The 72,089-nt window shown below is 40.5% G+C and overlaps 1 protein-coding gene across 9 annotated transcripts; it reads right to left on the reverse strand.

Moving 5' to 3' along the window:
• Window positions 1-6,347: 6,347 nt before the first annotated feature.
• RASGEF1B (RasGEF domain family member 1B) lies at window positions 6,348-40,760 on the reverse strand. 9 transcript variants are annotated; one of them, XM_019932796.3, is made up of 18 exons: window positions 40,623-40,756; window positions 39,913-39,961; window positions 37,652-37,748; window positions 33,225-33,314; window positions 28,459-28,641; window positions 26,659-26,781; window positions 26,138-26,275; window positions 20,800-20,853; window positions 20,493-20,705; window positions 19,927-20,001; window positions 18,420-18,515; window positions 18,203-18,305; window positions 16,430-16,509; window positions 16,189-16,284; window positions 11,030-11,125; window positions 10,537-10,660; window positions 9,309-9,381; window positions 6,348-7,705 (listed from the first exon to the last, which is right to left on the reverse strand). In XM_019932796.3, the coding sequence occupies exons 4-18, from the start codon at window positions 33,267-33,269 to the stop codon at window positions 7,681-7,683; spliced, it is 1,524 nt and encodes a 507-aa protein (XP_019788355.1). In that variant the 5' UTR covers window positions 33,270-33,314; window positions 37,652-37,748; window positions 39,913-39,961; window positions 40,623-40,756; the 3' UTR covers window positions 6,348-7,680. The 9 variants fall into 9 exon arrangements, with proteins under 9 accessions (XP_019788355.1, XP_019788354.1, XP_019788357.1 ...); XM_019932795.3 differs by having other exon boundaries at window positions 40,331-40,743; XM_019932798.3 differs by lacking the exon at window positions 33,225-33,314 and having other exon boundaries at window positions 40,331-40,743.
• Between the last annotated feature and the right edge of the window lie 31,329 nt (window positions 40,761-72,089).

The raw sequence follows: 72,089 nt of genomic DNA on the forward strand, positions 1-72,089 counted from the left end.
TGATGGTGTGAACCTGGGCAAAGTCCCACGCAGGCTGGCCTGCTCTGGAGGGAAGCTGCTTAGTGCCAGGGAGCCATCCTAGATGGTGGTTCTGGTCCCAAGCCATTCACCAAGCAGCTTGATGGCTAGAGGAATCAATCCCTCGGTAAAACCTTTAAAGCGCTTCTATTTTGTGGTTTTATAAGGTTCTCTTGTCCACATTTCTCCCCTCGCTGCCTAAATTTAAAAATTTTTCTCTACTATATGCCCTAAAACTCTACCAACTAGAAAGTGAACATGAAATAATGCTCAATCACACAATCATATGAGTTAGATTGATAAATTTAAACCTTCAAATTGCTAGTTAAAATCAACAGTCCTGGAAGAAATGTACATCTTGATTTGGAGAGAGGAGTGAGGGGAAGCTCCAGGGCACAGACCATGTGAAGGTAGAAGGATGGGAGCTGGGACTGTGCCAGCCTTACTGGGAATAGTGTTGTCTGTTACTGACAAGGCTGAGTTTCCTCCATTCATCCCCTATCATCTAGGGCACATGACTGCTGACCTCCTGGGGCCCAGGCCCATTCCAAGCAAGGATAATTGATAGGACTCTTTGTTAAGGCAAAGAAAAGAGACCCTATAGATACTACAGCACCTGGGAATTGTGCTGAAAGAGGTGGCCAATCCCAGCGGTAATAAAACTCTCTTCCTTCATGACTTCCATGAGGGCAGAGTAAAACTCCCTTCAGGTTCTTTCCAGATTGACAGAGGACTGGCTGAAAAATTAACACGAGAAAAACCAAGCACTGTTTGTATCATACTCTGAACTCTCTGAATAGAGGAAGTTCTATTTGTAAGATTATATTGGTAATAGGCCTGCACCCCCATCTCCTTATAAAATTTAAGGGCAGAGCTAAGGGATCCCATCGCAGCAGGGCTGGATTTATCTGTAAGCCAAGAGAATACTCTGAAGGAAAAAAAAGCATTTTACAAATCCTGAGCCTCTGTGGGGACACCTAAGAATCCTGTGGGTTAGCCTTATTTCTCATCTAAATTTAAACTGGCTGAGAAAGTGAGCCCCCCGCTAGCTCTTCTCTGCCCTGCCCAAAGGCCTTGATCATTTTTGAATACGTGGAGAAGGGCTGGTGATGCCTATTATTTTCCAGAATTTTATGAACTTTATTTTATGGAGTTGGTTCAGGAAAGTACTGTAATTAAAAATAATCCTCTGGGACTTCGCTGGCGGCACAGTGGTTAAGAATCTGCCTGCCAATGCCGAGGACACGGGTTTGAGCCCTGGTCCGGGAAGATCCCACATTGCCGCGGAGCAACTAAACCTGTGCGCCACAACTACTGAGCCTGTGCGCCACAACTACTGAAGCCTGCGGCCCCAGAGCCCATGCTCCGCAACAAGAGTAGCCAATGAGAAGCCTGCACTCCACAATGAATAGTAGCCGCCACTCGCTGCAACTAGAGAAAGCCCGTGCGCAGCAACAAAGACCCGACACAGCCAAAAATAAATTAATTAATTAAAAAAAAATCCTCCTAGTTATCTAGTTCTATCCATTTACCTAATACCTATTTTAACAGCTAATAGTTTGTAGTTTCCCAAGAGAACAGAATTTCTTACTTCATTGTTTTCTTATTAGATCTTAAATGTTGAGTATTACAGATGCTTCCAGAACTGCTGATGTCACACCTCTTCTTAAACTCCCACTTGCCAAAGATTTTTTATTTACATATCCCTCTACAGTTTTCTTCCTCTCCTGAGTTGTTTGCCTTTTTCTTCTCTGATCTTTTCTCTTTTGCGGAGGTCTTCCTGGATTAGGATTCATGGAGCATTTGTAGCCCGAGGAAAGAAGGTATCCATCCTCACAAGACTGATCCATGCCCTTGCTGGTTTCCCTCCATGTAGGACTTCCTGTAAAAGGTATGTCAAATCCAGGAGTTTACCACTGTCTGGACAGTCTTCAGAGAAGGTCCCCAATCATTTTCAAAAAAGGAAATTTGACAAAATGCAGAAGGGGACTCTGATCATCATGTGTCTGAGTCTTGATATTTTAAGCCAAATAGTGATTCATTTGTGAATGACTAGGTGTGAACAGGCACTTTATATATGATTTTATCTACATAAACCAGCATAATTGCGAGAGCTGCCATGGCAAAGATGTGTTCTACACAACAAAGTATTTTTGTAGTCTTTGGAAGCTGTGCTTTCTTCATCTAGCACCTTTGAAATCATACAACTGGTTTTGCACAGAGGGTATTTTCTGGTTTCTGGTCTGGGTAGCAATCTCTCTTTACTATAAAGAACTCTATCCAGTGTGTGGCACGGGATTGGAGGGGGTAGCTGAGCCTTTATCGCTTCTTTGTCTCCAATCAAATAGCAATTAGCCTCTTATCCCTTCCCTCTTCAAACACGACAAACAAAACATAAAATTGCCTGGCAGGAGGAAGGGAAGTTTGAAGCACAAATGCAGGATGCTGTTATTTACTTGCTAATTCACCTTTCTGTCCAGCAAGCTGAGAAAGTGCTTTCCCAAACCACAGACTCTCAGATCCGGACCGGCCAGTCCTCGTCAATTAGTCCAGACCCATTACTTCCTGATGAGGACACTGAGGTCTAAAAGGTGGGGAGACTTCCCCCAAAGCCCCAGAAATCTAGGGAGGGTGAGGTTTAGCCCACAGCCCACATTCTTCATCTAATACCCTTACAGAGTGTATTTCAGATTTATCCCATGACATTAAACAGTCCCAGTTTTTCTTTTAATGATGGACTTATATATATATATATATATATATATATATATATATATATATATATATATATATATTTTTTTTTTTTTTTTCCCTTGCGGCACGCGGGCCTCCCACCGCTGTGCCCCCCCCCACCACCGCCGCGGAGCACAGGCTCCGGACGCGCAGGCTCAGTGGCCATGGCTCACGCGTCCAGCCGCTCCGCGGCATGCGGGATCCTCCCGGACCGGGGCACGAACCCGCGTCCCCCGCATCGGCAGGAGGACTCTCAACCACTGCGCCACCAGAGAAGCCCCCAGTTTTTCTTCTAATGATGGATTTTTATATTGTTTTTAAAGATGGAGTTCTTGTCATGATTATTAGCTGTATACTAATAAACACAGAGGTGTGTTAATCTAATTACTAATCATAATAAAAACAAAGCCCTCAGTGCTTTGGATTTCCTTTGCTGATCTCTGAGGATAGTACCACCCATGAGAATGGATCAGAATCACTTGAATTTACGCTCATTTCCAAAGTCCAGGTATTGTAGGGGGACGAGGTTTATTCAACTCCAATAAAGCAAAAACCTGTGAAGCTCCAATACCAAGACCGATAACCGGCTTGCTCATGGGTTCAGCATATATGTACTGAACACACATGAACTCCCCACATGGCTCACCTGCACTTACGAGGACCCATAATCACATTGCAAAAAAATGAACGATGCCTATGGTCCTCCAGCTGCTGTGTCTCAACCAAGTTAACAACACACTCTGTTGAACTGACTTTCCCACAGTGATTCATCCAGAGAAAGATGATTTCATGCTAACTTTCATTTTCTCCAAGCAGCGTAGGTGGAAAGAGGGAAAGAAAGCAAACTTGGTTTCATGGTAGAAAACCCAATGGTTTGGCACTCTTCAAGGAACACATAATTTTCTTGCTTATTCTGAGAAATATTAGTTCCCTTCTTTAATTCTCTAAATTGTGTTCCATAAACCATTACCTAAAAGTCCTAAAATGTTGGATGTTGTGCACGTTTAAACTTAAGTACGCTAACAACTAACTATTCTAAGACAGCTGCCTCATGCTACCTAGAATGTGAGTACACATTGGGATGTTTCATTTCTTATTAGATCGAATCTCAGAGAAATGAAGCAGGGTTTTAGCCTTGTGGAGTGGGGTTTAAGCCTGTTGAAGGCTGCTAGCACTAAAGAGGGAATTGGCTACCTGGGAATTTCCTCATTGCATTAAGTAAAGAAAAAAAAATGCATCCTTTAAGACGAGTTGATTCTTAAGTATAGAATTAAGGCATATTTTGAATTAGGGTCTATTTTGCACGGAGCTGGCCTTATTTGCTAGTTTTGAATGACAGGTCCTTAATCTTCAAGGTTTGGATACATACACCTCAAACCACAACGTCTCTTCTGTTAGCCTTGTGTAGAGTCAAGTGATCTTGATTACGTGAAGCAGAGAACTGACGCAATTATCTAACCATTCAAACCCAGAAAATAATTTTGGCTTGACTTATCCAGGAAGTGCCCCAATTCTCTATTAAAACTCTGGAATCCCAGGTCTGACAAAAGTCTTTCCTTTTAAAATGTCTTAAGGGTAAAGTTAATAGAGTCACCATCAGGATCCCTGAGTTTGATATGTTTAGTTAGTTTCCGGGTCACTAAGCACATTTTTCTCCAGGAAGCAAATTCAGGAATTCCTTTGTACCCTTAGCTCCAAAAAAAATTTAGCCTAACACTCTTTTCTATCCTTGGTTGTGTGCTCTCCATCAGCATATCAAGACACGTTTGGAATAGAGGCAGAGGCTCTTGTTGAGACGGGCCACAGGGTAAACAGAATGCACCAAAGTGGAAGGCAGAGCATGTCAATCATCTACAGTTGAACATTCCTGTATAGTTTAGCAACTCACCTTCCAGTGCTGGGCTGTGCTTTCTTGGGATTCTAAGTGCAGGAGGCAGATGGGCAGCAGTTGGAAAAAGAAAGTACAGAGAGAAGCAAAAGTGTGATAAAGGTACAGACGGGTGAGGAAATGGCAGGGGTGTCAGAGCCGGGTCCAGTGGAGAGGGAAAGCGGACAACCTTCAAAGACAGAGGCAAGTCAACCCTTTTCCAATGATTTTCTTTGTTAGATGAAAGGTGGGCCACAGCTGGGGAACTTGGGCCTGTGTCCCCAGAAACAAGGGACACTTCAAATTGTGAAAGGAGCTTTCTGCCTTCCCCACCCAACCCAGCTTGTTGTGAGGCTCCCTCTGGCCTCAGCTCAGAGCCTGCTGCTTAGGAATTCAGGGCGTACCTGGACAGAACTCTTCCTGAATCTACATCTAGGGGCAGACATCACACGATGCTGCTTATGCTTGTGTTTACCCAGGCTTCCACCCAGCCACAGAAATGATCTACGCACCTAGACCCAAACCCACAGACGGCGCACAGAGGAGAATGGTGACTGATTTCCACAGATAGGTTAGTACCTGGTTTAAACCACTGGCTTATCTGGACATGAAAACAAGAGACAGGTATGAGAATGGTAACTCTTTCTGTGAAGACTTTTTGTTTAAATAGCCTTAGAATCTCTAAGAATCCCTAATTTGTTAAGCCTAACACCATTTTAGGAAGAAATTTCTCAGTAGCCACATTTATGTATCTAATGCCTTAATAGAGACTTTAGAGCATTTTTACAAACTCATTGTAATGCTCAGAACAACCACTTAGAGAGTAGAGGTCAGCAAACTTTCTTTCTGTAAAGGGCAGAGAGTAAATATCTGAGGCTTTGTGGGCCATCCAGTCTCTGCTGCAACTACAAGACTCTGATTTGTAGCAGAAAGCAGCCATGAAAAAGTGTGTAAGCAAATGAATGTGCCTGTGTTCCAAACACTTCATTTATGGATGTGGAAATTTGCATTTCATGTAATTTTCATGTATCATGAAATACTCTTCTTTCCATTTTTTTTCAACAACTGTCACCTTGTGGCTCAAACAAAAGGGGTAGACTTGGCCAGCAGCCCATCATTTGAAGACCCCCAGACATAGAAGGCTGAAAGGTGGACATTGTTGCTGTCATGGCAACACATGCAAGGTGCAGAGTTCAGGGAAAGGCAAGGCGGCAGTGCTGCAGGGAGCCCCGCTCCGAGGGTTCCAGGACCAGCAGCATCAGTATTGCCTGGATCCCACCCCAGACCTAGAGAATCCACATCTGCAGGTCAGCGAGATCCCCAGGTTCCTTGCAAGCTTGAAGGTTATACTGAAGTCTCAGAAGGCTTGGCAGTGTGATCTCAAGGCTGGGCTCTGGAATTAAAGGTCTAGTTCAAATCTTTGTGTCTCTCATTAGTTATACGGCCGCGGACAAATTATTATTATTATTAATATGCCTGTTTCCACGCCTAAAAAGCGAAGATGATGATCCATGGCGAACACTTAGAAGTGCCTGGCAAGTGATGCTTATTAACTGTTTACTATGATTGAGTTTCAAAATATCAAAGGCCCACGCACATACTCCTAAAGGCCACTTCCCCAAGGGCAGACACATTTTCAGCCGGTCACTTGAGTTGAACAGCTGAGACTGCAACTCCCCCAATACCCCCCACCAATCCCATCCATTAAAGAAAACAAAGACACCACAACTCCTGGCCGCAGAGTGTCAAATATATTGATGGTTGTAAAGGGACAGCTTGGAGACATTTTAGGTCTGCTGAGATGGCGTGCAGCATACAGACATGCTCTGTTTTTCTGAAACCATGTCATTAAGTTTGCAAATACATCTCTGTTTTGAACATGATGTCTTTTTTTTTTTCATTAGCACAGTTTACTACTACAGTCTCTCCTACAGTAAATAAATATAATGGCTGTTTGCAGAGCCACTACAGATTTATTTAGATGTTTAACAAGGTGAACTATTTCACAATTAGTTCGACCTCTGAGTCAACAGCAAGATGTTTTTCATTTGTTTTGTTCACTGCTCTCGTGGGCGGGGGTTATCTTTTCCAATCTGTTCTCTGTTCACATGTTTAGTCGCCAACAGACTATGAAAGGTAGTGAAAAATAAGTCTGTTTAAAAAATTAAACTGTAATTAGGCCATGGGTTTTTTCCCAAGACCCTTAAAGTCAGATAATTTAAATTTACAAGAGGAAAAAAAAATAGGCATCATGGAAAACTAAGTAACAGAAACACTACTGAGAAACACATCTGTAGAACACAGTGGTCAGCTGTAAACAGCTCAGAAGGGTAAAGAAAACAGAAGGTCCTTCTAGAATGTTACACAGTCCAATGACAAACTCTGCTTTTTTTTCTAGTGGCTATTTTCCTACCACAGTGTTAGCTTCATTATTATATTAAATAACTTATATGGGTAAAAAGGAGTTTGCTAACCAGCAGCCAACTCAAAACCTTGTAGGAAGAGGGAGGAGGGGAATTCACAACACAGCCCGAGCTCAGGGAAACAAAGTCTGCAGTTGGCATCCAGCCAGCCTGACCCCTCCCGGCAATACCACTGAGCTGCAGTTTGGGATCTAAATGGAGGGCTTGCTTCCCCTCCCTCTTCTCCCTTTTTCTTTTAAGTTAACAAAGAAACGTGGGCTTCCTAAGAGCCAGCACTCAGCCGGGCAAGTCCCATTAGCAGCAAATGTTGAACCAAATTAAAAAACACACACACACACACAAAAGAAAGCTCCAGCCAGATGCAGAGCTGTGATTCACATGGAAATTCCAGGAGATGAATGATTGCAGAGCTGGGATCTTTAGAGGATTCTTCCTCAAGTGTCCTCAGTGAACATTACAGTCTCACAAAATCTGAGTCAGTCTGTCAGCTGTGGGGAATAAGGTCCCCGTCTGCTCTTGAGGGAGCGTGCTTGCAGGGACTTCATGATTTTTTGTGGCACTAGATGCCCGAAAACAAAGGCCAGAGATGATGATCTGCTTGAACGCAGCAGCGGCTAGCAGCAGCCAGCATCCCGTGTGTTAAACTCTGCCCAGGAGGCTGGACCTGAGTAATAAAGAAGATAAGATAAGAAGGAAGGTAGCAAATGATCTGAATGAGGATGAAAATCCTCACCTAATACTAGTTTCATCTTTCCCATGTTTGAAGTTTGATTTTACATAGTTTAAAGTAAGTCAGACACAGACAAACATCATATGGTACCACTTGTATGTGGAATCTAAAAAAATGATACAAATGGACTGATTTACAAAACAGAAACAGACTCACAGACGTAGAAAACAAACTTATGGTTACCAAAGAGGAAAGATGGGGGGAAGGATAAATTAGGATTTTGGGAATAACATATACACATTACTATATATAAAGTAGATAAACAACAAAGAACTATACTCAATATTTTGTAATAACCTATAAGGGAAAAGAATCTGAAAAAGAATATATATATATATATATATATATATATATATATATATATAACTGAATCACTTTGCTGTACACCTGAAATTAAAACACTGTAAATCAACTATACTTTAATAAAAAATAAATTAATTTAAAAAATTTTTTAAAGAAGGACAGAAAAATATTAAGCATTGAAGTCCTTCAGGTTTTCTGGGAGAACTGCTAGTCACTTAAAATAAATATATATTAGTGGAGATGGCCAAAAACCTAGCCCAAGATCAAGTTAATGAAGGCTCCCAAGTGACTATGGGAAGAAAAGAAAATGGGTTTGTCAACCTGGTACAAAAAGGCACATGGGACTTCCCTGGTGGCACAGTGGATAAGACTCCACGCCCCCAATGCAGGGGGTCTGGGTTCAATCCCTGGTCAGGGAACTAGATCCCACATGCATGCTGCAACTAAGAGCTCACATGCTACAACTAAGGAGACAGTGAGCCACAACTAAGGAGCACTCCTGCCACAACTAAGACCCAGTGCAACCAAATAAATAAATAAATATTAAAGAAAAAAAAAAGAGGCACATGTTCCCAGAGTCTCTTAGTAGAAATACACATACAGCAATTTTGGTTATAGTAATACTATATCCTGGGCTACTTTTGCCCATTAAAGCATCTCAGATGGTTAAAATACAAACTTACCTATCCTAGTTTTGTTTGAAAACACTACAGATTAACAACATTTTTAAATTTGGAGAGATTCTGTATTACATTTAAAGTCCCAGCTCTCTCCCAAACCAAAGAGGGGACCAAGATCTAGTCGATAAGTGACACACTCCAATTTACTGAACCAGCTGGTACTTGGGTCTCTTTGATCTCAGGTGAAATAAGATTTTACTGTTAGAGCTATTCAGAAATACAGTCTGAACTTCTTATCTTTTAGATGAAGAAAATGTGTCAGTGCCCTTTTTAACATACCACAGGGTAATTTCAGTTCCTCATTCCATAAAATAATGGGAGAAAGAAGAACAGAGTCACTATATATTTGCCAGTACTAAAAAAAAAAAAGACAATAAAACTGAAGGATGGCAATGAGGATTCCAAGCCACAAAGATTCAGTTAACAGGAGATAAGCTACAGAGAGGACTTGGAACTCGCAGGCAGGGACTCCCTATGACAAGCACGCAGCTTTCTTCACTTAAGGGCAACGTCTTTATTAGATCTGTACAGCAATGAGAAGCAATGAGACCCACCTTAAGGACTTCCATCTGTCTTTCTCTATATGGTTTTCAGGTCCTTCACTCTCATAGGAAGCCAAGTAGAGAGCTACAATCAACCAAAAGTACGAATGCATTAACGCTGAAGCCTTTTCCTGATATATTACCCACCTCCATCCATCCCCCATTCAACCTGAACCAAACCCTACAGCAAAACACACTCCTTAAAATATCAAATTACAACCGGGGAGCTTTAAGAACACAGAATACCACACTTTGCCCCTGACTGACCATCTCAACACAACCCCAAGGGCCTCTTAGGCCAAGAAGGCACTTGGTTAACTAAGACAATTTATGAGGCAAAAAAAGCTTAAAAAGGCAAGCCACAGGATGCGATCATACACTCACATTTATGTTCTTTACAAAGAAGGGGGATGCGAAGGGGAGCCTTTCCTGTTAGCTTTTTAAAAGACATTTTAGCAGGTAAAAAGTCAGGTTTTCTAGGCCAATTTTTCACTCTTCTAATGTTTTTCTCTTTAATATTAAGTCAAAAAGAATTCCAAAGATTTAAAAGCTTGTTATTAATCCTGTTTGTAGAGGCTAATAATAATCAAGTCCCCTCTGGAATGGGTCATATTAATTCAAAATGTTCTTCAGTCATTATCACAAACACTACCAATCTACTATGAGAAGTAGTTAATAATGCTATTGATTTCTACAATATTAGGTTATAACAGATTAATATAATCAATCCCCAAGTCTTTTACAAACTTTAAGTTTCTGGTCAGTTTTTTGGACACAATCACTGTTTCTGCCTCAAATTTCCTAATGTTTTAACAGGTTAAGACTTTCCACTGTTTGTTTTGACAAACAGCAGGGGCTAGCAATTGTTTTGTTCTTCAAATTACCTTGAATGTCAACATATCATGAAACACCTTTTTTCTCCATTAAAGCAAGCCTAAACAAGGGCAAATAATTCTTCAATAACTTTCCATTTGTGCCCAAAGCTCTGCAGATCTAATATTATAAAGAATGTTTAAACACAGAAACGTACTGCTTATCGGTGAATAGTGAGTGCCTGACACAAATATTTTAGGGATAAATCATACGGTTTTCTGTGCAACAGAAAATTCTTAAGATGGAATAAGTCAGAAAACAGGCCTCATACTACATGAGGAACCTGGCACCAAGCATTTATATGCTGACTTCCTGATCGTAGGGTCTGTGGATGCTGGTGGCGGCCCCGGCTGGACAGGCTACCCACCATCTTCACTAAAGACTGGTACTGTGAGCAAGTACTGTAAGATCTTCCGGTCCCTCTCAAATGGACACTCCACTTGCTTCCATGTCATGAATTCACTCACTTGTTTGGCCAGTTCCCAAAATTTCTAGAAAAGAATAAAATGAAAGTTGAAGTTAAAGGCAGTTATCAAAAATCATGGGCTTGGATGAGATCACTCCATTTAATGTTCTCCTCTGGCTTCTAATCTTCTGAACTCCATAATTTTCTTAATTTAATAAAAATTAGCAATAGATATTTGCTAGGTAGAGGTCCAAATTTACTCAAGTACCTCTGGATAATAATTTATAATAATGGTGCAGCTAATTTATTCTAGTCAGCATTGTTATCTTCTTACAAATTAGTAGGGAAAGAGAAAACTTGGCTCGAGAACTTCAGAAGCAGCTTAGATGGCCTGGGCGCTCTACAGTTGCTGGAGAAGCTAGCCCTTCTCTGGGCTCAGATCTTGCAGCCTTACCTCAAAGTTGACATGGCCGTTGGGAAGGCGGTTGGCACACCCCTCATTGAGGAAATAAATATCTTTGATTAAAAGACTGAAGAATGGTATCACAATCTAGAGAAAACAAAAAGCTCTGGTTTGTTTTGGGCAAATAAACATTTAGACTCTCATCAAACAATATAAGAAGTTAATGAACAGCATTGACTCTGGATTACAGACTAGGCTATAATTAATTAAGACAGGTACAGTGTTTCCTTTGCCTCCCATGAGAGCAGTTTCCTTCTTTATATAGTTTTGCATAACATGAAAATGCTGTTAGTAACCAAAATGCAGCAAAGATGGGTGGCAGTGGGAGGCAGATTGGCTTCACATTGTTGCTAGTTCCCCCCATTTTTCTCAGGGCAATAGCATATAATCAAATCTGAGAGTTCTAGCTATAATCAAAGAAAAAACATCTAAAAGAACTCTTACTTTTCATTTAGTTAGAGCAAAATATTAATAGAATACCTGCCACTGCAGGTACTAAGAGCTTAAGATGTGTGACCCAGCTCTCTGTGAGAATCTGTACTGTTTTTATCATTTAGACATCTACATTTTAGATGAACTTTTTCTTAGAGGAACATTTTCTTTTCCCTTGAAGATACTGCTCAAGATAACATGAGAGCACAGGGTTTTTGGTAATAGTTGCTACAAACTTCCTGTTGAGTAAACCTGGCCTTCTTGTGACACAGCAGGTAAGCACCTGTTCTCATGGGAAATCACCAAAGTGGTACCTTGCACAATATGTTGTGAGGCAGGCCCAGGTGAAGGAGGAATATAAATGTGCCAATTAAAATTAATGGCTGTTTAAAAAACAATGAGCCTTCTTTAGTAAGACTTTCCTGCCTCACATCTTTGGTTTGATATGGTGGTATTTAATTAATTAATCTAAAATAATAATCTCTAAGAGAGTACTCAAAATTCTACGAAGACCAGAATGAACAAAGAACAAAGCTCTTTGTTCTTCCACTTTGTAACTTCCACTTTCTCTCAAACGCCAACATGCTTTTGAAGATTCTAAATGTGCTACAATGTAAATAATGCTGCAGACACAAATCGTGGACCTATGTTGTTTACCCAAGAGCAGGTTTTTGAAGGTTCCCTAAGCTTATGACTCATGTGGTACACCTATACTAGATGAATGACGGGTCTGGAAAACAAACATTTTGGCTTGTACTTAAAAACATTAAGTATCAATTTTCACTTCTAGGGGGCAATTCAGATTTTTCCCCTAAAGTCATTTAAAAAAAGATAGGCTTTGATTTTTTTTTGTTTCATTGATCTCTGAAAATAGCCAAAATGAATCTTCAATTTCGACAGCCCTTTTGAATATACTTTTAATCATTTGCTATTGTCTGGAAGTCTCTAAACTGAATTCGTAAAGATTCCCTCATTACCTTCTCCTTCAAATATTACTGACTATATCTCTATTATTTTAGAACTAAACAGCCATGGTAACAAGGATGAAAGCACACCCGAACTTCACCTCTTTGCAAGACCACTTGTCACTGGGGGGTGCTGGGCTTTGGCTCTGCTAGACCTCAGTTTAAAATGTGGCTCCACAACTGACTGGACGTACAAGCCAGGAGTCCGCCACCTGTGGCCCAAGGGCCAGCCCACCTCACCACCTGTTTTGGAACGGCCTAGAAGCCACACATTTTACATTTTTAAATGGCTGGGAAAATATCAAAAGAATAATATTTCATGAGCATGAAATTAAATGAAGTTAAAATTCCAGTGTCCAGACAGCTTTACTGGAAAACAGGCACACTCATCCGCTCACCCGCGTACCGTCTATGTCTGCTCTTGTGCCACCACATCTGAGCTGAGTAGTTGCAACAGAAACCGTATGGTTTACAATGCCTAAAATATTTAGGATCTGGCCCCTAAGAGAAAGAGTTTGCCAACCCCTGGTATACGCCTAAGAAAGCCTAGTTTCCTCACCTTAAAATGGGAACAGTACCTCACTGACTTGTGGTGAGGATTAAATTCAACAACACAGGTTTGACCTCAATTAAGCATTCCCCCCAAACCAGTGGGCCCCATACAAGGGGACAAGTATTACTGATATATCATCATAAGGAAAATGAGGACTGAATTATTATCAGGATGCAGTAACTGCCTAGTGTAACAGCTTTTAAGCAAGAACTTTACTTCTGTGCCCTGTTCTGTAGTGCTGGGCCGTGAGATTCACGTGGTGTTGATCACATGAATCATTTTATATACATATATATATATAATGGAATAAAGACACTGTAGTATATATGCTTGTATGTATATATATTATATATATGTGTATATATGTGTGTATATATAAATATACAGACACACACACACACACTACAATTTCTTCATCCATTCATCCATCAATGGACATTTAGGTTGTTTCTATCTTTGGCTTTGTAAATAACGCTGCAATGAACAAGGGGGTACATGTATCTTTTCTAAACATATAGTGTTTTTGTTTTCCTCGCATAAATACCCAGAAGTGGGATTGCTGGATTGATCCACTATTAATTGTCTGAACCACTCTTCCAAGAACACAGCGATAGAAACAATCTCCCTTATGATCATTCCTGTGCTGTTCCTTATGCCCATATGCCAGACAGAAGTCTCACAGTCTTCTTCAACATGTCATTTCCTCATGGATGGTTCCCTTCAGATGTGCAGCCCCCACATAAATCTACCACTGTAAAAATCGGGAGACTGTAAGGGCTTCGGATTTCCAGAGTGAAGGTGGATGTACAGGCTACTACAGGAGCAAAAGTTTGCTTTCTGAGAGGTCTTTCAATGAAGGCTTTAGTGGGAGAACGTCTCAAGTAGTAATGTTCTCTAATTCCCTTTCACAATATTCTTGGCAACTACACCCTAAACGCATTATCAGTTCCACAACTAGAAATGAATGCTGATGATCAGAAATGGAATGGTGAAAGGACTGAAAACCATGCACTTGTACGAGAAGTGGTTAAAAACCAGGAGACACAAGGACTCACAGAAAAAAACAGCAATTTAAAGATCATTTAATGGCCCTGATGTGAAAGATAGATTTTTTTCTATATGGTACCTAGAGATGTGCCACATTGGCCACCTAAACATAATTCAGAGAATATCAAAGATTATATTACTTTATTCACACTGCCAGGAAGACTTTAAAATAGGAACTGACTTAGGAATGAAGAGAGTCTACCCTCACTTCAAAAAAGAAAACAGAATCCCAATTCTCTTGAATAAAAGGTGAATTTTTATCCCCAAATGTTTTCATTTATAGCCTTTGAGACCACTTGTGAAAAAGAAATGGCGTATTGCTTTAAATTGGTGGTGGGATCATTTGTTTTACGAACTACAGAACACAATCCATACACTCACACAAAACTGGTTAAAAAACAACAAAACTAAAGCAGACAGAGTTTAGTAAATGATGGAAAGGGTAAATACTGGAAAAAGCTATGAGAGTTCCACGAGTACAACGTTCAGTGAGACCTTTGTGGGAGGGCTGGACTTCAGAATTCCTTTGGCCAGTACTGCAGCTCCTGACCAAGAGAGATGATTCTACAGCCTCTTCCTCGCTAAGGCAGAGGCCCTCTAACTCACGGAGGTCCTGCAGAGAAAGCCTTGCTTCCAACACGGAGAGGTGAAGAAAAGGCTGCAGACAGCCTCCCACAGGTCTTCACACTTCAGGGTACTGGGATCCTCCCATGCATGTGATCATTTCCCAAAGGTTGAAAAACTTCTGATTCGATTTTTCTCAAAGTAGTCACAGGAGCACTGGGATGTGGGCAAATAAACTTTATATTTTTCTTTTTCATTCTCCTCATCCTTGTTCTTTCTCAAAGAGCTTTAACCTTCTTTTTAAATTTTATTTATATTTTGGCTGCGCTGGGTCTTAGTTGTGGCACACGGGATCTTCCTTGCAGCATGCGGGATTTTTTAGCTGCAGCATGAGAACTCTTAGCTGCGGCCTGCATGCGGGATCTAGTTCCCCAACCAGGGATTGAACCTGGGCCCCCTGCATTGGGACCTCAGAGTCTTACTCTTACCCACTGGACCACCAGGGAAGTCCTGGGCAGGTAAACTTTAAAAGCTGGTAAACTCCCTCAGGCTAAATCGAGATAGTTATCTCTGCTTCATCCCTTCTCTGACCTTGTTTCTTTATCAAAATAATAATAATAATAATAATGTATTTACAATATCTCGCAAACATTATCAGAACTGATATTTTGGGTTTTGTTGAGAAGCAATTTAGCATGTTTAAAAGGTGGGGTTTCTTTTTGTGTTTGTTTTTATTTTAGATCATGGTGGCTGAAGCTTTTTGGGGGAAGTGACTGAGAGGCCCTGAAATTTTTTACCCTCATTTTCGTTTATTTGTTGAAGACATAGTTTAAGTTAGAAGATGGATAGAATCTAAGCAGAAAATAACTTTCATCAAGCAACCTTCATCAGCCCATTTACTGCAACCAGGTATTTACTTTTCAAATAACATGATCTCCAAATGTCAAAATGACTTATCCTTCCCATGTATGAAATGTGCCAATGAAGGACCCTCTGAGTCAGAAGTACAGTTGATCCAAGATAATGTGAAATTGTTTAAGGGCAGGGCAGATAGAGTGAGGATCATTCATCTCTCAGACATCATCTCTGTACCTTTTCTGCCACCCACATATCCAATTAGTAACAGCAGGCCTAATGCTACAGCAACTAACCTACTTTCTGAACATAAATGACTTAACCATGGGAGGTAAGCTAATTCTTTAAGAGAAAAGGTTACATTAAGTCAGCCACCTTGTGCAGTGTGTAAATGTCTGTTTTCCATTTAATCAAATTACTCTCCAATGCTATTAGTCATCTTAACATAGGACTTAATACTTACTGCTTGAAACGCAACTATGACACATTACAAAATAGTCATTTAAATAATGCAATAATAACATTTGCAAATTTCTCCACCAAGTTCCCTTTCCCTCTCCTCCTTCCACCCTTCCTTTAGCACTCCCCTTCCCTCTGTGGCAAGTGATAAAAATGTCTACAGCACGCGGCCTTGCTTTCTTAGATCTAAACTAAAAGAAGCTCGGTACAGTAGTTCACATTTCAGTGCAACACATGGCAACTCTACTATGAATAAAACTCCTTTAAACCCATACCTTCTCTCTGCTGCTATGAGCAGTTAAAGACCTTTGTGCCGCCCCACGAAGAGCTGTTCGATAATTGTAGAAATTGCTTGAAGGGTCCATCTGATGCTGAAGACAAAAGAGAGGAGAGTATTAACTACACACTTCTCACCTGCAGAAAGTTTACGAGACCTCACTTTTAACGCCACATAAAAAATTCCAAATAATTCAGGCGCAAAATGTTACGTAAGAGCAAAACAGCAGCTCCACATACCTCAAGAACGTCAAACTTCGCTGTCTTCACTTTGGCCCAAGTTTTTTTCAGTCGAGAGACTGGGCTCATATTCATGCCAGCTTCCAATTTAAAATGGAGGGGGAGAAAAAGAAGGTGGAAATAGAGAAATAAGAGAGGTCATTCTAACCTATGTTCTGAAAAAGTGTTCATTACTAAGTGGAAGGAAATTAACTTTATACAAAAAACCTGCCAAATGATTTTCCAGAGTAGTGGTCCCATCTCATACCACCACCCATGTCTGAGAATTCTACTTGGTCCACATCCTCACAATATTTGGTTCAACTAGTCTTCTTAATTTCAGTCACTCCCATGTGTGAAATGCTATTTCACTGTGATTTTCATTTTAATTTGTATTTCTCTGATGACTAATGATGTAGAGCATCTTTTCATATACTTACGAGCCATCAGTATATCTTCTTTTGTGAAATGTCCAAGTATTTTGTCTTTTTTTTTTTTTTTTTTTGGCGGTACACGGGCCTCTCACTGTTGTGGCCTCTCCCGTTGTGGAGCACAGGCTCTGGACGTGCAGGCCCAGCAGCCATGGCTCACGGGCCCAGCCGCTCCGCGGCATGTGGGATCTTCCCAGACCGGGGCCCGAACCCGCGTCCCCTGCATCGGCAGGCGGACTCTCAACCACTGTGCCACCAGGGAAGCCCTTTTGCCCTTTTTTTCATTGGGTTATTTGTCTACTTAGTATCGCTTTGTAGGGTCCTTTATAGATTCTGAGTACAAGTTCTTTTTTAGCTAGATGTATTACAAATACTTTCTCCCGTGAAATGGATTGCCTTGATATTTTCTTAACAGTACAAGAAGGGAATTAAATAATCTTCTATTACCTAGACTGTGGATCTTTCAGGTCTTTGATGTAGATGAACATCTGTTCACTATTCTCATGGAGTAAGCCAGATAGAGACCTGAAGCTTGGCCAGTATTTTTATGGGGGAGATAAAGGGGAAAAAGAATCTTTTTAATGGAAAAAAGAATTGGTGAGAGGGATTTATTAGAATCAAAATTATTGAATTAAATCTGGTAGATTCTCTGGCTTCAAACTGACCCTGACTCTGAAGAGTCAGGCAAATATTCAAATATTTACTGAGTACCTAAAATGTGTAGCATAGCCATATCATTTATCATATAAATTAGAATATTTTTTAACGGAAGAGTCATTAACCATAATTGTGGCAAGAAAATAGGTATAAATTGGGAAAACCAAGACAGTGTTACCCCCTGCCCTATGTTTATAGAATGAACAGTCACTGGCATTAAAATCCCCATGATACAGAGGAGGAGCAAAGTTTATAGGCTGGGCTAATAAGGTCGAAGGAGGATACGTACTAGTGACTTGGGTAGTCAGAAATGTTCCAGCTTCTCAGGCTGCCCTCTTGTCTTGCTGATGGAATCATTTGATTTAGTCCCAGATCATATATTTCTATAATGCTTGATACACAAGCTACTCAAACACTTTCTAAAATCCTTAATTTAGGCACATATCTCATGTGTAAGCCTTTATACATAAATATTCAGATGAGGATAAAGTGACTAAATGTATTCCATGAATTCTTATATACTTAAAAAAGATTACACATACTTGTACCAATTTGGATATTTAAAGCATTCTGGACGTTCTGAAACAAGTCTAGATTAAACAATACAGTTTTCATTAACAAAACTGTACTATCTGCAAATTTTCAGTGGATACATTTCACAGGATCTATAAAAATAAAGGACTCATATCTCTCAGAAAACACTCACAGATTATTGCCATCAAGGAATTAAAGTTGCCAATGTTAAAACACTCCCGAGCTACGTCAATGAAATACTCAATCATCCTTGCTCGGTGCTTCTTCTTTACAGGCTGTATAGAAAGAGAAAAAAGAGGGCAGTTATCCAACATGTAGACCCAACAGATGTAAAAAGTATGAAAAGATAATATAGAGGGCTAGAAGAAAGAGAAAATTCATTTTCTCACCATGCAGATTTCTGTAGCAACCAAGTAGCTGAGACGATTAAACCATTCCACGTAAGCTTCTAAGTTCCGTGTTTTCTTCCGTTCACTGTAGCAACTCTATAGAGAAAGGAAAGTGAGCAGAGGAGTTGGAGAAAAAAAGAGTGTATTAAGCTCTCCTTTTTTTCAGATGTGGGCCTTTATTCTCAGTGTGTGAATTAGGAAGGCTTTCTAGGATAAGAGTGGGGGTTGGGAGGGGAAAGAGAGAGAGAGGGAACCACTAACATTCTTGACTCTCCTTACAGAAATATCAAATCTCTTAGTATAGTCCAGTGAAAACCCGAAGGTCTAGAAATCTATTCTGCTACATTCATGACAATCTATTCTGATGAATTCATGATTTGTGCCTTCTCTCCCAGGAAGCTAAGTTACTCTTGGGGGGAACTGTCCTCAGAAGCACAATTCAGAAACAAAAAAAGGGTCTTGGCTGCATTCTAAAACAATCTTGACTAATTAATGGGGTATGAATACCAATTGCTGTCCGCACAGCACGCAGAAGCTGAAAGCGCAGAAGACTAGAAAATTTTCTCTTAAAATTAAGTCTAGGAGACAATTTTGGAACTTTGTGTAGCAAGAAACTAAATATCTTCCAAGGTAGATAAACAGAAGCCTACATCATCCTGGTCTTTAATAGGGTGAGTGACATATTGTTCAAAAACAAAAAGAAGTTAAGCTCATCTCAGAGTTCAAGGCCAAACTTGAACAGGTTAATTACACCCCTCTTTCCTTCCTTCCAAATGAAACAAACAAATTTCAAAAAAGTCCACTAGCCTCCTATTGCAAAACCTAATCTTGACTTCCTGTACTGAGCAAAACTATTCTAAGGGCGGAAAACAGCTGCTGCCCCTTCTCCCAAAGGAGGGCTTTCATTAGTGGGTGATGCAGTCTTTGCTTAACAATTTGAAATACTTCCTGGAGGTCACTGGGGGAAAAATTTCTTATGTGTGTGTATACCGGTTTTACAGCCCATGCCTAGTGTCAGTTTCTTTCCATATGGGCTGCATCAGGCAACAAACCTGTCATGAGGGATTCACCTTAAAACAAGAAGCAAGGCAGTAAAGACCCAGCCTCAGCACACTGGATGTGCATCCTGTCTTTATAGCTTCTGCTATTGTTGAATCATGAGCAGAGCATCCTTTCGTATTTTCCTTCTGACTTAATCTGCTAAAACCATTACCCTTTTATCTCCTACCTTCACCACCACAAATGCCCGCACCTACTTGCTTATTAAATTTCCCAATAAGGAGGAAGAGAGGTTAAAAGTTGGTGGTAGGGTAAGAATATCGTCAAGGCACTTAGAGGCCAGGCTCAAGAAAAAATGTAATGAATCAGGTATGGCTAATGAAAAACAAAAAAAAAGTTTTTAAAACCTAAAACAAAATTGTTCCAATTTCTGTCTCTCGTACACACTATCATAGACTAAAGAATTCCATTGCCAATTTCAGGGCTGACCTCTGGGTAGACCAATTACCTTGTCATTGTCCAAAGGGTCCTTCTGCACAAATGCCTGAACAAATTCTTCTGGGCCAATATAATTGAGCCTCTCCTGAAACACAAACCCAGCAGGTCAACAGTATTAAACAAAAGGAGAAGAAATGGTCTTTCCGTTCTGTCTACTGACTTTTAACACTACCCTCATTTTTTAATGTAACTTGTGAAATAAGCCTTTAACCCTCAAAATTGTCATCATCTTCAAGGTCTGAGCAGAGGCAGTTTTCTGCTTGGGTCAGTGCTACACTAGAGAGTAAAAGGCTGAGCGAGTTATGGAAAAATTAACTAGAGGGGGAACATGAGGAAGGTCAATAAACTCTTTGCTCTTCAGTCTTGCTTAGTATTTATTTTAAAGTGAACTCCCAAAATATCAGAAATAGTCATATTCAAATGTCTAAACAAAACACGTTCCAGCTATTTCATAGATTATTTCCCATTTGGATTATTCTAACCCCTCCCTTGACATTACCGCTGACGAACACACTGTCTGGTTGTCAAAGCAAATCAAGTGTGGGTTATAAAAGACAAGGATGACAATGGCCTTACTAGCTCTATGTGAGTCAGCTGCTGGGCCAACGTGTAAGGGTCACTGCAGACAGTAATAATGTCCCTTTGTATGGACTGTGGCTTGGTCTTGAGAAGTGTGAGCCGATCTGTTGACGTGGAGCTGATTTTTGCCAGGACTTCCTCATACTGGCTGAGCGCGGCAAGTTTGCGGATTAGACATTGGATCATCTGCTGGACATTCTTCCTGTATGTCTGCCAGGAAACAAGCAAAGGATTACCTCCTTGCTCTGCTTGTCTGTTTTCACCACTACGCAAACTCAGAGACTCTGTACTTCAACGCTTTTACCTTCACGTTGGACAGCCACCTTGGTTGAGGGCAGTTAGAGGATTCAGCTTCGCTCTAACAGTTTAAAAGAGACACATACACATAAGGTGTCTTTTCAGATTTGTAAGACTTAGTTCTTTTCTCAGGCTGCTCTTGAGAGTACAATTCAAGTTGGGCCATGAAAACACAAGGATGATTTAGATGAGCTACTGAGGGAATCCAGTATAATAAGAACCACATATAACTAATGTTCTCTGGGCTGGCATAGGAATGTACCGGTTTTCTTTTAGTAGGTTAAAATGTGTTGATCTCAAGTCAGAGCATCCTTTTCCTAATTCTTTTTCTTTAGAGTCCCCGTCTAGATTTTTCTCCTTCTAGCATTCCCAATCTCATTAGTCTAAGGGTACAGACAGCTACTTAACAGAAATACACCATCACTTCCTACTCAGCCCCCAACCACCTTCCTGACTTCCACATAGAACATGAGTTACCACCAAAAAAAAGCAATGGATATTCCTTTTTGGTATCTGACTTCCAGTTGGTTCATGTCCATTTCTTTTGCATTCATGAGTCAGTGCTAATGTTCACCACCAAACTCTTCCACATGGCAATTGTACTCATAATGCTACTACCAGGTGACACCTTGTTTGTTACTACATCATGCTACCGCCACAATACTTAAGAGAAATTGGTTTTAAAGCAATGCGTGTATTATAGATAAATGTCAACCTCTTGACTTTTAAAATAGTTGTTAAGTCCAAGAAAGAGCTCCACAATCAACCAATTCCTAAGGTAGAGTTACATGTGTAAGTTAGGGTATTCTTTTATTCTTCCTTTTTCAGGCAAAAATTGCCAAACTGACACTTATCCTTCTGGGTAAACTGTGACACCTGTTATCAGAGGTTATCAGAGGCACACAGGCTGCTTCAATGCTAACGTGGTCCTTAGGTTAACAGCTCCAAAGGAGGACAGTCCTAGTGAATTTACAGATGAAAGCCCTATGTCCATGCTTTACTAACTAATCAGCTCCTTTTAAAAAGGTACCACAATATCATTTTCTGAGATTAATTATCTGAAAATTAAATGGCATCTTACCTACAAGTCTAAGAACCATCTTTTTTTACGGAAGTAATTTGGTTTACCAGAGCATATTATAAAACTTTAAATGAATAGATATTTGCATACTTAAGCCAAGGAAAGTTAAAAATAGAAGGAAATGATCAATTCTCATATAGTCAAGGCAAAAAGGCACACACAACCTTCTTTCTTTTCTTTTTCTCTACTTGTCTGATGTATATTACTGAGTTCTTTAAACTGGTCCATTAGATGACCTTTTCCCCCTCTACATTCACAGACCACCCTGAAGTCACTAATGAAATACCTAAGTGTTTAAAAAATTGAGCCTTCAAGGAACCTATCTTCCACACAGCATTAAGGTTATCAGTTAAGAAGATGGTATCTATTTGGTAATATGGTTGTCACTCAAAGAAAATGCCTCTTTCTTTGGAATTCGAAGCAGTTAAGGCCAAATTGAGGGCTATTTTAAATCCCTCGCTGGGGGTGAGGAAAATGGGTGAGGAGGGTCAAAAGGTAGAAACTTGCAGGTATAAAATAAGTCAGTCATGGAGATGTAATGTACAAGATGGTGACTATAGTTAATAACATTGTATTGAATATTTGAAAGTTGCTGAGAGAGTAGATCTTAAAAGTTCTCATCACAAGAAAAAACTTTTGTTAATTATGTAAGGTGACATGTTAACCAGACTTACTGTGGTGATCATTTTGCAATATACTCAAATACTGAATCATTATGTTGTATACCTAAAACTAACAGAATGTTACATGTCAATTGTACCTCAATAAAAATAAATTAATAAAAATAAAATAAAACCTGCATCCCTTGCTTCTTCTACATTCATAATCTTGAGTTACATAAAAATCGATGAACTTAAAATGGTTTCTTCAGTCTTCTGTCCCAAATGTCATAATAAATGCTCCCTGGGTGATTCTGACATGCAGCAAAGCCTGTCTGGTGAAAGACTCTTATTCTACACTTTAAAAAATGCTTTTTAGGGAAAGAGGTAGAGTAATGGATAGTGGAGGATTCAGCTAGTGAGCAAAACGCAGCAAAATATGAGAACATGTATGCAATAGGGTATAGGGGAAAAGCTATTCGAATAACAAAGAACGTGAGTGCGTGTGTGTGTGAGACAGAGAGAGGATATGTGTGTGACCTCTTTAAAAAGTTTGCTGCTGCCATTTGATTCCATTCGAGAAACCAAAGCTTCGTGTTGTTAAGCATGCTTTTTTACGGAATCATGGATTGCCAAGTACGTACTTATTCTTTTTTATAACTTCAAATGCCAGTGACAGTAATTACCTGGCAAATAAAGACAGAATAAAGACAGGCCCCGTAAGGAAGAGAAAATTGCACTGTACCCACTATAGTCATTTGTCATGTAATTGAATCATCAGTTTCATTTCGGGTTTCTTGCTGTCAAGTCCTAATAAACCTCTTCATTTTGGGCAAATCCTTAGGGGAGGGGGGTAACATATTAAGCCATGCTATGTGGAACTGTCCTAGCAGATTCAGAAGAACTCAACTAAATTATACAGAGGGCACACCTGGATCCACTGACTGCCAAAGAAAATCCCTAAAGTCCCAGGCAAGAAGCAGCAAGTCCCAACCCAAGTGCACACTCCTTCCCATGGAGGGAGATAACTTTTCAGCAGAGGGGAATATTTTTTTCCTATTCCAGTAACCGATTCATTTGTTCACTCATTCGTTCATTCATTCAAACACTCCTGAGTGCCTATTAACTACCAGATACTGGGCTAGGAGTTAAGGATGCTATCTGAACAAAAGGAGCACAGCATGGAGTCTAGTGAGGAAAAACAAGTCATAAAGAAAGTAATTACTAATCACAGAGTGCTCTGAAGGGGAAGGGTGGTGAAAGCCAAGAATGGGGGATGACCATGGCTGGGGAGGCCAGGGAAGGTGTCTGCAAGGAAAGACACTTAAGCACATGGCAGATAAGTGGCCTCCCAAGTACAGAACTGAGGAAAAGAGCATCCACCACAAAATTTTAGGGCTGAAAGGGACATTACTACAGGGAGGTTACCTCTATGATTTAGAAATGAAGAAGGAGCAGAGACTTCAGGGGACTTGCCAAAGCATTCAAATCAACCACTGCCAAACGTGGACCCGATTCTGAACACTGTCTAGAAGTGACTAAAGGAATACAATCTCACTGGAAAACCCAACCTGATCATGGCAGGTGACATCTCTCCACTCAAGCCCTAGGCTTATCTTCTCATATCTTTTCACACTCAAAACCGTCTGAAGATGTCAGGTTTATCAAGGATTTGTTATTAACACAGGATGGCTGATAGGAAGCCCAGGCACAAGGCTATCTGGTCCCCATGCTTGGTTCCATCCAATTCTTGAGTGGCTTGATCCTGTTAAAAAGAGATCGGAACCAATCTGGCCAACACAGATAGAAGTGACCTCCCTCATGGACTCCCATGACAAGAAGGACAAAAAGCCATCCATTTGGCATTGTATCTGAAAAAGATTTTTAAGGTGTTCCTTTTGGGAAAAACAAGTCGTCATTTCTACCTTTTAAAAAGGCAACAGAAGGAAGGGAAGCTGACTGCCACACCAAGTTAAGTACTGACACAGAACTTAACTGAAGTGAAGCACTGCCTGACTCGGAGCTCAGCCTCCACACAAGAAAAAGCCCTTATGATGCCACTAATCTTTTGAGCAGCTTGCCATAAACTTAGGTCACGGAGCCAGCATTGACCCTGTCAAGCAACACAATAGCTTCCCCTCTAAGAAAAGATTTACTACAAAACTGTGATGCTTAACTTTTGCCTTTGTGAGTGACGGACCTACCAATTCCTACCTTGCTAGAACCTGTTACACGCAAACTAGCAAAATGATTAGAATAGTCATAATTTGCAGAAGGACTCAGGGAACCACTCATTCAGGCTTGCAGAAATAATGGCTCTCTTGAGCACCAGTGTTCAATATAATGTCATGGGGAAGTGTAAAAGGGTTAATTCCATTTTCATGAAAACATAATGTGGGAAGCAAGTGAGTATTTTTCAAGTGCTAATCTTATATAATTTGTCTGATTTTTTTTAAAGTTAGGGGAAACAGTATTAAAATGTTTTCACCAGAAGTAGACAGACTAGATAGGTATCTTGTTGCATGATCTTGACAGCACAGCCCTGAAAGAATGATTTCTCCAGGTAGGTTATTCATAATGGGAAAATGCATTTTAAGATGGATGAAACAAGACATCACAGCCTTTGCCAAATGCTTCATCTGCCTTTTTCTAACACTGTATCTGTGCCTAAGTACAGAAACTACAAAGATATCCTTGCCCAACAAGCCTCAAAACAGAGTAACAGCCTTCCAGGCCTGCTTCAAAGAGGATAACCTTGAATTTGTCACAGCTAGGTAGCTCAATTGAGGGAAGTGATATTTATGAAAGATTATCTAACAGACTTACTTTCCATCTCCATCTAAGTCTAGGTGCTAAGCCTTGAATCAACTTCCAAGCACAAGACTTGGATCCTTTTTTCTTTGTCTTCTCCACTCCTAAAGAATTACCTTTGCTAATTTACATATTAATCTTTTGGCCTCAGTTTTTTATCAAGGAGCATTTGTTATAAACACTATACAGAGCAGTTTCCATGATCTCATTCACAAAGTCCTTGCAGGAAATTTTTTTAATTTTTCATTGAATTTAATGCTTTGAAGGATTACTATGCTTTTTCTTTTCTGACAGTGAAAATTACATAACCAACTGTATTTCCCTTTTACCTGGAGCTTACAGTTAAAATACAGCAATCTTGTCCTACTCTACTGATTCTCAGTATTAGCACATTTGTTTTCTCCCTTCCATGATACAAACTCTCTATTTCTGATTTATTAATATATTACTTATTACCTGTTAATATATAAATATGTTCTTTTACATGTATTAGTGTTTATATCTCCTAATGTGATATTTATAATCTAACTTGCTAGGTCAAATCTTTTTGGAAGGAAGAAAGTTATAAATAAAATAAAATGAAAACACACTTGCATCATGAAACCTGTGCTTGAGTTGACATGAACATACCCCCAAATTACTCACATAAAACTCTAGATCACATCCCTTTGAAGTGGGATTGTATAATCATCCCCCTTTGACACACCAAACAGACCAGTATGCTATGGAGAGGACCTGCCCAAAGGCAACAACAGAAAAGAAGCACTAGAGATGCCGATGCATAATTTAGCACCACTTCTCACCAAGACCCTGCCTGGAAATTCGAGTAATTGTACTAAATTCAGGTTACCAACCTCCTCACCACTGGCTATTCGGTGAGCCAGATCTTTTAAGTTTCTCATCATTCTTTCATCCCGAAAATCATAAGGAAATGTTTCTGTCCATTCTGTCAGGAGTTGAAGAATTTTGGGTGCAATTTTTCTTATCTGATTCTAGGGAGAAAAAGCAAATCAAATTCAGTGATATCTATCAAATAAATAATTACAAACAGGGTTAATGGTAAACTTCTAGTGCAAAGTCTTTGGGGTAAAGAAGACTCTAGTCTTTGGGGTTAAAGAAGACTCTTGTCCCCCTTTCCCAAGTCAATGTCAAGTGCTACCAACTTAAGGCAGGACGGAGGGATCTTCCATGGCACTAGATTTATATTTGTTCTTTATACCTTTCCAATTCCCTCTGCATAGCCATGATACCATTTATGGATCTCAGCCTGGGGAGAAGCTATGGTTACTTAAGGAAACCAACTTCACAAAATCTAAGCCATAAAGCTACCAAACTTAATGGAAAAATACGTTAAGTTCAAATAAGGTATCATTACCTTATCACCACTAGGATCACTTAGTCTCTGGTGCTCAACACATAAGTGGCAAACTTTGGCCATTAGCTCATACGGATGCATAAATAACCGCGAACTCAGTAGGAAGGTAAATATGTACGTTCTCTGTGGCAAGAGAAAAAAAAGTCATCATGGTTATATTCTCTCTGAAACTAGTATCTTTCCTATATATTATACATCATATAGCACTAAGTTCTCTTTAGCAAAGTTACAATGCTACAGTTTCAAAAGTGATGCTTACTAGTAGTAAAACAACCTAAGATGGATTTCTCCTTTACTTTGTGATATATATTTTCCCTTAAACCATACTAAAAATAACAGAAGTACAGGGTAAGTTTAGCTACTAAATTATTCACAGTACAGTTTTACATCCATCCTCTGGGAGCCAGGATACCAGGACATATAACTCAGTCTAGTAAAGAAGAATGAAATTCAGCCCAGGGAGATCAATCTAACTTAAATATACCACCCGTACAGATTCTTGTTCTGTGTCCAAATATTATGGTAACTCAATGGAAACCAAAAAAATCACCCAACCCACATCAGCTCAAGAAATCTCCAGTGGGTCCAGTATGACACACTGCAGCATTTGTGTGCTTGTGTCAGAACATTCAAAGACAGACTTTCAAGTAATCTATTTACTTGCTCAAAGGCTAGGCAATTTGATAAAACATAATATCACACGATATACTTTTCTTTAACCACAATGTCTCCCCAGAAGCCAGTAATGAAGTAAAGCTTATTTGTTATAATACTTTCATACTCCCAATAAGAAGAAAAATTCCATGGGTTTTTCTCCCCCTTCGGTGCCTTTTGTAGCTCATAAACACTTACAGGGCTGAACAAGGGATGCCTTTTACTTTTGATTAGAAGTTTTCCCTGTGTGGCAACATATTTGAAAATGCTACGTAACAAACCTCACACACACAGAGATAACTCAGTAAGAAACATTATGGTGAACTACAGTGGCAAGCACAAACTAGCCTCTACACACCAAGGTCATTATTATATTTATAAAATCATTCGAATCTAGCACCTGGATATTTTCATGAAATCTTTATCAACAAGCAGCTGTTGCATAACAGGGGCAGCCATAGCACAAGGGAAGGGGGAAGAAACATCACGTGCCCCAGAAATAGAAAACCTGGGTTTGAATGTTGATGCTGGGAGTGAGACCATGTGCAAATTCCTCAACATTCTGAATTTCAATTTCTTCCTCTCTAACCTCTTGGAATTGCTGTAAAGACTGAGAAAATGTAAACGAATTCCTTAAATTAGAAAGGATTATCCATACAAATGTCAGTTATCAAAGTAAAACATAAACAAGTGAGTCTGTCATCTGATGTCGAATCTATAAAGAATTGCATCTTGAATGTAATTCTTGTTCTCTTTTCTGTGAAGCTTCCCTGTGTAACTTCACTTTTCTCAGCATAGTTTTGGAAAACAAAAAGGCACTAACCATTCTAGGAGCATCTAATGTTCTCTGGCATTTCTATTTAAGGACCAAGGTATGTGCATGAGTCAAACCTTACAGGTATTTCATTTAGATGGTCTCTGACTGACTACAATGTGATACCAACCCTGAAAGGAAAACTGATACACAGACATATCATAACCAGGTTCAATCTGATCTCAAAGCACTCAATAATCAATATGCAATTTCTTATTAGAAAAATTCTTAGTAACCCAGATAGAATTCTGCAGCATCTAGGGTCCCTGTCTATTCTATTGTAAATTCTGCTGGATACCGGGGACGTGTTGCAGGGGCACATGGATACCTACATCCGGATAGTAATCCACGTTAGGTACTAAGTGCTGGATGAGTGCTTCCAGAGATCCGGAGAGGAGGTTGTTGTCATGGTAATACAACCCTCCACAGCTGTCCTCCGCAGACTGATAGAGGTTTCGGTTGTAACCGCTGCTGTCAAACATTGCTGAAAAGGGAGGAGTTTGAGGCATGCTTTCCTAAAATGAATAAAAAAGGAAAAAACAGTGTCAGTAATATGCAAAAGAAAAGTAAACTTTAATAGGCATTAGGCTTTCATAATCACGAGGAAACAGGCAATTTTTAAAATAGGTTAGGTTCTGATACAATCTGAGAACCCATCAAGAAGCAAATTGCTCTTTGGATAACACATGTATGTATATTTTTGAGTACCGATGTCATCCAATAAAATACCATAAAACACTTGGATCAAAGGCTCCAATCTGGACTTAACTTCAAGTCTCTGGCTGCCGTGTTTAGATATCATTCCTTCACATTCGGTTATGAAGTCAGGGAGGGGAAGTGAGCTTTAAATTGCTTTAATCCCCTGAATCAAGTATTATCCTAAGGTGGAGATGTGTGGGCCTTGAAAGTTGGATGGGAAGAATTACATAACACTTAAGAAATAAATACCAGACTAGCATTGGGCATATGAGGAGATAACCAAAACAGAAGTTGAAAAAATGAAATTGTAAAAGAGGCCTAGAAGTAAAGTATATGTGTGTGTGTGTGTGTGTGTGTGTGTGTGTGTTTATAGACGCACGCGTATATCAAGAGATTTAATGCTGACTCCCCAGCTTTCACTGGAAGATCGGATGCTATTGATTTTCACCCCCTTTGTGTCAAATTCTTTTGGGGTGCAGAGCTCTATAAAGCCTCAGTTCTCAGTAAACACACAGCCTGAGCAAACACCTGATTTGGGGAGCACTGCCTTCATCCGTGTGCTCTGCAACTCACAAAGCCCTTGTCAGAGGATGCCTGGTAGAGGCCAAAGGCTATTAAGTTATTACTTGGATTCCTAGGGACAGAGTTCCCAGCCCCAAAAACAGACTCCAGTTCTGGCAGCATGTCTGGACAATGGAGGCAATTCAGGAGCTGCAGAGAGTGAGGGCTTCAGAGGCAAACGATCAGGGGAAGCCAAACTCCAGGGCTTGGACTGACAGGGACAGGGTGTGCAGAGGCTGCAGGAGGACACAACCTGGGCTAATCCCTCTTTTCAAGATGCTGAAAGATATCTGTATCCGAAAGGGGGAGGGGCGTGGGGCCTGTCTGAGGAGGCACATCCATTACTCCAAGTGCATCTGTTCTGGTTCCCACTAATGGGGGCCACAGCATCACAATGTGTGCGCATGCCTGGGCAGGGGGTGGCCAGGGGTGGGGTGCTGGGAAAAAACAACGTCCATTATAAGGTGACTTGGCAGGTGAAAGTGGCATTTAGGGAAAGAAGCATCAGGAAAGAGAAATAGAAAAAAAAAAAAAGCTTCAGTATTTTGTGCTCTGTCCCATCCACAAACCAATGCTGAGGGAGAACATAAAAGGATCCAGCACAGAGAAGGAAAGACAAACATCATATGATATCACTTATATGTGGAATCTTAAAAAAATTATACAAATGAGTTTATTTACAAAACAGAAACAGACTCACAGACATAGAAAACAAAGCTTCGGGTTTACCAACAGGGAAAGCAGCAGCGGAGGCGGGGGCGATAAATTAGGAATTTGGGGTTAACAGATACACACTACTATATATAAAATAGATAAATAACAAGGACCTGCTCTATAGCACAGGGAATTATATACAATATTTTCTAATAACCTATAATGGAAAAGAATCCAAAGAAGAATACATATATGTATAACTGAAACATTTTGCTGTACACCTGAAACTAACACAATATTGTAAACCAACTATACTTCAAAAAATAGCTACAAGTGGGAAGAAAGTGAGGACTGAGAATCACTCTGTCTGGGGAGACTTGTCACTACCAGAGTCGTCATTGCCATCCCTCTCGCTTGGGCAGGACATGGTCATAATGGCCAAAGGAGCAGGAACTGAGGATGTAAATGTTAACACAAATGCTCCCCACTTAGTTGGTAAGACCTCACACATAGGAATCACGGTTAGATGAAGAACTCAATGTTAACGTTGTATAAGGCAACGGACAAAGTATGTTTCTGTCCTCTTCAAATTGCCAGTTTTCTATGAGTATGTTTCATGTGCAATATCATCTTTGCAAATGGGTTGTCCCTGGTGGGAAGAAAAACAAGAGCCTGTCTACCTTTGCCCTGAGAAACTCAAAATGTCCTTAAACTGGGACACCAGGACCTGAGATGAGAAACATCTGAAAGTTACTTCTTCCAGCCTGGAAGGAACCTTCCCTCTCTGGATGTGGCTTTCCTGCCTCTGGCTTAAAAAAAGCTTTAGATGGTTAAAACCACACAATATCCTTGGTATCCAGGATGACAAGTGGAACTCACTCTATCCATGCCCTTGAAGTTGTTTTTCTTTTTTTTTTTCTGCCAAGAACCATGAATTTTCCTTGATTTCTCCACTTACTCAGTACTACCGAAACCGTCCTAATATTAAGTGCTTTGGGGAGAAGGTTGGCCAGGATTTGGGAATTTCAGAAAAATCAGAAAATGTTAAAAGTTCAAAAGGACCATAGAAATCAAATGGTCCAAGATGGAAAATAGATTTCATTTCACTTCCTAACGGCAATCAATCCAAAGTGGTTGCCAAAAGGCCGGATGAAGAGTGAGGATTCAAAGCCTGTAACTGGGTGGGGAATGTGTGCTAAGGGATTAGCAATGACCGCAAAACAGTCACAGAAGAAGCCAAGGCCCAAGCGTCATGACAATCAGGTCCACTCTCCTCTGTCCATCAGTTTGCAAACTGAGACCTTGGGCAGTGAGGTGAAGTGACCAGGCTAGGACCACACAGCCACGTGGCTACAGCACCACGTGAGCCCCACGGCACTCCCCTAAATCTTGCACCCCTGCTGCCTTTGGTAGAGTGACAGGAAGCACGAGCCACAAAATAGTCACAAGTCACTCAAAGTTCCCTTTCAAAGAATCGGCACCAAAAGCCACCAAATATTTGTACTTATAATTATTTACTCCCATAAAGTGGACAAGGACCCAGATTTAATGAAGCCCTAATCTAGGGCTTAAGAGCTGTGAAAACTTCGGAAAGTCACTTACTCAGCCCCTGCCCCTAGGTATGTCCAATTTTGCTCACTCCTTCCGAAATTCTAGATGATAACAAAACTACCAATTTTCTTTATAGCGAAGTTAGAGCATTTTTAGAGCAATGGCAAAAGGTCTTTGTATTGTTCCTTGGAAATGTGTCACAGGATTTCTTTGAGGAGGCACAAAATATCAACAACAACAAAAAACCCCTCCAACCAGGCACCAAAAGAAAATACTACAAATAGCAATGGACACCAAACCGAGATAAGTTAATTGAGGTTATAGTTTATTATACTTAAAAATCAAATTTAAGAAGAGAATCTATCATAGGTTGTTTTCTGCCTTCTAATTAGCGCAAAGTCTGTTGCCAATCAGCTGACTGACCACAAACGAACTTGACTGTTGAACTTGCGTAGAGCAACAACCAATGGCTGAGATTTAAGTCACTCCAAGAGACCCAGCCCCTTAGTTACATGCACAATGGTCCTATTTTCCCACCTTGCCATATACTGTCAACTCCTTAGGCCTCCACCTTCCTCAGTGTGCATCCTTATACTATGGGATCCTGTGTGCTGGAAAAGGTCTCCACAGTCCACAGCCCTTTACTTCTCTGATTCTTGCTCAAGGCCGCTCCCCTGAGAAATGCCTAGATGCACGGTGGGCAAGGCTCTGAGAATGTCAGCAGCTCCCATCTGTGTAAGGTTTACTGCCCACAAATGCCTTTTTGGATATTATATCTACCTTGTTTGGCAGGGATCCTTACTCTGTTTGACTGCATAAGCACGGGTTCAGAAAAACTTCATTACTCAGCTGGGGTTACACATCGGATAAGGGACAAACAGGCAGGGTTTCAAACCTAGTCTTCAGACTCCAGGTTCAAAATTTATTACACTACATCATGTTATACTGCAAATGGTCTTCTTTGAACTTTTAATGTTTAACCATAAAATGAAAAGCCTGTCAGTCTGTCCCAAATTGCACGCTATTAGAAAAATTCACATGTTTTACACGTTCTACATAAATCCTTGCCCCAAAGATGTACGAACGTCATTAATTACTCTTATTAAAAAGCAACACTATCAACAAAAGTATTTAAGCTACTGACCTTTGCAATCAAAGCATAGTGCTATCTAGACAGACTTCAGAAATTCTAATATACACTTCTTCATATTTTATTTTCTTTGAAATTGGGATGCACATAAATAGTTAAGTGATAAGAAAACCTGTTTAACTGTCTTTTTTTAGCAATATATAAAATAAAAGAGCATCTTACAATGGATGACATTTTAGATTCAACGAAATACAGTAATACTTGCTTGTACGTACTTTACAGATTTCCAGTAAAAAAGATCTGATGAGACAAATGACCAAAAGAGAGATCATGGATCATGGTACATGCAACTAATTTCTGGACAATCTCTAGCAAGTGGTCAGTCTAACCATTTTCCAGAAAGATCAACTGCCTTGTGTAATAGACGCATTTGATAAACGAGGGGAAAGGTCAGCAGAATGGCACAGAGAGTACTGCTTGTGAAGTGGATTTTTAAGTGCCTAAGAAGATAAACATACTAGATTTTTTTTTCCTCTCAAGTACCTTTCTTCTTATTACCCACATCAAGAACCACTGTTTGTTCAGCATGACTCAAATTTGACATCCAAGACTTTAGTTCTACCTGCTTCAGTTCTGGAATGAAAGAAAGTGAAGTTCAGAATATTAAATATTGGCTTGGTTCGTGTTTAAGAAAACAAATTCATAGAATATCCAAGTACTGCACATGAGAATCCAGAGAAGCATTTAGCCCCGGATGCTATTAACTCCAGAAACCATTTGCTAAAGCCTCCCTGGTGGAAGAAGGGCTAAGTGTAAGGCGGTTCCTACCCCACAGCTTCCATTTATTTTCTTTAATCTCAATGTAGCTCTGACTTCTTATCTGCAGCAAATCTTCTCTTTACAGCTCACAATTACTATTTTCTGTCTGTTGGGTTCTGTAAACTCTCAATTTACTCTTCTCTACCCTTTCCAACATAATCTCAACACCAACTTCTCCACTGTCTGCCATCCTTCTTTAGCACAAATTTTGCCCAACCCAATATACCTGCTATGGGGACCTGCTAATCAAAACTCTGGTTTAGAAAAACTGACTATTTCCAAAATGAGAATATGTGACAGCATTAAGTACTGGCCTTAATTTGCTGTTAAGTCAAACTTCAAAGTAGCTAACTCCTTTGGAAAAAGTGAGATTTATATGAGACGCTTGAAAAAGCTGCTGACTCTATTCAAATCACTACCAGTAAGATAAGACAGAGGACAGGTTAATCTCACAAGCAATTCTCACCTTGCAAAATTTCATTTGTAAGCCAGTTGCTGGAAACGCAGAATATATTGTTTGGCCAGTAGCTCTTAACTTTTTAGGAAAAGATCACAACTTCTCCACACACTGCCCCCAGAGAAATCGACCAACAGGTTTGTATATACTTTCAGGGAGTTCAGACTCCAGATTAGGAAGCACATGTGCTGGCCTGTACAGAACCTGGATCGTATTTATCTACTTCCTCAAAGAAAGAGAACATAGTGGTTCTGAAGGGAACCTTGTTTTAACAAGGTTAAAGGTTGAAGACTGGCTCCTTAGAAATCAACCAATACATGTAAATATTTTCTAGTAGTACTGATCCAATGGCGTTGAAGAGAATGAAAAAGACACTTCTTTCGGTTTGCATAGAGATATTTAAATAGCTCCCCCACACACACATTGAGGGAGCACTTTGGGATAAGGGGGAGGCAATGAGACAATGGGAAACAGATTTTGGTTTTAAAAACAATGACCCAGGGCTTCCCTGGTGGCGCAGGGGTTGAGAGTCCGCTTGCTGATGCAGGGGACACGGGTTCGTGCCCCGGTCCAGTGTCCCACATGCAGCGGAGCGGCTGGGCCCCTGAGCCATGACTGCTGAGCCTGCGCGTCCGGAGCCTGTGCTCCGCAGCGGGAGAGGCCACAACAGTGAGAGGCCCGCGTACTGTTAAAAAAAAAACCCAAAAACAAACAAACAAAAAAACAATGACCCAGGCTAAAAGAAAGCTCTGAGCTGCCAAAATTAGCATACAGATTACAGGTTCTTCTGGAAAACTTCCCAAGAGGAAGTAAAAGATACCCAACCCACGTATACAAGATGAATGTTCTTTCTTATATTTAATTTGGGAAGCTGAAAAGTTGGTTGACAGACAAGATATCTTACCGGGGCAGCTAATTCAGTCACAAAGATATATCATGTCCTTCCAAGGACCCTGCAAAAGTTCAGCATGACATTGATCCAGCAGCAAGAAAGCAAGCTCTAGGTGATTTAAGGGATGAATGGATTTGAAAGGCATGCCTAATGGTTTCAAACCAACTAAAGCACCAGATGAAAAGCTGCCTTTTTTGAAACAACAGACTGTGTTTGAATTAGTGACTGCTTTTGCACAAGGTTATTTACGAGGAGGCAGGTGCATCAGTCTAAGGTGGTTTCAGGTGACAATTCCAATTGGAAGAGGGCCAGGAAAAGATGGGTGTGGGAACTAAATCAAAAGCCATCCTTCAACAACTGCTTTAGGTGTTTGGTAAATCTCTGCCAGGATGTCAAGTCAGCATTTCCTTTACACTCAGGAGAATGAGATAGCAAAGGTAGGAGTCCAAGATAAAAAAGGTTTATTTCAGCCCCTATTTCATCACAGAGCACCTCAGTGAAATATTTAATAAATCCAATGTCTTTATATTGATCGCTCTCCTTTCGCTTCTGTTCAAATGCTGGGCATGTGTCCAAACGAGGTAGAGGAAGCCCTCCCTATCACAGTTGAACTTTGAGAGCATATTTGTTTAGGGAGGAGAGGCTTAATTTAAGATCCGGCAATGACTGGTTCCCAAATTCCCATCTAAATTCCAAAGGAACTTTGCACTTTGGTGAGATGCAGCCTCTTCCTTTTTTCATTTAAGGCTCCAGAGATCGGAATGAGAAAGAGTTCACATATTTCAACTTTACTCCAGCTGGGATCTCAAGTACTTTTAGCCTCCTTTTGGCACGGCTGGATCTCAGAATACAAGTGCTGACTGTACGCTCAGAGAGTGTTTCTCTAACTATGGATTCAAGTTAGGGGAAAGTAAAAGTCAAGTCTCCCACACTGTATAAAACATGCTTATTTTGAGCTTGAAAAAAGTCTCAAAGATTATCTTCTCATTTCTTTCTAGCAGCATCTCTGGACACTAGAAATGCTACACCTCTGCTAACCTCCTTGAAAAAAGAGGTATTGTGTTGAGATTACAAACAAAACAGAGTAGAGGACTCAGAATCAACTCACTTCTTTGGCATGTGAACAAAAAGTAAGTAACTCACAGATAAGTACATTCTTTGGAACTGAGCCCCAAATGCTTTGTAGATTTCATGGTCAAGGGGAAATAATCAGTATTTTTGAGGAAAGAGGTCCTATTTCTCTCTACAATGATGGAATGGTGGTATTTCCTGATTTATTATAGGATTCCACATTAAAAAATGAATGTGCATTTTGCTTGATTTGTCCTAGATGCTACTTAAATTTTTCTTCATTAATTCCTAATTAATGGAGGAAAGGGATTCTGACTCAAATAATTACCATCTTTGGTTTCCCTGAAAGAAAAACAAGGTTAAAATTTGTCATCTTTTGTCTTGGGTATATCTTGTCAGCAGTTTATTAAGACACAAAACAACAATTCAGTACGTGGCAACTACAAGTGGGCCTGGAGAATCATTTAAAACTTTTCTATGAGATAAATCTTTACTAATTTTTTTTTGTAGGAACTGATCACAGCGCATGTTGACATTCTTCCTGCAATGTTTTTAATCGTCTACAACTGCCATGCAGTTCCTGAGCTTAACAGTAGATGGCTCCATGTGCCTTGTCTTTGAAAGGATTAGTGCTTTCTAGCAGTAACAGTAGGTGCTGGTTTAAAAAATTCAAAGGATAATTAGAGTTCTGGGGGAAAAATTTGAGAAATTGGTGTTTGGGATCGTGGAATATTATTGAACTTTGGAAAGTGGCATTGCTCATGATATACAGTTGAAAACATATAAAGCCAGTCTATGTCTGGGTGCCTGTCTTGGGTGCCTGTCTATGATGAGAATTAATTGTCATTTTCCCAGAGGAATAAAAGTGATCTTCTGGAAAATCAGAATCATCGTTATCTAATTAAGTGTTGTCAAAAAAGAACCTTCTGGAATATTGGAAATGTTCCTCTTCTGTCCAATACAGCAGCCATTCACCACACGTAGCTATTATCGAACACTTAAATGGGGCTACGGCAATTTTTGTTTGTTTAATTTAGTTAAACTTAAGTTCATATATCCCCAGGTGGCTATTTACTGAACAGCACGGGCCATGACCTTGAACAGCACAGATATAAGTAATTGAATCATTTATACACGATAGATCTCAAGCTAAATTATAGAATATCAAATGGGGAGCATCCTTTACTAAAAGGGTTTATGTTTCTAAACCCCGTTCACCTCAGCATACTTAGTGAGGACATTCAGTAAACAAGTAGAATTTTCTATTTACAATTTATTGTGGAACATGGTTACCGGGATAATTTTATTTTTTTGGCTGCAAGTTCTTGAAAAATTACCCTTATCCCACACCCCCCTCCATTCTTCCCTTTTAGATAAATAGAAGGATACTAGCATTCTATAAAGTGCTTTCCTTTCTTACAAGACTAATTTGTACTTTCCCTGTGTTAAACTCATTTTCATACCAGGGCTTCCTAATAAAATTTGAATAAATTGAATGACTTCCAGATATAAATGTACCTTGACATGAAATAATAAACACACAAACCTAAGAAAAAATGATTGGTCAAAAGACTGGTTTTAAAATGACAAAATAGTAACACTGACTTAAAAAGTCCAAAAAATTTTCCTGACTCAACCTTCTTGAAAATAGCATTTTTAAACACACTTGTAGGAGAAAAACAAGAGCAAAAAACAGCGTAAGCAGATAATAAATCTCTACATAATTTTCACCAATAAGAAGAAATTTCACTCTTCTCTCTTCATTTCCACACACCAAGTAGCTGAACATCTAACTGCAGACCATTCTTCAGCCTTCATTGTTCCACAGCTAATAAAGGGTGCAAATGAACGAGGTGATAGTACAGCAAGATAAATCAGTTAACACAGAGCTAAAAGAGACTCACAAATCATCTAGTTCAACACCTTGTCAATTTCACAGATCCTGCAGGTATAGGGAGAAAGTAAGTGACTTGTTAGGGCTCCAGATTGATTAGAACCCTAGGCTCTATTCCCAAGGCAGAAATCTGCCCACAGCGCTAGGCTACATCTGTCATCCTAGGATAATCAAGGGTTGCACAAATCTAATTTTTATAGATTTAACTGGAAAACCAAAAAGGACAACTAAAGGGGGGATAACACCTGTATTCAACCACTAAAGACAAAATTCCCATCAATCTTAAGCAGTATTTTCAACAGTACAATTTGTCTCTTTAAGACCTTACAAGATGTTATAATGGTTGTTCCATTTATTATTTGTGGCACCAGAATCAAGATTCTAAGTCCCTGCTTCAGGGATTCCAGATTCTTCTCCCAAGTAAGGGAGGATACCCTAATTTTCTCATCTCCTGTCCAAGCAGGTACTCTCTTTGGGGTCATCCAAATGCTCCTCCGAAGTCTAATTCTTCCAGGCCACCTCTGGAGATTGATCCCACCACTTCCGGTGCCATATTAGGTAACTTACCAACATAAACAGTCACCTAGTTTTGCCCCTTCAATTTTCTTACTTTTTCCTAGATAGGTGTTATTCAATTGATTTTTTTTTTTTTTGGTCTATTGTAGTTTATTGGCCAGTAGTTAGACTGTAAGAATGTAATGTTAGTAATAATATAAGAAATGTGAATGATTATGATAAATAATAAAAATTTAAAATATTTAACAATATATGCCTAAGAATAACTTAAATTAAAAAAACAATAAATATAAATAGTTTATGGTGATTTTCGGTTCCAAAAGACAGAACGATCTCAGGAATCAGATTAAATGTCTAATGGAGCATATAAAATGGAGCAAGACTGAAAATGCACCAGGGGAGAAATCAATTCGAAGAATTTAACACTCCATTAGACCACTGAAAAGTACTACACTTAGTAGCCAGAAATATTGCCACCTCTAGGAAGACAAAGGATTGACCCACATGTCGTGGAAGAATGCCAACAAGACACTTGCTAATCAGTAGCCGATCTTCTCCACTTCTCCAGAAAACCTGCTTGAAAGGCGTAACAGAGCAGCGCTTGTGAACCCTGACTTCTGTCAAGTGCCCTAGGTCCTCCTTGGCCCAACAATTGCCCCCCCCATAAACTAACCATTAATGATAGGACCTAACAAGCTGCCACACTTTTTAATCTGCTATGAAAATCTTGACAGCCAAGAATTTTTCTTTCATTTTAGAAGTCAATTCTACATTTGCTCTAAACCTCACCTGACTAGTTGTTTTCCTTCCAAATCTCCAATCAGGCATATACTCTGGTTAACTGTAACCTCCTTGTTTCTTAGCACAGGCTTATCACCATGGTCCATGTTTTAAACTAAGACACAGCTATCACATGCGAAGCTCTAGCTACTGTTTTCGGGAGGAAAGAAAAATTATTCACCCCATCTGAGTCTGACTGTACCAGACATTATTCAAGAGTGCAAAACCCTGATCCCTGAACTCTTCCCTTTATGCACTCAGTTCAGAGACCCTCCCTCGGCCATTAGAGATCATCCAGGGCTAAATATAGATCTACGCACACCAGCGGTCCCTGGCCACCGTCACATGGTGCTGCTGACGAACTCCTTGGAGACGCCTTCTGCCCAAACATACATACACAAATTTCTGTGCATATTCATCCATACACACTATACCCACCGAATTCGTCGGCGAAGACGGACACATCTACATTCAGAAGAGAAAGTGGCTCCCTAGAGCTCCCCTCCTGCGGTTTACTACACGTGTGCCGCCCTCCGCACTGTCAGAGGACCTAGCTACGCTGCTTTCGCCTGAGCTGCGCGGATCAGGTTGGGGTAAGGTGGGAATCAATACTCCAGTGGATCCCAGACAGACACACACACTTACACTTCAGCCCCCCTGTTCCGCCCTGTTCAGCTTGTACAGCACTGAAGTTGTTTCCACGGTTCCCCTAGAGAGAGGAGCCTCCCCCCGCTAGCGGAGGCTCCCAGGTACCCACAGTTCACGTTATTATCGCCCAGCCAGGTGACCCGAGACAACTCACCTGAGCTCAGGGCAACAGCAAGGCGACACGTTGTGTCCCAAGTTACCAGCTGAACGGAGAAAGGAAAGAATATCACCTCGTCAGTGGCGAGCACATGACCTCTGTTCCCTTGTCTCTTCCTAAGAGTCAGACCTTAGATTATAAGGCTCCGTCACCAAAAATAAGCAGGACCCCCAACTGCCCACCCCCCACACACACACTCACGAAAACTAGCCAAGAAGTAGAAGGAAACAACCTAGCTGTGCACAGGAAGGGAAGAAAGGTTGAAGAAAGGATGAAAGCGACCAGAACTCAGACAAATCCTCAAAAACTGTACCAAGATCTCGAGACAGAAGGCCTGGCTGCGGGATCGGGGCGAGAAAAGCAAAGCAAAACCCAAGCCTGTCCCCGCCCGGGCCCCAGTAGCTGGGGCACGCACCTGCTGGCACCGTGTCCGCTCCCGGGGCGGCCCCAGACGCCCTCGGCGGCCTGGCGGGAGGACTCCCCACTTCCCCCGCTTTTGCGGGACGCTCTGCACCAGCAAGCGCTCGCTGACCAGAATCTCCCGCCGCCTCCAGGGGCACTGGCAGCCGGGGCGCAGTCACAGATCAGACTGCTCCGCGCGCAGCTCCCGGGCCGCCAGGGAGAGCGCAGCGCGCAGCAGGGTGGCGCGTTCCCGCTGCCGGGCTCCGGTTTCTCCCGTGAGAACTGCTGACCAGGGAACAACCCACCGGCAGATGGACCCGGGGTCCTCGGCTTCCCAGCTGTTTTCCGCGTGCCCACCAACGCAACCAAAGTGGAGGAAGCAAAAGAGCGCAAAAAATTCCGCCCAACCAGTCGGGTGCCTTGTTTATACTGAAACTACTGCCACCGCCGCCGCCGCCGCCACCGCCGCGCACACCCCCTTCTCTTCGAGTGCCCGCCCCCGCCGCCAGCCCCGCCCCCCTCCGGCCCCCGCAGACCAATCACGGCGCAGCTCACCGCCCACTCTGCCGCCGCCCCCGGCGCCCGCGGCCAGCCCACGCGTCCCCGGGGGCCCGGGACTCCAGTGGCGCGGCTACCGGTTGTCCTCCCACGCTGCGGAGGCCGGCGGAGCCCGGCGCAGGCGTGTTTAACTACGCTGGTTCGGCTCGCTCGGACTGCGTGCGTTCCCTCCTGAGGGCACCTGCCGGGGGCTGTTTGTGCAGTCATGTGTATGCCTGTGTGTGTTCGTTTACCTGTGTGCTACCTGTAAATACCGGCCCGACCTGTTATACAGTATCTATTAACATAATTATGAGCTAGAGGTTACTGTCCCTCTAATTTTCAGAAGAGAGCTGAGGGAAACCACAAGAACATTCGCTCAGCAAATATTTACAGAAAGCCTGAGTGCTAGGCTTTGTGCCAAACGCTGGGGGCACACTCCAGGCTGGTCCCTGCCATTAGGAAGCCTTACAGTTAAGTGATGGACAAACGTTAAGCAAATGGTCACCCAAACAAAATGTAAAATTGTGGCTGTTACAAGTTCCACAAAGAAAGGAAAACTGCTGTGAAATATGTTTCTGGAGGCAAAGAGGGGAGGTCTGACCTCAGTAAAGGCTGTGCTGTCATGGTAACCGCATGCTCTATCATTGGATACTTGATAACTATTTCAGGAAAAACGGTAAAACTATTTTTCTAATAAAAATTTGTACGAATAAAAAGAGGCTGGGGACTTCCCTGGTGGCGCAGTGGTTGAAAGCCCTCCTGCCGATGCAGGGTACACGGGTTCGTGCCCCGGTCCGGGAAGATCCCACATGCCGCGGAGCGGCTGGGCCCTGAGCCATGACCGCTGAGTCTGCGCGTCTGGAGCCTGTGCTCCGCAACGGGAGAGGCCACAGCAGTGAGAGGCCCGCATACCGCAAAAAAAAAAAAAAAAAAAAAAAAAAAAAAAAAGAGGCTGGAGGGAAGAAACGATGAAAACAAATAAGGGAAGGAAGAGACGCAAGGAAAGAACAAAATCTTAAATCATCAGGAGCCTCTCTTGCCTGCCATGTGACCTTGAGTAAGTAAAGTAGCTTTTCTGAGCTTCAGTTTTCCCTTGTGTAAAACAACACTCTTCATACCTATCCTATAGGGCTATAATTAGGATTACTGAGATAGAGGAACTCTTTTTGTCCCTGCTCCAGCTTCCCTCCCGCCTCCTCCTTGCTGGGTTGGAAACAGCATGAAGTTCACCTTGCCTATTAGCTGATTCCTCCCCTTATTTCCTTCATCTGTACCTCCTCTCACTTCTCTTTGCCTAATTATACTCCCTCCTTCTCTTCTGTAAATGAGTCTCCTGTGACTCCGTTGTCTACTCTCACCTATCTGAGCTTCTCTGCAGTTTGAAGAAGGAGCCCTAAGACCAAGAAGGCTTGGCGGGTCCAGCTGTTCAGAGTAAAGCACCAAGGCTTGGGTGGCCCAGCCCAGCCCAGCTGTTGTGGTTGTGCTGGTTGGCTAGTCTTTCAAGCTCAGTTTTCCACCCTGGTTCTGCAACAAACAAGCCGTATGAGGTTGGGCAAGTCATTGACAATCTTGAGGTTCCTGGTCCTGTAGCAATAAATTAAGACTTGGACTAAATCATGATTTCTTAATGGAAATATTTGACATATCCTTTGTAACCTCCGGTTACACACCAGCCCAGAAGATTTTGCCCAGTTTTACATTCTGAAGTTATTTTTCCCACCAAAACAAAAGATGTTTATTTATTTCTCAAAAATATAAAATGGATACCATGAGACTGTTCATTCAATGCTTTACCAAACCACATTCCTGCTCCGCATTCTGGCCGATCCCCCAGGACCCCTTCCATCTCCCTATATGAGAGATAATATATACGGAGACAGCTCCAGAGTTAGGTGGCTCAAACCCTAACTCTGTCTCTATCACTTAGCCAGTGATCAAACCTTAGAAAACACATGGACAGATTCTGGGCCCCCATTTACTCATCTGAGAAACAGCAGTCGTGGTTTAGAAAAGCAAATTCTTCACAGAAGAAGATTAAAAGAGATAATACACAAAATGAGTTTGGAACAGTGTCCCTTAGAGAAGCCTTCCCTGACCTTCCTACTTAACAACTGCAATCTCATCATCCCCACTCCATCTCGTCATTCCCTTCCCTGCTGTGTTGTTTCCTCCATAGGCCTTATACCACCATTTAACATACTGTCTATTTTACTGATCATTCCCTCCCTCTCCTCACTGGAATATAAGCTCCAGAAGAGCCGGGTCTGTTGTTGTTATTGTAGTTGTTGTCTTCCTGCTGTATTTTCAACGTCTAGAATGGTGTCTTACACACAATAAACATTCAATATAAGTACGTGTTAGTTGGATTACTTAATTAATTAATGCCTAGCACATGGTAAGCACTCAGTAAATAATAGCTGTTATGACTATGTATTAAGTATTCTCTATCATGAAAATATATTCTGTCCATTCTTTACTTGTCATAGTTTCTTTCTGGTCTTTTGACTCCATTGGCTCAACGCTTGTCTCTGTAAATCTTGGTAAGCTCAGTAATACTGGTCAAATTGATGCAAATAAACCCCTGCTGAGTAAGACCTCACTCCAGTAATAAAAATAGCCACTTGTATTGAGCTTCTGCTATGTGGCCGGCTTTGTGCTGAACATTATTTTTCTTCTCCTTTCCTCTTGGACCTGGGGTTCACAAAATTAGAACCATTGTCATGACTGATCCATGTTCTTCCTTTTATTTCACTTTCTTTCATTTCCCATCTAAGATCCTTTTCACCACCCCAAAGGCACTTACTCCTTCACACTATTTAGTGTGAGTTTTTCGATCCGCCTTTCATGAACAATGGCTTATTGTTTTATGTGAGCACAAGAGTATACTTATCTAAATGTTATTGTGCAATCTGTCTCATTCTGTTTCTCACTGTTTTCTCTCCAACTTTTGATTTTGATCATCCACCCATGTTGACATACATTGATGTTGTTCACTCCATTTACTCACTGTTGAGTGTTTCACCATATTTGTGTTACGGTTTTTGCTTACATGTTCTTTCATCCTCACTAAAACTCTGAGATATAGGTACTGTTTTCTCCATTTCTGAGATAAGGGAATAAGGCTTAGGAAGGTAAATAACTGCCAAGGCCATTCAGCTGGAGAAGCCATGAATTAAACCCATATCTCTCTGATTCCAATGTTCCCATCTTCTCACTCTACAAAATGGATTTATTACTGTAAGATTTTTGAAATAATGTCTGAAAAATATCCTCTACCTCTTGGTCATTTTATATGTCCAAGATATTGCTGTTAAAACTAGTAGATATGTGTATTTAAATTAAACCAGAGTTGGGCTTCCCTGGTGGCGCAGTGGTTGAGAGCCCGCCTGCCGATGCAGGGGACACGGGTTCGTGTCCCAGTCCGGGAAGATCCCACATGCTGCGGAGCGGCTGGGCCCGTGAGCCATGGCCGCTGAGCCTGCGCGTCCGGAGCCTGTGCTCCGCAACGGGAGAGGCCACAACAGTGAGAGGCCCACATACCGCAAAAAAAATAAATAAATAAAAATAAAAATTAAACCAAAGTCTTTTCATTGCTGTTAAAACTAGTAGATATATGTATTTAAACCAGAGATCAGTTCTTGTCATTGCAAAGCAGCATTTATTATGTCTCAGATGCAAGTTTAACATTATTTGTGATTTATGATCTTAAGACACAAGAACTTTATTTTTTTTTAAAGAGATTGTTGTAGACTTTTTTTTTAAAGGTCAGTGTGAACTTTTTAATTTAATTAATTAATTTATTTATTTATTGGCTGCATTGGGTCTTCATTGCTGCTCATGGGCTTTTTTCTCTAGTTGCTGCGAGCGGGGGCTACTCTTCGCTGCGGTGGGCGGGCTTCTCATTGCAGTGGCTTCTCCTGCTGGGAGTTTGGGCTCCAGGGTGCATGGGCTTAGTAGTTGTGGAGTGCCAGCTCCGCAGTTGAAGACACAAGAACTTTAAATGAAAATCTCACAAAGCATAATGGCCTTCAAAGTTTTAAAAATTGTCCTATCAAAGAGGAATGAGGCTCCAGAACACCAGATAGGACTAAAGAGGGAAAAGTATAAGGGAATGGATCAAGGCTTCAGGGTAAGAAAAACATTAACGATGCTCCAAGTTGAATAGCAGCTTTTTCTCGTATTGAATTCCTTCTCTCTGGATCATAAAGGGCCTTGTGAAATGGCCAAGTAACTCTCCAAAACACTTCCATGTATTCTCTTTCATTTAGTTTCTAGTGTCACTCTGAAATATGAAGATGAAGAGTCCAAGGATACTGAATCTTAGCCCCAGTTTATAAATGGCAGGAAATGAAGGCATTGGTCACACTAGTTACCAACAGCCAATCTAGACTGCAGCCTCAAACTTCTCACTTTCTAAGCCAAGGAAGACAAACCCATTTTTTATAAGTATGATGTATATTGCCTCTTGTGTATTTCAATAAAAGATTACAAGAATTTCATAAAGCAAAAACGTGAAGAATGATCAGATGCAATTTTGAGAAAATCATTGAACAATTCCTAAGCAAGGTATTTGAATATAACTTTGTAGCTGGTTAACTCGCCCTTTAGCATCTCTGAACTAATCACAGCTTCTCTGGAACACACAAACCCAATTATTTTTTTTAAACAGGTAAGAAATAAACCCTATAATACCTAAGTACTGCACAGATACCAAATTATTTATTTTATGTAAAAGAAAGAAAAAAGCAATTGCTTTTGCACAGAGAATAGATTTAAAGGAAGAGGAAGAAAAAAAAAACCATAATTCTCCCCCCAGCCCCACCTCTTTCACAGAGGAGGAGGAAATACTGTAGTGGTGTGGCTAGGTAGAGACAAAGATATTTTGGAGCCAGAGGTCTCATTTCTTGGGATCTGGGTTCCATTTCTTGGGATCCTCTCTCTTTGGACTCTCTCTCCCACATGGCTGCAATGGTATGATGGGGTGTTAGGTCAGTTAGACCAGCCTGGCTCTAGACCTTAGAGAAAACCCCTTATATTACCTGGCTTTTTAGCATGCTTTGGTTTCATACCCTCTTCCTCATTCTAGCCTGAGTAAAAGGGATTCTGCCCATGGGCCAACCTAGCTTATGAAGAGGCCATGTTGGAATTTCATAGTAATAAAGCATGTACATGTTTGACATTGGCCTCTATTCATACCTTTCCCTGGAACTTGAAAGAAGGATGATGAACGACAGACGTGAAAATTTAGATATTCAAGATTCCGAGTCCCGGGCCCTTCATAAATACAAAATGAACCCTGCCACTTAGAGGAATTTTTGTGATGAAACACATGATTGGATCAGCCTTGGAATGGTCTCCTCAATAATAATTCCTAACAATTGTTATCATTTACAGTGTTCTTTCACATCATTGTCTCATTTAGGGAGAATATTGGGTCTGTGAGCGTCAATCAGTTCTAATGGTAGTCATTACAGAGGCATGTATTTTCCTTTCTTGGGATCACTAAAAATACTACAGAGAGCCATTCATTTAGATTTGCTAAGAAGATACCACTAAATAGAAGGGAATTGACTAGAAAAGATAACTTCAGGGAAGTTTCTTCCACACATCAAGGTGATCCTCTTTCACTGTCACTTCTGTCTACCAGATCTTAAAGTTGTACAAAAGAATGTAACAACTGCATGGGAAATTCCACAACAGATATAGTAGGTTTTCAGCGTCTCCTAAGAAGATGTACAAAGTTACCATATGTTCATTTATACTAGACTAGAACTGTTGAACAGCAAATTTATTATTTTTCCTTTATAAGCATCGTTGTTTTGCTCATTTGCCAATTTTTACTTACTCTTATAAAGTAATTAGTTGTAATAAACTCAGGAGGGATATTGATATTGAGAAATAATAGTACTTGGCCTGATCATAAGCTTATGAGACAGTCTTATCATCACTGATTATGTAATTCATAGTGACTTATTTTTTCTACACGGACAAAGAAATATTTCATAACCTTAAACACATTATTTTGATACAATGTATCATTCTTTTGAGTGGAAATTCAATTATAAACATGAGCTTCTTTGGATAAATATTCTTTATCCTGTAAAATCTTTACAGTGAATAGTAAATACACATATATTTCTCTAGTTCTCATTTCTCTTTCTAGAGGTTTTTGTCTGGTTTCTTGTGAGTGAGTTGATCTTATAATGAATTAAGAAAAGGTTTTTCTGTTTCAAATTCTTATAGCCTTCAATGTTAAGTCTGATTACTTTGCTAGAAGGTCCCCTCAGTTTTGACTAATTACCAATCTATGTCCTAGAACACTGAGTGGGAGGGAGAAAATGAATAATAGAATAATAAAATTTTAGAGCTGGGAGAAATATTAATGATCATCTCTTTTCAACTTTCCCCACCCCAATGCCACCAACCAAGGCATTTTTGAGCTGAGGAAATTGAATCCTAGAGAGATTAAATGATCTAAGGCCATCCAACAAGATAACAACAAAGTTACACAAGTCAAAGAGTCTGGATGATAAGCCCAAAACTTCAAAAACTATGATTTTGCTTCCTAATTATTCCTGCAGGGCTGAAATTTATGGAGCTACTTTGACGTTATAGAAGTACAATTTGTTTCCAAATATTTATGACAAATATTCTCTACTAAATACTTCTTGATGAAATGATAAAGGAGAATTCTTTAGGTGTCGCTAATAGCTTTTATTAGAATTCTCTAAATATTGCTAATATCATTTATTTTATTTAATAGTCAAGATAGTAAAATAGTAAACTCTTGGTTGCTTTATCATTAAAGTAACCATCGTCTAGATTATTAATCAGACTTCATAAACTATATTCAATAAATTATGTTGGGCTTCCCTGGTGGCGCAGTGGTTGAGAGTCCGCCTGCCGATGCAGGGGACACGGGTTCGTGCCCCGGTCCGGGAAGATCCCACATGCCGCGGAGCGGCTAGGCCCATGAGCCACAACTACTGAGCCTGAGCTCTAGAGCCCGCGAGCCACAACTACTGAGTCTGCGTGCCACAACTACTGAAGCCCGCGCACCTAGAGCCCGTGCTCGGCAACAAGAGGAGCCACCGCAATGAGAAGCCCACACACCGCAACTAAGAGTAGCCCCTGCTCGCCACAACTAGAGAAAGCCCGTGCACAGCAACGAAGACCCAACACAGCCAAAAATAAAAACAAATAAATTAATATAAAAAAAAGAACTAAAGGAAAATGGAGGTTGAATATATGGAAATATATCCCTATTAGTGGAATAGTCCATTTACTTCAGGTCTGTTGAGAGAGTCAGGGTGTATGCTTATGAGATGTGTCTGGATGAGTAAATGAGGTGGAAAGACATGTCTGTTGCCTGTAGAGGTGAAGTTTGAAAAGAACTGGAAGAAATAGGAATTTTCTGGCCCAGACTGTGTTGCTCTGTGACTTTCAAGAGATTATCTCTGAAGGAAAAGCATGTAAGGAAATAAGCCTAAGAAAGACCAAGGCCTTCTCTGTAGAGGTATGAATTTAACACCTCTCACAGCAAGAAATTCATAACGGAAGCTCAAATAAAATGTCTTAGTCTGGATAAAGTTCCCCAGATAAATAAAACAATTGTCTTCAGTAAGAACTCATACAAACTCTCTTTGAAATGCCCTGCCTTCCTAAGTTAAAAGTCAAACACCAGCTGTTACGAAAAGCAGTTGTGAGCCCAAACTTTCTAACTTCCAAGATACTAACAAGCTGTACTTTTCCACCCAAAATAGTTGAACTAGGACATACTGTTTGTTTGTTTTTTTTGCGGTATGTGGGCCTCTTACTGCTGTGGCCTCTCCCGTTGCGGAGCACAGGCTCCGGACTCGCAGGCTCAGCGGCCATGGCTCACCGGGCCCAGCCGCTCCGCGGCATGTGGGATCTTCTCGGACCGGGGCACGAACCCGTGTCCCCTGCATCGGCAGGCGGACTCTCAACCACTGTGTCACCAGGGAAGCCCAGAACATACTGTTTTGAAAATACTTCTAAATAGATGCGATTTTGGTTAGCCCTGCCCCTGCTCTTGCATTAAGGCTAATGGTAGACAATTGTCATTTTTTCATTCAGAACATACAACAAAATAAAAATGAATGTGAATTTTGGACTGTGCCTTTCCATTGGTGAGCAAAAAACCCATATATATTGCCAGAACCAAGACTTTAAAATATGTCACAGTGACATAAAATCCAGGAACATCTAGCCTGATGAGGTGCCTATATTAGGCTTCACAAATTTATATTGGAGTTTTTAGACTTTCTTTCCTTTTATTTTCTCTTCTTTTCTTTTTCTTTATTTCCCTCCCCCTGCTCCTTCCTTCCTTCCTCCTTCCTCCCCATCCCTCCCTCCCTCTCTCTCTCTCTCTTTCTTTCTTTCTCTGCAGTTTACATAGTGGCGAATTTTTTTACTCTAAACCTCGGAGTAACCAACCCACGATTCAACAAAGAGGTAATGTTTGAACCTGTTAGACAGATATTTTAGGGACAACCAACCAGTATATTGAAATAAGTCATTTGCAAAAAGGCTAGCACAACTTGCTCCAGAGCACACAAAATGAGGAAGAAAATGCAAAACAGAACAGCCTGTTGAGAGCAAGCAATGGAAGGGACTCATTTTCTCACCTGTAGAGTGAAAGCAGTGACCATTCTTTCAAAGGGACCCTAGTCAGTGTAGGAACAAATAACAAGGATCCTATAGAACTTGGCTCTCTGTTGGTGAAGTTAACATCTTAGATTCTTAGTTTCCTCAACTGTAAAATGAGGGGATTGGAGATATGATTTCAGAGGTGTTTTCTAGCTGGCAAATGCTACTTCATATTAAGACTGTTTTTAATTGTCAGCTTTTAGACTCGTTCCATCTGGATACCTCAGCAGCCAGCCAAGAGGCTTGAGATGGCCCAGAAGTGATGGACTTGACCCAACTCCACTGACTTGGTTATGGTTATGGTCATGGTTATGGGCTATCTTTCCCTGGAGTTTAATGTCTGTCTTATTATAGTGATTATGATGCTTGAAAGAGTCCCTAGGGATCTGCTTTCACTTCCCCCTAAGGCTCGGCCTACATTAGAGGCAATAACTGCAACTAAACATCCCATGGCATAGTGATACCACTGCTCTGGGTCTGGTTTAATAAGACTTGACATTCAGCTTCAGTGATGGAAGGTCTGTGATGAATTTTGGGGACTAATTTCTTATCCAATGGTTATGCATTCCATATAGGGTGACCAACCATATCAATTTGCCCGGGACTAACCTGGTTTTAGCCCAGAAAACCCTATGTCTTGGGCAAACCCTCAGCTCCTGGAAAACTGGCATGGTTGCTCACCCTAATTCCACAGATATTTACTGAGGACCTTCTATCGGCCAGGCCCTGGAAAAAGGAAACCCAAAGAAAACGAAATAGACAAGATTCCTATCATCATGAGGCTACCATCCATGTGGGCAAGACAGACATTAAACAAGGGAATAAATAATAACCAATCACTGCAGATGATGATCAGTCCTGGGATGGAGAAGAGCTGTGGGGCTCTGCTTAGAGGGGTCAGGGAAGATTCCTCTTAAGTAAGCCCTGAAGGATTCGGAGTCAGTCATGAGTATTGGCAGGACAGGTAAATTCTAGGTCATTTCTAAGAATGAAGAGGCACTTCAAGAAAACCTTAGGGGAATATTATCACTCTCTAAAATTATCTTATCTATCCATTTATGTGCTTACTATTAGAATTAGTTTTAGAATACAAATGCTAATAGAATAATTAGACTAAAAAATGCACTCCAGCAAAGACCCAATCTATAATGCCAACAGTACTCACAATACTTGGTATTTAGTAGGTGTTCAATGTCTATTGAATAAATAACGGAGTGAAATATTTCAATCTACAATGTAGCTCCCTGAAACTTACTTTCCCCCAATTATATCCTTTTTCTCAACCAGACTGTCCATAAAGCAGATGGAGATATAGATCCTATGGAAACACCCATAAGCTTCAGGCTAGGGCTATTCTAAGCCAGTCTGTGCCTACTGGCTCCAAGAGAGACTTTTCACGCCCTTTCCTTTGCTCTGTGCCGAGGTATCAGCGCATAGGATGTTAGGTGTTTTGCTGCCTAAGTTAAGGAGAGATAGGTCTCATCTCAAGTTTTAAGGCTTCAGCTTTATGATGACCTGCTTCTATTGGTGGGTTGTGGTGGTACAAATTAAAAGAAAGCAGAGGTCTAGCAAACTCACCTTTTCCATTAGGACATTTCTCACATCCCTTGAAACAGCTCACCATTACGACTCTCTCACTTCTGATCATGGTACCTTTATTTTCCCAGTTACTCAGGCTTGAGACCTCAAGGCCAGCTTGGCTTTTATCCAGGCTTGTTGCCTATATCCAGTCAGCGGCTATATCCTATTGTTTTTGTACCCCCCCAAATTTCCCTTGTTTTCCCTTGCCATTTACAGTCCCATTGCATTCAGAGATTAGAGAAATGACCACCTACTTGACTGCCACCCCTGCATCTGCCCAAAAAGACACATACAGATACACATACAGTATACTTCTAGATTAGACTAGCCCTGATATGTGGTATCTCAGGAACTTGAGTTGTTCACTTGCTCCAAAACTGATGGTGGTTTGCTATATTTTGAAGCATGAAGGCTTTCAACCAAACTTTCCAATCTTACCTCTTTTTAAATTTTATTTTATTTATTTTTTTATATAGCAGGTTCTTATTAGTTATCTATTTTATACATATTAGTGTATATATGTCAATCCAATCTCCCAACAATCTTACCTCTTAGTTATGCTTTTATATACATAGGAATCCAATTGAGTTCACTGCCTATCTCTGGAAAAAAATGCTTCTTTTTCCCATTTCTATGATTTTTCTTATACTGTCCCATTTACCTGAAAGTTCCATTCGAACTTTAATAGTCCCAAAATATATTACAAATAACTGTTTCTGCCTGAATTTTAGAAACCCATTGAAAATATCTTAATCTTAAGTTCCTAGAGGGAAATTTTAATACCTGACACAATCTAATAAAGTCACAATGGCTATCATACTGATAATTTAATACTAACAAACACATTTTGTTCAACACTAGTTGAGTCTGTTGTAGGTTTTAGGGATTCAAAGCCATGGTCCCTGATGCCAAGTTGATAGGTAACAGATACAATTGCAGGGTCCAGCATTGGCAATCATGGAGCATCAGGGGTTACTCTGTATAAGCAAAAGTCCTTTGTGGCCATCTAAATTAAATTTTTTAAAAGGTGAGGAGAGGGGAGTCATTTACTGAGCATTTACTACATACCAGGACTGTGCTAAGTGCTTTCTCTAGATATTTATTTAATCTGCATAACAATCCTATAAGGCACTTAATATTATGTCCATATTCATAGAAGAGGAAACCAAAACTGAGAGAAATTTTTAAAAATTGCCTAAGAACAAACATCTAATAAATGACAGAGCCAAGATTTGGATCCAGGTGGATCTGACTCCAAAGATCATGGTCTTTGTATGACAAGGAGGACAGAGTCTTATAGAGTAGACACATAGCATTAGGTGGGTTTGCTTGCATTGTAGTAAGTGTTGTAATGGAAGTAAATACAAAGCGCGTGCACTCTCCTTTACCACATAAGTGGTTATGGTGCAGTTTGGTGGCGGAGCAATGCTGCGTAAAGATCAAGATCACCCACAGTGGAAACAGGAAGAGCTTGGTTCCAAATATGGCTCAGTGTGAACTTGAACAAGTTGTTTATTCACCCTTCAGTTTTCTCATTTGTGAAATTAAAAAAATAATGCTTGCTTTAAAAATGAAATAATACCATATGTATAAAGTCATTAGTACAGTATCTAGAACAGAGAAGTCAATAAAAAGTAGTTAATTAAATATAATTATCATCACTATTCAGCAGCCTCTTTCATCTGTAATACCTCTTAAAAAGATATGACTATATTTTTTTATCTGTGTGTGTGATTCCATTTTGGGTTGTTGAAGAACCATTTGAAAGTTGCTGACACTCTTAAATACTTCAGTATGCATCTCTTAAATATAAGGACATTCTTGGCATAAATATTGATATATCCAAACTCCTAAGAAAAATCAGCAATATTAATTAATATCATCTAATTTCTAGTATATAATTTAAATTGTCCCTCAACATTATCCCCAAGAATTCTTTGATCCAGGATATAATCAAAGTGTTGTATTTGGTTGCTGTTTCTTTATTCTCTTTTAATCTGTACCAGTCCCCACCCCACTCCCAGCCCTTTTCTGCTTTTCTTGACCTTGCCTTTTGTGAAGAAACCAATCAATTTGTCTTGGGGAAAGAACCACTTTCTGGAATTGTCTGATATTTTTCCTCAAGGTCCCATTTAACTTGTCCTTCTATCCTCTAAGTTATCCATAAATTGGAAAGCGGGTCTTAAAGCTTTGTTTTTAAGTTAAACATGGCAAGAATGCTTCAAAGTCGATGCTACGTAGTTCATATTACATCACAGCAAAATTCCCATGACCACTTCCTCTTCAAAATATTTTGTGGTTTCGTAGCTACCTCTGGGGATATGGTTAGACCAGTGGTTTTCAACTCCGGCTTCACTTAGAATCATCTGGGGAATTTTAAGAAATATTTGTTCCTGAGTTGCATCCCTAGCATTTCTTGTCTCAGGCCCAGGCATTGGTATTGTTGTAAAGCTGTTCCAGATGATTCTCATTTTAATCAGGGTAAACAGAGACGGGTTTAGGACACCAGCTCTGAGAAGGCAAGGGGCATACCTTCCTTATTTACATATTGGCAGTGTTCAGTGGAAGGCCTGGTGGCTCTTAATTACTGCTCAATGATACATGCTCAATCAATCAATCAATCAATCAATCAGTGAATATTCAGCACATAGGCCACCTCATCCTCCTCTCTTACTCCAGCTTTTCTTTGTTTTCTATGTGGTGTACTAGGAAGCCAATAGGTTAATTTTACAGCATGTTTAGAGAAATCAGAACACGCCATTATTTTTCCAAGTTTCTAAAAACTGTATATCGATTGAAAAAAAATTGGTTTTCAAACTTCTAAGGAGAAAAAAAAGAGCAAGCAATCATTTAGTGATAGTGTTAGATTCATTCTGTTGTAGACAGTTCCGTGTTTGGTTTTTTTCTTTTCACATTATGGGTTCTTCCAGTTCTTATTGTAAGAATGGGTGAAATGATTTTAAAATGACTTACAGAGGAAGAAAGACTGGGAGTTTGTCTTAGTTGAAATTGTTGTTTCTTTCAAATATATTGAGCAGATTTCAACCACGTGGAGGAGTGCAATAGAAAGAGAAGGACTTTGGGGATAATTATGCTTCTATTTGTTCAAATTCAACTTTGGCCAAATCTTAAAAACAGAAAGAAAAGATGCAGGGTTCGTTAGGGCTTGCTGAAACTAACCACCTATAGCTTCAAATACAAAGGAGGTAAGAATGGCCACCTTCTCCTAACAAAGATGCTTATCCCATAGCAAAGTTAGGAAATAGTGAATATACACTTATTTAATTGTACTTGTTCTGAATGAAAATCATCATCAGTCCAAGAGAAAACCAGCAAAGGATATGAACACACAGTTTGTATCTGAAAAGGCTTTTGCACAAATGAAAAATGCTCAGTTTGACTCATACTGACAAAATTAAAACTATACTGAGCTATCTTTTTCTTTCACTCCTCAAATTAGCAAAAATCCACTGTCATGGAGTATTACAAGCTCACACATCTTTTGATCCACCCATATGAGCTAAGGAAAATTATCCTGTAGATACACTCCACTCAGTATGTGAAGTAACACATGAACAAAGTAATTCATTTCCTCAGGTAAAATATTAGAAGCAACTAACTGTCCATCATTAGAGAACTGGATAAATACGTTTTGATACATTCACAGAATTAAGCACTTAGCTAGTATAATAAACAATAATAAGGAAACTATGTACTGATATGAAATGTTCATATACTGTTTAGTGGAAAAAGGTACAGATTATTATGTAGTATGTGCTATAATGTATATAAAAGAAGGAAACAAGAAGGAATATATATTTGTATTGTATTATTTTTTACATAGAAAAATCTTTGGGCAGATAAACAAGGAACTGATAGTGGTTAGCTATTTGAGGGAAGAGATGGGACCTACATAAGTGGAAGGCAGTGAGAGGGAGAGACAGGAAGGAAACTTCTCAAGACACCTTTTCATGCTTCACCATGTTTGAATTGTGGGAATACATGATACATTCAAAAGTTTAAATATTCCTTAAAAGTGCTACCAAAAGTCCTAAGAAAATGTAATTTTTTTAATAGAAAAAATTTAATAGAAAAAAATATCCCAGACATTCTTTTAGTGTTTATTCTTGTTGTGGAGTTTCAAAGTCAATCTATTGCTTCTCAATTTCACTAAAAATGAAACTGAGACTCTGCATACTTTTCATTGAATCAGACCTAAAACATGGGCTCAAGAAAAAACTCACAAGAAAATTATCAAGATAATTTCCAATGTTGATTTTTGTTGTGCTACAGAATTTCAAATTATGTATCAAAACATACACTATTTAAAGTCCAAATAGACCATTGTTGAAAGATACCCATCCCAAGGCCTAGTGCTTTCATAAAATTGAAGTAATAATATAAAGTAAAATTAATCTTTCTCCCATGGAGCTCTTCATGGAATCCGCAAGAGATAGGGCTATGTCACACAACAATAGGGGAATTCCACCTAAGGAACAATAACAATAGGGGAATTCCACCTAAGGAACAGAAGGGATTCTTTCTTCACAGGCTAATCAGTAAGATGAAAAGGAATTGTGGTTTACTCATTTGGCTCTTAACATCTATTACTTTCGGATATCAGTTATCTTTGTGTGTGTATTCTATTACAAAAACGTATGGGACTGTTGTTTTATTGCTAGCGCTTGGCCCAGCGCAATGCATACCATGTACCATAGAAGTCTGACAGACCACAGTCAAATACATCTGTGTTCTAGGGTCTCTGTGACCTTGCCAAGTCATATATCCTCTCCCTGTCTTAGCTTACTTTCCTTATCTGGAAATGGAGTGATAGTGTCCAACTGGAAAACCTCAGAATTTCGATATGGTGACCAAATAATATGAAAGATTCTGGAAAGTGTAAATTGAAAACAGTACTACTGTTACTGCTGTTATGACACAGATCTAAACAGATAGGGCAGAGGAAGGAAAAAGCAATTCCAGGATATGCTTCATGGAGAATTAGTCTCGTTTTCACAGATGGGCAACAGGAAACCTAGAAAAGTTAAATAACTTGCTCAAACCCAAGTAGCCAGTCAGAGCAGACCTGAAGACAAATTCCCGTTCAGGCGTTTTCATTGAATGTCTCATTTTTCTTTTCACTAATGTACTTCTGTCACTTTGAGCCTTGAGAGCACATGGAAAATATGAAGAAGGGCCACCTGATGACTGTTGTCCTAGGAAGACCGGAGAAACATTAACAAGTGAGTAGAGAAGGCACAAAAGGATAGCAGGGTATTGGTCCAGGTCCTAGTTGGGATGTTTATTGGAAAATAAGAAGGGAGTAACAGATACACACTACTATATATTGGGTTGGCCAAAAAGTTTGTTTGGGTTTTTCTGTAAAATCCTATGGAAAAACCCAAATGAACTTTTTGGCCAACCCAGTGTAAAATAGATAACCAACAAGGACCTACTGTATAGCACAGGGAACTATAATCAATATTTTATAATAACCTATAAGGAAAAAGAATCTGAAGAAGAATATATATAGTATATGTAAAATATATTTTATATATATATATATATATATATATATATATAAAATGGAATCACTTTGCTGTACACCTGAAACTAACACAACATTGTAAGTCAACTATACTTCAATAAAAAATTTAAAAAAAAAAGAAAAGAAGACTTTTACTAAGCATTTCTGACTTACCAGGGCCTGTAGAACTGTATCTCATATAACCCTCACAACCATTTAGTAAATATCATCTCCACTTTCTAGTTGAGGAAACATGACAAGAAGCAGTTACCAGACTTACACAGGACCAGACCGCTAATCGGTGGCAGGGCTGTGATGAAATTTGGGACTGTGGGACTCTGGGTCAGGCCCCTGATCACTCTGCCTCATTCTATGATCATTGATAAAAGATTGTAGAGGATTTGGGCCCAGTTGGGAGAGCATTAGATATTTTTAAAGGGATATTTATAATACATGCTCAAAATTTTTAAATAATTTCACTAAGTATTTTCGTTCTGAACTTAAAAGGTGAAAGATTAGTAAAAATCTCAAGATGAACTCATGTTGGGTATTTTCTGTTTGAGATGAAAAGCCTGGGGCCACATCTTTAAGATGAACACCTTTAGGATCCTCCTCTAAGAAGGACCAAAACAGGGGGTTTGAGCCAATGAATAAACACTATCACATGCAGTCTTTGAGTGAAATTGGCCTGGGGCATTTTATTTTTCTGTACTAAGTAAGTTCCTGAATAATGATAATATCTAATGTATACACAGCACGTTCTAAGCACCATGCACTGTTCTGCACCGTTCTATGAGCACAAGGCACACATTCATTTAATCCTCATAACTGTATGAGGTGGGTTTTATTACTATGTGCATTTTGCAAATGAGGAAATAGACACAGAGAAGTTAAGTAACTTGTCCAAGATCAAACAGCTAAAAAGTGGTGGAGCTGGGATTCACACCCAGGCCATTGAGCTAGTACTTCTCAATGTGGCATATTATATAGCACTTTGCATATTCTGTCACCAAGGATATCATTTAAAAAGCACTTTTGCTTAAAAAAAAAAAAAAAAAAAGCAATTTTGCTGCCTAATCTAAAACTCTCAAATTCTGGGGTTAGATAAAGACTCATTTATTCACTAATTAAGTCATTTCATTATTTATTCATTCAGTATGTATTATAATCCTACTATGTACCAGGCTCAGTAATAGCAAAAATAGACATGGCTTCTGCTATCCTAGAATCAGAGTGTAGTGGGGAGAAATACTTTAATCAAATAATTATACAAATAAATGTAAAATTACAAACTCTCATAAGAAGTATGAAGGAAAGGTACAAGATATTATATGATTATAAGAACATTTAAAGAGGTATATGTCCTAATTGAGGGTGGTTCCCATGGAAATGACCTTGAGCTGGGATTACAAAACCTGAGACCTTGAGCTGTTTAACATTTCTAAGCTTCAATCCTCACCTGTAACATAGGGGTAGTGGATTGTCCTAAAATCTTAGTGAGACAATGTGAAGAGATTAACCCAGTACTTAGTAAGTACTTAATTAATGAAACAATTAGTTGGCCTTGTTATTTTCATTTTTCTCATTACTCCCTGACCAGTATCCAGTTAGAGAACAGGATAAAAGGAACAAAGATTTATAATAATAGGAATCATAAAAGTAGAAAGATGGGAGAAAAAGAAAATATTTTGAAAATGCTATGGATTTTAAGTTTTTAAAAATCGAGTGTTTCAGTAAAATGAGCAGTATATTGTAAGTAACCAAATGGGAAAATAAATGCATACAGGAAACCTAGTGCTTTGATAATGTTTTACTGACACCTCCAGAATTTTGTCCTAATATTGCTTAGGTCGGCTGATAGCATGTTTTCCTGTATTTTTAGGTATTTCTTTCAGCTTTAGTCCTGGGTTGATTGATTGATTGACTGATTGATATGCTCTTTTACCCAGAGCTTAATATTGCAGCATATAGGAGATGGGGTTAGACTGACTTTACTTGGGTGTGTAAAGGTGGAGGGGGTGAGGATAAAGAACCTGTAGAACTAAAGAGGAAAGACGTTTCAAAGCTGATATACGGATCACAGAGCATCCATCCTGATGCTCTCTGCTTCAACTTAGCAAGGAAAAGAAGGAAAGCTGTTGTAAATTCAGCTGATAGAAACTATTACTCTTTCCTGAAATGTGAGGTGTCCCTGGAAGAATGCCTCGGGGGATGGGTTAAGTAATGCCACATTTTTCAGAGAGAAATTTGCCGATGCCCCCCTGGGGAGAGCACTTCAAAGGTTCAGAGGACACTTCCAAAGGCCAGGGGCCTCACCCACCACTAGGGCATGAAAGTATGTGGTATGTGCCCTAGAAATCCACGAGTACACAGCTGGAGTGGCAGGGGTCGGGGTGCTCCTGAGGGGCTATGATGATGTGGACTGAGTACATTCTTGTCCAGAATCCAAACTCCACACCGAGTCATCAGAACAGTTGGGACAGGAGGGGAGGCATGAAGGGGCCCATGGGAGCCATTGGGCCACTTCTCTGTCCAGGCTAAGTCTAGACTTCAGCTTTCACCCCATTACACCCAGCCCGTTTTGCCCCCACCGAGTCCAGTCCTTGCATCAGCATCTTTCAGGAGCTTAGTTGACTCAGGTACTGTGGGAGGAAGTTCCCTGTCCTTGATTCCTGTATTCTTGGGCACCTTTAACTTTGGAGTATCCATCAATAAAATACTTGCTTTTCTTTAAGTAGTCCAAAGACAACTAACACATGTGATTTACTTCCCCTCTTCTATTCCTCTGGGAGAGTTTCTATTGATAAGATATTAAAGGGAGCTAGGTTACAATAGCAGATACGGGAAGTTAAGCCTAGACAGCCCTTAAAAAGCCACTATTAACTACGAATGGAATTGCCATATGCCCTTTAAATGCAATGGTGGTTTTCTCGTTATCGGGGATAAACATCAGAGGGGTCTCACGTTTCCAAGGTATTTCTGAGGGACCCATCCTTTCACTTACAAAAGGTAAGTTTTATAACCACATGTGCCTTTCCCCCTTGTCATTAGACTGTTGTATTGGCCAAGGACATCAGTATTTTTGCTTCCTCCTCTTCCAAGCACACACATATACATACACAGAGGGATGGGGTCTTTACTGATCTTTATAAAGACCAGTAAGACAGGAACAGAGCTTTACAGGCACAAGGAGGCAATAAATAGAATCAGCATAGCAAATCCGGAACTAAGAGAAGCTTTTAAAGGCAAAATGGCCTTTAAGCCTCTTTCTCCAAAGCTCTACTCCCCAAGTCTCCCCACACAGGCAAGAAGACAGGCAGGCGCTGTCAAAGGTACATGGGTGGGATTCTACTTGATTCAAATTCTTAATCTGAAAACCACACAGCAAAGAGGAAGGCTTTGCCTCCCCAGCATTTCAAGAATGTGTTTTTAGATACACTTCTGTGTACATAGAGTTGTTGGGTTACCTACCACGCCTGGCACATAGCAGGTAGTGAGTAAGTCGTTGCCTAATGAAACATAGAACGTATGGAAAACCATATGTGTTTCCTGATGACCAGGGAACTGACTCTTGCGGCCTTCCGAGGCAAGAACTTGAATTATTTGTCGTGTGTCAAAAACAAAAGCCCCCAGCCATGCAGCGCTTATCCTTAAGGTCTTCAGAAATAGGAAACAACTGCTTGTTTATTTCTTGACCTATGACTGCTGTATCTGGTGTTTAGCTCTAGAAATAAAAGGCAAATAAAATATCTTGAAACAATTTATATTAAAAAAAAAGGACCCTCCCCCAATGCTGTTTGCTGCCACCTTCTTTTTTTCTCTGCTTCCTCGTTTTCAGCTTGACATCCTCCCAAACGCTACCTGACAGACTGCGGCAATCACCCTGTGAATGTAAGTAATTTCCTTATTGACAGCCTCCCATTCTCCCTGACATCTGCCAGCACTCCCTGACACTTGAATAAGCATTAAGACATTAACAGTCTGGCACAGGCTTAAGGGCTGGAATAGTAATGCTTGGCAGCCCTGCTGAACAAAGCCACATTCTAGAGACCCCACTCATTCAACTCTGCCGTCCTTCTGGCTAGAAAATGTGGCAGAGCCCGGCCTAAATGCCGATTATTCGCTCGACTGCTCTGGCATTTTGGTGTTTTCTTTGACAGGCCAGATCGTACATTTAAGGAAAAGGAAAGAAAAACAAGAAAATGCCTGCTCGTGAGACAGTGTAAGTGAGGAGTGGATGTTCGTGAAAAGGCAGGTCTCTGCTCTCTGCGATGAGTTAATATTTTTAAGAGATTGACTTAGAATGAGAAACAAAGTCATGCTTCCCTGACTTATACAGAGAACAATTTGCCTCATGCTTTCTTCTGATCATATCAAATTCTTCCCAAATACTAGCTGACAGATGCCACCTTTGTGCCATGGATTTTGGAAACCAATTTGTCAGATCCTCACGCAGAAAATTATTAGAAAAGAACACCACAGTAGACTTTGTTGCCAGAATCTGTTCACTGAGAAATGGCAAAGCTTGATATTAAACTGTTAAGTCGGTCAGAGAGCTGCCTCCATTCTATCCTAAGTAGGGCTTGTTTTGGATCAGAAACCTGTAATCTGCACAGGTAATGCTAAAATTAACATCAAAATAGAAGGGGCAGAACTGTGAATGTGACACTTTTTCTTGAGTGAAAAATGACTCAATACAGCTGCACTTGGGAAACAAAAGAAGAGTTGAAATAGATTGTACACAAGTTCAAGGCGTCTAATTAAAGGGTCAGGCGAGATGTTTCCCTTGGGAGCATTCTGTGGCTCAAGACTGACAAAATCTTCTGGGGACTAAGAGCCTAGATTGTCCCTATGCCTCCAGTTGGCCACCAGTAGGACAGAAACGTCACGGGGAACAGCCACTATTTACTTTGTGATTCCTTCTGCAAACCACCTTATTTTTCTCTGTTTTTTGATCTGAGCCTGGGGTCATTATCTGATTTGCAAATGAGGGAGAGAGACAGGCTCAAAAAGGATAAGGGTCTTTCCCCAAATCACACAGGTAGTAAATAGTGAAGGCCCAGATTGAACCTGGGTCTTGACTTCTTGGGCTAGTATAGTATATTTTCACTGCATTGGCTCCCAGCCCCAAGGAGCTTGGTCAAAATTACTAGAGAAAGATATAGTGCCTTTCCAGAGCCAAAAGAGCTGTCAGTGATTGTAAGTATCTGAGTGGAACCACAAAATCTGCTCCAATCCACAAAAGGTGCTGTTCAGATGGGCAGGGTGGTTCCCTTAATAAGTACAGCAGGAGGGACTTCCCTGGTGGCGCAGTGGTTAAGAGTCCGCCTGCCAATGCAGGGGACACGGGTTCGATCCCTGGTCCGGGAAGATCCCACATGCTGCGGAGCAACTAAGCCTGTGCGCCACAACTACCGAGCCTGCGCTCTAGAGCCCGCGAGCCACAACTACTGAGCCTGCATGCTGCAACTACTGAAGCCTGCGTGCCTAGAGCCCATGTTCCACAACAAGAGAAGCCACCGCAATGAGAAGCCCGCGCACCATAATGAAGAGTAGCCCCCGCTCGCCGCAACTAGAGAAAGCCCGCGTGCAGCAACAAAGACCAAACACAGCCAAAAATAATAATTAAAAAAAAAAAAAGCACAGCAGGAGAATCAGGGCCAGCCTTGTGGATGGGCAGGGGAGTTAACTGTTCTTAAACTAAATGAAGTGCCACCTCTGGATTTGCCAGTCCAAACTTTGAATGTTTAAGTCAAGGGGACCCAGATTCAAGTTCTGCCTCTCATCAGCTGTGTAGACTGGGCTAAGTTTAGAAACACAATCTGTTTCTTCATTTTAAAATAGTGGTGACAGAAAAAAAACAACAACCATAAAATAGTGGTGACAACCATGTCTTCCTTATAGGCTTGTTGGGAAACTCATTGAATTAAAGGTTGTTAAGTGTTTAGCACAATAAATGCTCACAAAATAGACATGAATGTACTGCCATTATTAATTTAGGGGCTTGTGTAAGGCCTCCCATCTTTCTGATTGTCCACTCAGTATCTCTCTTTGGATGTCCTGCAATTATTTCAAATGCATACCCCAAGCCAGTTCATCTCCCACGTAACCATAACAATCACAACAAAAAGTGATTAAGAGCTCAGTCTGTGTTCTGTGCATTATATTTACCATCTTATTTAATCCTGCAAGTTAGGGGTTATATTTTTGCTTTTCCAGATGGGGTCATTAAAGCTCAGAGAGGTTAAACAATCTCCCCAAAACTTCACAGCTGTTAAGAGTCAGGCCATGGGCTTCCCTGGTGGCGCAGTGGTTGAGAGTCCACCTGCCGATGTAGGGGACACGGGGGACACGGGTTCGTGCCCCGGTCCAGGAAGATCCCACATGCTGCAGAGTGGCTGGGACCATGAGCCATGGCCACTGAGCCTGCGCGACAAGAGCCTGTGCTCCGCAGTGGGAGAGGCCACGACAGTGAGAGGCCCGCGTACCAAAAAAAAAAAAAAGAGTCAGGCCAGACTTCAAAGCTAGGGTCATCTGGTGCCAAAGCCCATTCTATATACTTCTGGCCTAAACCACCTTGCTCCTACCAGAGACTAGGCTGTGTACCTCTCTCTTCCTTGTGGAAGACTTTCGATGACACCCCACAGTCTTCAGAAGAAAAACGAGACAAGTCAGCTTGACAATCAAGGTGCAGTTCCTCCGTAAATGTGCATCTAGTTTTTTGGTTTTCACTAATCTTTGTTTATTCAGCAGACTGCAGACTCCATGGGGGCAGAAATTTGTGCCTCTTGTTCACCGATTCATCCCCAATACCTAGAATCAAGGCTTGTTTATAGTAAGTGTTCATTAAATATTTGTTGGTTGAATGAATGAAAACAATTCTCCCAGCCAAAATTATATAACTTTCTTTCCACCAGGCTTTTTACTGTAGAGCCTGTTGGGCACTGAAAGATATAAAATCTGCTTTCATTTTTTGAGGCTGTTGGTGTATTTTTTTAAAATGAAGAAAAACAAAAACACGATTTTTAAATGTTTGATTAATTTTAGAAGGTAATGTTTATCAAATTCATGCTTTTCAGGCTTCCCTGGTGGCGCAGTGGTTGAGAGTCCGCCTGCCGATGCAGGGGACACGGGTTCGCGCCCCGGTCCGGGAAGATCCCACATGACGCGGAGCAGCTGGGCCCGTGAGCCATGGCCGCTGAGCCTGCGCATCCGGAGACTGTGCTCCGCAATGGGAGAGGCCACAACAGTGAGAGGGCCGTGTACCGCAAAAAAAAAAAAAAAAAAAAAAAATTAATGCTTTTCATGTTTATTAAACACAATGGAATATAATTGTGCCATTCAAAGATAATCACAGGAGTTATAAAAAATATTCCTTCTGGGTCACTATAGGCAGTGTGACCCAGTATTGGAACCAGTTTAAAATAGGGCAACAAGGTCTTCTGTACTTTTGCCAGGGTATGCATTGCTGAGACGGGGCACAGAGTCTTCTGAGGCCCCAGCTGAATGTGTGCCTTGAACTAATGGCTCTGCTGCCCACTGCACCCCCCAGGCCCTATCTTCCTGCATCCCATTCCTTCCCCTCCATCTACATCTTCATACCCAACCCCTCCTTCAAAGGCCAAAGTAAATGCCCCTCTCCCATCCTTTTCTAGGCCTCCCTCCTCAGAAGAAATCTCTTGTAACGTCCCCACAGCAATTAGCAGTAGGTTCATACGTGTTGATGATTTCTTACTGTATTCCATGCATTTTAATTATATATATCCTGAGTAGGTTTCTGAGAACAGGGCCCATCATCTATTTCTGATTTATCTTTGTAACCACTCTCTGCCTACTGCTTTGTATCATGTCATGTTCACAGATGCTCCATATCTATTTTTTGAATAAATAAGTGAATGTGGCAATGCAGGTAAAAATAACAGATGGCTGAAGTCTCAGCGTGGGGCATTAGGCAGACTTTACTAGTTGGTAGAGGGAGAGGGGGAGAGGGGAACCGTGTCAGAGGGTTATCGAATTAAAGGCATCTTAGTATGAAAAGTGGCCTAGCCTATTGATTAAGTGTGGGCTCCTGAGCCAGACTGTTGGATTCCAATATCAGCTTTGTCTCTTAAGTGTTGTATAAACTTTGAATATCAAATGATATTTTTACCTACCTCACAGGTTTTTTATAAAGATTAAAGGAGATAATAAATGTGAAGTGGTGATTCCATTGTGGTAGACTGCAATATTGTTTCAAATATTTTGCTGCCTTTCATGTTAAAAAAGTACACACACACACACATTGTCACATGACTTGCTGTGTTCCTTTCATTGGCATCAGGCTTGGCCTTATGACTTGCTTTGACATGTGGAATTTGAATGACATATGCCATGACTGAGCGAGGCTTTCAGGGCCATTGTACCCTTTTTCTTCTGCCACAAGGTTGATCTATCTCAAATAGGGTCATCTCATTCATGCTGGATCCTGAATGAAGAAGCCATGTAGAGCAGAACCTCAACCATGACAACCAACATACAACATACAAGAAATAAGCCACTGTGTTATAAGGTCACTGAGATTTGGGGTTGTTATTGGAACATAACCTGGTGAGTTGACTCACTGCTCAGTGATAGAAGTTCTCCAACCATGTAAAGCACCTAAAACAGTGCCTGGAACATAAGAAGGACTCAACAGTGATTCTCACTGCCAGTGTGCTCTGACTTTTGACACGACTTCCTAATTTGCCCTTGCTTGTCTTCAGTTAAAACCCTCATCTTTGGATCCTTCCAAGTATTTTGTTGTAGACAATCATCTGGCTAAAAGTCAGAAAGTGTGGGTTCCAGTCCTAACTTGCTTCTCCTGGGGCTGTTTTGTCATAGATAATTGTCAAGGTTCCTCACAGCTCCAAGAAGTTTCAGAGTCTACAGACAAGCACTGTGGAATTTTACAGACCAGTAAATGAGGCTTGGCTCTACTAGTTACAAAGCCGGGTGACTTGGGGACCTCCTTTTCCCTTCACAGGGTTTATGTTAGGCTATTGCCCTTGTCAGTTTTCAAGGCAATGGCATTTGCACAGGCGGCTGCATCACAGCACTGTTTTTTTTTTTTTTTTCTTTTTTTTTTGGTTTGGTTTGCTTTGCTTTGCTTTTCCTGAGATTAAGTTACGTTGCAAAACTCTTAGCCAGAAAAAAAAGTGATTTCCTAGAAAAGGTGTTATGAAAAATCTTTGGCTAACCAAGTATGTATTTAACTTAAAGAACTTAAAATAAAAAGCAGGGTGCAATTGGAGAAGAAAGCTAGGTTGCTGTGATGGGCAGAGCTCAGGCCTAAAATCTAAAGCTTTGGGTTCCAGCCTTCTTTCTGACAGCCGTCAGCCCAGTGACCTTGGGCAATCATTTATTTTTCTGGGTTTCAATTTCCCTATATGTAACAATCAAGGATCTCCAATTTCCTGGCTAGCACTAATGTTTTATCACTATGATTCCATCAGAATTAATTGACAAGGTAGTTTCTGACAAGCTTTAACTGGCAGTTCTCTTAATGTGTAGAGGTGGGGAAAAACACTAAAGAAGGAAAATGTTTATGGGGAGCCCAGCCCACACAAATCTTTTGAACTGCTAATAAATTCTGATCCTAAAGGAGAAACAAAAGAAAGAACCTGATTTTTAATCATTTAACAAAACAAGCACTATTTGGTTTGCGAGAAGAACAGGTGGTCTACTATCTTTTCCTGCCCACTCACAGGAGATTTTCTGCTCCAACTAAGGAGAGCCGATCTCTGCCATATTCCTCCCAGCTCTGTTGAAATGAATCCAGATCCTAAAAGTCTCACCCAGAGGTCTGTCAAGTAGAGTGTGGGCACCAAAGCTGGTCCATGGATTGATGTATGATTGGTTTCAAACACCAGATCCTCCTCCTATCACTTAGAACGGTAAGTGCCTGCTGTTCCTATGCCACTGGCCTTGGCAGAGTTGACAGATAGTCCAGCTTCTGTGCCCCCCTTTCCCCTGATTCCCACCACCATCCTTCCTCAACCAATTCCATTCTTGCTTGTGGGCAGGGATGGCTTTAAGATTGGCTCTGGTAAATATACAATCTGAGTAAGACCATATATTCTAAGATAAGTCCCTAGGATCTCCCCTTGAAAACATACTGTCCCTCGCATATAGAGATTCTATGATTATCAAAACATGTGAAAGCCAGTGGGCTTTCCAGAAGCGGAAGGGCATTCTAGAAGAACAGGACATGGAGGTACCCTGCTCAGAAAACCTGTCGTGGAGTGTGGTTGATTGACAGCCTCAGCTGCCAGGTTTGGATCCACTACAGTGTTTACTCTGAAGCCACACTTCCCCAGGGCTGCTCCCAGCCATCATCTGAGCACAGTGGGGGAGCTAGAGCTGGGTCATTCCTGTCTCAAGGGGGCTTCCTCAAACGGGCAATTTTGGCTTGGGGACTCTCCATCAGGAAAACCAAAAGTTTCTCAGAGCTGTGCTGTGGTCTGAAACTCTTCCTACTCAATCCTTCCTTCCTGTTTCCTTTTAAAGATCTCAGACCTGTATCGTGGGCTGAAGGCTACCCCTGGCTACTCCTGCTTCTTCCCACTTTATCCCTCATCCTTCACAGGCACTGCCTTCAGTTCACCTCTTGCACATCTAATTCCATTTGGCATCTCCTTCTAGGAGAAGCAAGGCATAACACTTTCCAAAGTGTGTATGCCTGTCCCACTGTGTTAGTCAGTGTTCTCCAGAGAAATAGGACCAATAAGAGATATATATTTATTATAAGGAATTGGCTCATGTAATTGTAGGGTCTGAGAAGTCCTAAGGTCTACAGTTGACAGGCTGGAGACTCAGGAGAGCCAATGTGTGGTTCCCTTTGGAATTTGAAGGCCTGGGAGCTGACAGTTTAAGTTCCACTGAAAGCTGGCAGGCTCAAGTTCCAAGAAGAACTGATGGTTCAGTCAGAGTCCAAAGAACAGAAAAGACCAGTGTCAAAGTACTCAGGCAGGAGGGGTCCCCTCTTACTCGTGGGGGTGTGGGAGGGTGTGGGGGTTGTGCTGGTGCTGGTGTGATATCAGTTTTTTGGTTCTAGTTAGGCCTTCAACCAATTGGATGAGGCCAACCCCATCAGGGAGGACAATTTACTGTCTTCAATCTACTGATTGAAATGTTAATCTCATCCGGAACACTGTCACAGACACACCCAGAATAATGTTCAACCAAATAATCTTTGTACTCCATGGCCCAGTCAAGCTGACATATAAAACCAACCATCCCACTATGGTGCTCAACAGCTAATCAGTTAAATCTCTTTTGCTAAAGTCATGAATACAAGTCAAATTCTCATAGTATGAGTTGTACTTATGTTTATATCTGTCTCTCCAAAAAGCCTATGAATGCTTTGGAGAAGGAAGCCATGTCTCATTCATTTTCAGATCCTAAGTACATAGTAGTGGGAATTCAATAACTTATACTTATTGAGTTCCTACTATGTGTCATGCGTAAGGTGCCAGGGGTATAACCATGAATAAAACAGCCCAGGTCCTTGTGCTCAGAAAGTTGACATTTAGGTGAGAGGGCAAACCATATATAAAATTATTGAATATATAATATAATGTGGCAGTGATAAGCGTGAAAAGGAAAGAGTAAAGCAGGCAAGGGGCTAGAGAGGGATGGAGGTGTCATTTTACATAGGTGCCCCCAGATGGCTTGAATGAATAACTGGATGAATGAAGGGATGAAAAATGTTGTATAATTGTCCTGGGGCAAAAGCAAGAATTCAGAGCTACGCAGAACAGAAGGAAGCTTCACCTCCACCCAGGGCATGAGCTCAACTAAATTGTTTTTCCCCAGTTCTGGCCTGTATAATGTTCTTCTTTGCCTCCTTCACTCCCATTTTTACAACTTTATTTTTTTTTTACAGAATGGGCCCCAAGTGCTTTTTCTTAAAAGGCTTCCTCACTGGAGTAAGTTTTCAAGTTAACCTCATCACTTGCATTGACCTTCCCCCACACGAGGGCTTAGGGCCCATTTCACTTCTGAAGAAACTCCTCTAAAAGTGGTACTCTGGAGACACTTCAGGAAATGAAGGTAGACTTGGCAAAGTAATTCCAAGCCTATAGGCAGATAATTAAGAGAGACGTGCCAAGCATAGGGGGAAGTCAAAGACCATTATATATGTACAGTTAGCACTAAACCACTTTTATTACAGTTTGAGCTTTGTACAGCTGTGCAGCAACTGAGAGGTGACGATACACAGCCAATGAAAAATAAAAGCCACATGGATGCCAACCTTACAGCAGCCTACAGGAGCCACACATACGTTTCATAGCTTATGTAATTCCTTATGAGGAATTACAACAACCAAAACAGGAAATTTTATTGCAGTTCTAAGAAGGAAATGATTATGTTGCAATTGAGAAAAAAAGTTTAAAAATTTTCTTTCCCTCTTCCACTTGTCTGACTCAATCCTTACTCTCAACAGGGGTGTGGTAATATGAATGAGATTTTGTATGGAGTCATCTGAAATCTTTGAGAGGTTCAGGGGAGGGTCTGGGCTTTGGAACCAGGCAGGCCTAGAAATGCAATTTAGCTAAGAGTTGTGTGTCTTTAACAAACTAAAAATAGAACTACCATATGACCCAGAAATCCCACAACTGGGATATACCCAGAGAAAACCATAATTCAAAAAGACATGTGCACCCCAGTGTTCACTGCAGCACTATTTACAATAGCCAGGTCATGGAAGCAACCTAAATGTCCATTGACAGACAAATGGATAAAGAAGATGTGGCACATATATACAATGGAATATTACTCAATCATAAAAAGGAATGAAATTGGGTCATTTGTAGAGACGTGGATGGACCTAGAGACTGTCATACAGAGTGAAGTAAGTCAGAAAGAGAATAACAAATATCGTATATTAACACATATATGTGGCATCTAGAAAAATGGTACAGATGAACTGGTTTGTAAGGCAGAAATAGAGACACAGATGTAGAGAACTAACATATGGACACCAAGGGGGGAGGGGGAGGGTGGGATGAACTGGGATATTGGGATTGACATATATACACTAATATGTATAAAATAGATAACTAATGAGAACCTGCTCATTAGTGTAGCACAGGGAACTCTACTTCACCTCCTTGTACAGTAGAAAGTAACACATTGTAAAACAACTCTACCCTAATTTTAAAAAAATACATACATATATATATATATATATATATATAGGCAAGTAATTCAAACATTTGTGAACATCACAAAGGCCAAACAAAATATGCCTATGGGCCAGACTTGGCCACACACCACCAGTTTGATCTCTGTGGTGAAATGTTTTTGAAAATTATGCGATTAAAGAATTTTTGATGAAAAAAAAAGAAGGAAAAAGAGTTGTGTGACCTTAGGCAAGTTACTCAGTCTCTCTGAGCTCCACTTTCCTTGTCTGTAAAATAACTAGTTGATGGAGCTGTTGTAATGGTCACATGAGATAGGGTAAGAACAGTGCCTGGCACATGATAGGCACTTAATGAATGATGGTTCACCTTTTTAGAAAGAAAGTCACTTAAGGAACTCAAAAGAGCATTTGTCATAGTTTCTCTCTTGTTACTGCTAATTAAGATTATGATATCAAAAACTTCTTTGTCAAGAGCAGTGATCACAAAAGTCTTTGTGTAAAGGTCTTTGGTAACCCCACAGTAGGATTTGATTTGTAATTTGTGGAGCACTGTGGCAAACTAGAGGGCCCATGCTCATCTCAAGGGGGTGACTGGAAGGCCCATGTCCCATTTGGAGGGGCCAGTTAAAGGATTTATGCTTGATGTAAGGGGGTCCACCCCCATCTCCTGGAGGGGCTGAGCCCCATCTAAATGGCAGTTGTTACTTCGCTCCTACCTCGAGGTAGTGCAGACCCACTATTGACAGATTATTTTTTAATCCCGGAATCCATTTTTATATGAAACCTCCGGTTCACATAAAAGGGCTCCGAAGTCACTTAATTAAAAAAACACATAGACCACAAAAAGCATGTCTGCAGGCTGGATGTGGCCTATGGGCCACCAGTGAGCAACTTCTGAAAGAGGAACTTTCCATGATTGCATTCTCACTCCTTGTATAGTAAAATATTTTAGTTAAAAAAAAAGAAAATTCTTCAAATAATTCCACACAGAGCAAAGAGTTCAACATACAAATAAATCTCTTCCTGCATATTTCTATATCTAGGACACCAAGGGCCAAAAATAACCTTAAAAACCTAAAAACCAAAAATAACCTTAAAAACCTTAAAAATCCTATGAAGGATTTTGTTGTTATTTATTCCTCAGGATTTAGCCGATTGCTGGTGGACAGACTGTTCAAAGTCTATGCGTAGGTAAAGATAAGTTGATGCCTGCCGATAAAGCTGTTTTCTAAGTATGTGCTTATAAAATGTGATATTCACCCACAATTTCCATGGCCTCATAGAGGGGTTCAAGCATTAACAAGTAGTCCACAAAATTGTTGCCTTCAGATCTTAAAAGAGAGGGCAGAAAGAGCTTCGAAGAAACTATTGTGTTTGTTAAAGAATCTTTCTATCAGCTCCGGATAAGCTTCACAATAACAAAGAATGTTCCCGAGAGGTGTTGATTGGAAACTATCAGTGGCTGAAAAGTATTAAGCCACCAGTGTTTTAATTAACTTGTTCCACTTCATTTCTGAGCTTACAGAAGAGGATAAAAATGAATCCTATTTCAATATCAAAAGTCACGGTAAATGTTAAGCTCCATTTTTGATTGACAGTCTCCCACACACTCACACACCCTAAAACTAGCAACTCTAAATTTAGAGCATTTGTAAAACCCAACAGGTTTCTAGAGCATGTGACAATCTAGATATCTCTGCATCACTTACCCACCGAAGCCATCTCCTGTGGGGGAAATGTACTGTGACATCCATTTTGAAAGGTAACAGGCACATTAAAATGGGCTTATCTCCGTTAGAACAAGAAGAGAGAAACCTTGGACCAGAAGAACTACAGGGCATCTCTCAGGAACACGCTCAGTTCCCTTTATACATACAGGGATTTGTTCAGAATTGGCTGAGGGGAATTGAATTATTGATACGTCTTCCCAAGGTATCTATGTGTTCTGCAGACATATCTTCACCAAATAATTGCTCAATCTATAAATATGCAAAAAGTTACTGGGCACCTGTTGGATCTGAGGTCCAATTGATTCTGGCAACCCTAATTCTGGCATTAGTGACATGCAACACAATGAGTTAATTCTGTATTCTTTGGCTTCTTTTTCCATGTTTCTGGTACTAAATTGAAAACAAATTTCCTAAGGAGATTGTGGCCTGAAGATGTTCATGTTTCAGACCATTCTAGGCAGTATAGGATTTCTTTCTCTCTTGAAATATTAGGTTAGGAAACAGCAACAAAGAGCCATAGAAAGGGACAAAAAATTATTCTACCAAAATGACGTTTCAGGGA

The sequence above is a fragment of the Tursiops truncatus genome, chromosome 5 (genome assembly GCF_011762595.2).
Source record: "Tursiops truncatus isolate mTurTru1 chromosome 5, mTurTru1.mat.Y, whole genome shotgun sequence".
NCBI lineage: Eukaryota > Metazoa > Chordata > Mammalia > Artiodactyla > Delphinidae > Tursiops > Tursiops truncatus.

What these genes read in the sequence shown, in the direction of transcription:
- RASGEF1B (XM_019932796.3), bottom strand. Translation starts at nt 33,269, where the DNA reads ATGCTGAACAAACAGTGGTTCTTGATGTGGGTAATAAGAAGAAAG. An exon ending in ACGTGGATTACTATCCGGAT is followed by an intron (nt 26,782 to 28,458) that starts GTAGGTATCCAT and finishes CTCTTGCCACAG; the next exon opens with AGAACGTACATATTTACCTT. An exon ending in GTGATCCTAGTGGTGATAAG is followed by an intron (nt 26,276 to 26,658) that starts GTAATGATACCT and finishes TTTTCTCCCTAG; the next exon opens with AATCAGATAAGAAAAATTGC.